This window comes from Oreochromis niloticus, unplaced genomic scaffold (assembly GCF_001858045.2).
Source record: "Oreochromis niloticus isolate F11D_XX unplaced genomic scaffold, O_niloticus_UMD_NMBU tig00007939_pilon, whole genome shotgun sequence".
Lineage (NCBI taxonomy): Eukaryota > Metazoa > Chordata > Actinopteri > Cichliformes > Cichlidae > Oreochromis > Oreochromis niloticus.
This window is the reverse complement of record NW_020328862.1, coordinates 44,846-116,934: the sequence shown is the minus strand read 5'-3', so window position 1 is coordinate 116,934 and position 72,089 is coordinate 44,846. Positions and strand designations below refer to the sequence as shown.

At 42.0% G+C, this 72,089-nt stretch overlaps 1 pseudogene; it reads right to left on the bottom strand.

Moving 5' to 3' along the window:
• Positions 1–34,586: 34,586 nt before the first annotated feature.
• On the bottom strand, positions 34,587–63,221 carry LOC109199793 (alpha-2-macroglobulin-like; annotated as a pseudogene).
• Positions 63,222–72,089: the final 8,868 nt, after the last annotated feature.

The window sequence follows — 72,089 nt, the reverse complement described above, 5'->3', positions numbered from 1 at the left end:
ATTAAAAAAGGGAAAAGTAAGTGTTTGCAAAAACGAACCTGCAACAGTGTGTCGCATGGCTTGCCTCCACGCATCTGACGGGAGGAAGCGGGTCAGGCTTAGCTATCATCTGCATGCCATCTGATTGGCTGAGCATAGTCATGTGATTGAAGTCATGTAACTAAGGTACCTATTTGTGATGTGTTCAATGGCAGGAAAACTGTAGGAAATTACTAAAATCTAGTAAAACAGATTTTACTCTGGGTTACAATGATTATAAATCCATGCCGGAAAGAGCACTCTGAGCACAACCATAGCATGTACAAAAACCTCTTTGAAAAAGTAATGTGGTGGAAAATGATATATGTTGTACTAAAACGCAAGGATTTTAAGTGTGTTATACTTACAGAGTAGCAAACTAAAGTGAGAGAATTTTTTTCACATAAGCATTTGACAGAAAATACACTGCACAGAATTACTGTTTTAACCAGCTATTCTTCAACATAGAATTACTTAGCTGCATTTACTTTCAATCATGGTTTTCATTTAGTTAAAACCATGCAAACTAATTGTGTTATTTGTCACTCGTGACTTCTTGAGTGCTTCAGAAATCCGTAAAGAAAAACGATTGCATTCTTCTAAGAGGCACAATGTGTATAAATCCCCTTTATAATTTAATATGAATCACTGAAATTTCCCCAGACGCTCATTTTAAACAGTAGAGGTAGCATTAGACGGACATCTTCAATGTGATAGACTTTAGTGAAAAAATCTGGAGAAGAGGAAGAGAGTTGAAAAGCTGTGTAGTCTGTACATGTTGCCATTGGTTACATATGAAAAGCCAAAAAGCCAAATGGAATTTTAAATGTGTAGGATTTAAAACATTTAATGAGTTAAGGCTTGACATTTAATGACATACATATAAATAAATAAATAAATAAATACATACATGAATAAAAATTGAAAAACTGTACACTGGTCTATATACAGTGGCTTGCAAAAGTATTCGGCCCCCTTGAACCTTTCCACATTTTGTCACATTACAGCCACAAACATGAATCAATTTTATTGGAATTCCACGTGAAAGACCAACACAAAGTGGTGTACACGTGAGAAGTGGAACGAAAATCATACATGATTCCAAACATTTTTTACAAATAAATGACTGAAAAGTGGAGTGTGCGTATATTTCACTACTGAATGTGAAGAAAGTCAGCAGCTTTTTGGTGCTTGCCCACTTCATCATCACGCTGGTAACGGCAAATACTAACTTGTGTCTCTCCTCCTGGCAGATTTGCTGTAGTGCAAAAACTGCAAGAAGTAAAACTAAAGATCAGAATGTAAACAATGTCCAACATCCAAGCTTTTCAGTTTAATACTAATGAGACTGAAATCATTTTGTCTTACATTTTATAGCAGGATGGTGAAGTTATAAAGTAGAACATTTCTTCATTGAGATAATTTCAGATCTGAGTAGATTTGAGGAAAAATTATGATTCTCTAAATATATTTCTAATATTTCATGGAAATATGAGATGCTTAAGGAGAAGTCTCAATTTGATTCAACATCAAAGTACTCAAACATTGGGTGATATTTAAACAATTTAACAAGATGGCAATAAACGGATATATAAACATGTGTTGGCACTGGATAAACTGCAACAGCCTAACAGCCTATCTGCTGTTTTTAATTCAGATACTCTTAAAAATTGTCAGCGTAACCTTAAATCTGCACTGAAGAAGAAGTTCCAGTGTGTGTTTGAGGGGATCGCTAAAGCAGGAAGCCCAACCCTTCTGAATCAGATCTACACAGAGCTCTACATCACAGAGGGAGGGACTGCAGAGGTCAATGATGAACATGAGGTCAGACAGATTGAAACAGCATCCAGGAAACCAGACAGACCAGAAACAACAATCAGACAAGAAGACATCTTTAAAGCCTCACCTGGAAGAGATGAACCAATCAGAACAGTGCTGACAGAGGGAGTGGCTGGCATTGGGAAAACAGTCTTAACACAGAAATACAGCCTGGACTGGGCTGAAGACAAAGCCAACCAGGACATCCAGTTCATATTTCCATTCACTTTCAGAGAGCTGAATGTGCTGAAAGAGGAAAAGTTCAGCTTGGTGGAACTTGTTCATCACTTCTTTACTGAAACCAAAGAAGCAGGAATCTGCAGCTTTGAAGACTTCCAGGTTGTGTTCATCTTTGATGGTCTGGATGAGTGTCGACTTCCTCTGGACTTCCACAAAACTACAATCCTGACTGACCCTAGAAAGTCCACCTCAGTGGATGTGCTGCTGATAAACCTCATCAGGGGGAAACTGCTTCCCTCTGCTCGCCTCTGGATAACCACACGACCTGCAGCAGCCAATCAGATCCCTCCTGACTGTGTTGGCATGGTGACAGAGGTCAGAGGGTTCACTGACTCACAGAAGGAGGAGTACTTCAGGAAGAGATTCAGAGATAAGAAGCAGGGCAGCAGGATCATCTCCCACATCAAGACATCACGAAGCCTCCACATCATGTGCCACATCCCAGTCTTCTGCTGGATCACTGCTACAATTCTGGAGGATGTGCTGGAAACCAGAGAGGGAGGACAGCTGCCCAAGACCCTGACTGAGATGTACATCCACTTCCTGGTGGTTCAGGCCAAAGTGAAGAAGGTCAAGTACGATGGAGGAGCTGAGACAGATCCACACTGGAGTCCAGAGAGCAGGAAGATGATGGAGTCTCTGGGAAAACTGGCTTTTGATCAGCTGCAGAAAGGAAACCTGATCTTCTATGAATCAGACCTGACAGAGTGTGGCATCGACATCAGAGCAGCCTCAGTGTACTCAGGAGTGTTCACACAGATCTTTAAAGAGGAGAGAGGACTGTACCAGGACAAGGTGTTCTGCTTCATCCATCTGAGTGTTCAGGAGTTTCTGGCTGCTCTTCATGTCCATCTGACCTTGATCAACTCTGGACTCAATCTGCTGGAAGAACAACAAACACCAACCACCATATTTTCTATAATATTTAACAAAAGAATACTAAATTTGCTTCACCAGAGTGCTGTGAACAAGGCCTTACAGAGTCCAAATGGACACCTGGACTTGTTCCTCTGCTTCCTCCTGGGTCTTTCACTGCAGACCAATCAGACTCTCCTACGAGGTCTGCTGACACAGACAGGAAGTAGCTCACAGACCAATCAGGAAACAGTCCAGTACATCAAGAAGAAGCTCAGTGAGAATCTGTCTGCAGAGAAAAGCATCAATCTGCTCCACTGTCTGAATGAACTGAATGATTGTTCTCTAGTGGAGGAGATCCAACAGTCCCTGAGATCAGGAAGTCTCTCCACAGATAAACTGTCTCCTGCTCAGTGGTCAGCTCTGGTCTTCATCTTACTGTCATCAGAAAAAGATCTGGATGTGTTTGACCTGAAGAAATACTCTGCTTCAGAGGAGGCTCTTCTGAGACTGCTGCCAGTGGTCAAAGCCTCCAACAAAGCTCTGTAAGTACATTTGTACTCATGTCTTTACTTTTAACATCCAACTGTGTCAGTAATTTTGTTTTATCCGCCTTTATGTCTTTGTATGAATTTGTCTCATGAAGTTTTGGAATTGCTACAATAAAACTGTAACCTCTTTGATGGCTGAAGAACTTGGTGTACTTGAGACACTGAATGCACCGTAAACTATGATCATCAGTGCTGTTGTTGTGTTATCAGTCTTTATTTAAAAGCTCCATGTGTCACGGTACTGGGTATGTGACCCAGTGTTTTCTTTTTTTGTTTATTGTTTGATCATTGTTATTTTCTCAGTGTTTCCAGCTTTATTTTTTTTCATGTGTTTTTGTTCATGTGTGTCAGCTGTTTCCCCATGTGTTCCTACTTCCCCTGATCACCTCCTGTGTATTTAAGTCCTTTGTTTTCTGTGTTTCATTGTCAGGTCGTCTGTTATAATCACCACAGTTATCATAGTCTGTCATAGTCACTCCACACCATTGGATTGGATGAATGCCTTCATTTGTCGGTTGCAGTTGCCTGCAACTGAAATTACTGACCTTGCCGACCGTACATACAATACAAAAACATCACATTTGTGAGACAGGTCATGATAGGTAGCAAAAAAGGAAAAACAGTGAAATGTGTAACACGGAAGGGCATTCCAGGAGGAAAAAAAAATTCTGCTCATGTATGAGGAGAAAACAAAACTTCCATACCACATAAAGAAAGCACACATATCATCACACCATAACACCATGAAACACAGACAAGCAACATAGGGGAGTATCCCAATGTACATATCTGATCACACCTTCGGCTGAGCCGCTGTCCACATCGGAAGGAAGTTAAGCATGGGAGGAGGCGTTGGATTCAGGGAAGGGAGGGTGGTGGTGAGGGCGTATCAGTGTACATGTGTGCGTGCGTGTGTGTCAGGATGTGTCTCCTGTGTTCAGCCTGATAAAGTGTCCTTTCGCCTATTAGGCAAATTGTCCGCAGCCTACGCGGATGGCCTTGAGGAATATGGCAGGAGAGTCAGTTCGTTCTTGTTATTGTATCTCAGGGAAGAATTGTTGTTGTTTTCATCTGCGTCAACCTTCAAGCATTGTCAGCCTCGGCCTTTAAGCATCCAGCTGGCACCATCAGGGGGTTGAACAGCATTCACTGGTTTCCAATAAGCCAGAGCCAAGCGAGCTCCGATCAGCATGAACCCCGTCATCATGTTTCAGAATAGGTACATTTCTTCAATATCCTCGATTGACAGTCCCGCTAGGCACACGACGCGCCACTTCTGCCAGCCATCCATTGTGTATTCAGTATTCAGCAGGGAATGTCCCTCCAGGACACTGGGGCTTTCCCTTACCCAGGCTTCTCGTCGAGAAGAGGTTGTCAATTGCATTGAAGGACCAATTGATGAAATCCAAAGTTCTTCTTTAGATTTTAGAGAACAAGAGCAAAAATGAGAGGCTGTCTTAGGGTTAGTCACACGAGACCAGACAAGGACATAAAAGAAGCATACAGGGAAGATAAAGGAGGAAAAGGGTGAAGGATGCATCTGCCTCCTCCGAGAGCCAAAGAAGCTGTTTAGTTGGTGGCGGTAATGCACAATTTGCTATTTGCCAACCGCCATAAAACAGTATAAGGAAGAAGAAGTCTATCATAGTTTTTCCACAGTGTTCTCATTTTTTTTTCAGTGTCTCAGAGTTTCATGTTTGCTGCTGTTTCCAGCCAAAATAACTCCATGGGCAAGAAGACCACGGAGTGAGTCACCCTTGGTCACAGCTTGGTCATTCATGCTCTCTGTTTTTCCGCCTTGTTGGCTGATGATAAGCTGTTTTTTGTTTTTATACCTGACTTATAGTCATTCTCATCATTTTCTTCAAATTAGCTCACACTCTGCTAACTGCTGCTGTAGCTTACCTGGCTGAGTAGCTGACCCATGTACTGAAGGTTAGAGTCGCGACTCCAGGGCCTGGTTTGAGTCTGCCCAAGACCATTTCCTGTGTGTCATTCTCCTCACTTCTCCCTCCCTCCCTGTCTTCTCTGTCCTATACAGTGAAGACAAAAGGCCTTCATCATCTTCCAATCACCTGTATCCTCTGAGTAGAGAATCTTTTCACAGTCTTGAATGATAAGGATATAAGTGGATAAAGTTATTTATTTGTTGTGTTCTGATTTGTAGCTGGGATAGAGTGTAAAAAACTCTCAGCTGTCAAAATTCCATCCAGTTTAGAAGAAAAACATGGGATTAACTGTTCGTTTCATCATCCTTCACAACTCATCCACCAGGTGTCAAACTGCAGCAGAACAGTACAAAGCATGTCTTACTGGATGGCTGCAACAGCCAGAGTTTTACCTACCTTTGGTATTTCTTGCATCTTCAGCATGAGTGTAATATTTACTGAATAGAGTCATCTTCTGTGATCTTTGCTGCTGTGAATGTCTGTGCTGTCCACTGTTATATTTCAGTATCAGGCTCTAAAATGTACAAATGGATCTGAGAAGATTACATTTCCAATCGTGAATCAGAAATTATGTTTGTACTAGATTTGCAGTTTGTTTTCATATATTCTCACTCAGAAGGTGGAGCAGGTGGAGCTTACAAGGATTAAGTGCTGGTATAGAAGGACAGTTGTTTTTTAATGAAGCTATTTAGTTAATTGTTTTGCATGCTGGCATTTAAAAAAAATGTTTCTGTCACAGTCTGCAAGGGCAGACCGTGAGGAGGGTGTTTGGAGGACCCAGGTGCGGACACAGACGAAGGAGGCAAAACGTTTACTGAACTTAAAGTGAGCCTTTATTAGGGCCGGTAAACAGTAAAGCAAAAAGAACCAAACATAAACTATGGCAATGACCTAAACAAAGGGCCTAAACTGGGAAACAACTAAAGACTAAGAAAAACTAAGACTCTGACTTGGACTGTAACTAAGAGCTATGAACACGACATGAAAAAGCAAAGGACAGTCCTCTGGACTGGTACATGAAAGGCTATGAGAACATGACAGGAGCAGATTACTATGAACATGACCAGAACAGAGACTGAAAAACTATGACTCATGACGTGTAGCTAGAATCACAGGAATGTTAACAGACGACGTGACACTGACACAAAGACACACTGGGCTTAAATACACTGAGGAAGTCATCAAGGAATTAGAGACAGAAGGGGAACACAGCTGGGAGGAATAAGACCTAATAAGACAGTGGGAACAAAGCTAGAAACACTGACATAAGACAGGAACATGAACCTTCAGAGTAAAACAGGAAACAAGACAGCACTAAACAAAGACGCAGACACGACACTGAGAAACAGACTAGACACTGAACTAAACCTGCAATAAACATTAGAACACAAAACCTACGAACTAATCCCTAAACAAGAATAACTGAAACATAGAGTCATAATCGTCATTATCATCATAATAAGAAAAGAATCCAAAATGCAAAAACACACCAAAACATAACAACTCAAAATACTGGGTCAAACTGACCCAGAACCGTGACAGTTTCATTTGACTGATTTAAATTAATTTGTTTGTTTGTTTTTCAGACTGAGTGGCTGTAACCTCTCAGAGAGAAGCTGTGATCCTCTGTCCTCAGTTCTCAACTCCCAGTCCTCTTGTCTGAAAGAGCTGGACCTGAGTAACAATAACCTGCAGGATTCAGGAGTGAAGTTTCTGTCTGCTGCACTCCAGAGTCCACATTGTACACTGGAAACTCTCAGGTCAGGATCCAAACGTTCCCACTGCTGATCATTTAAAGTCTGAATCATATTATTCTATAAACAACCAAGCTTTTTAGACTTGGCAAGTGACCTTTTATTTATCTTTGGATGGCTTAGGAGATTCTTCATTACTGTCCGAAGATGTTTTACAGTCACATTAGTTTGTTTCATTGGTAAAACAGAAGTATTGTTCATTTCATGTTTTCTGTGGCATGTTTTGTTTGACAAGCAGGCCATTTGTTCCGTAGCAGTCAATATAGCCAACAAGAGGCCCGCTCCTCTCAGTTTTTCTGCTCACAACCATAAAACCAACTTCTCATTTCTCACTCCCAAAGTAGAAAAGAGTCAGAGTCCCATCAATGGCAGGTGTGTTCAGAATCATAGTGCCAGGTACACAAATAAATCATTCAGATTTTGCTTCAATCCAAATATTTAATTTGAGGAGTTTGTGAGCACTGATCATGTTGAGCTCTTTTCCCACATTGGCTGGTTCAGATATTTATTGTGGCCACTGTTATATGCATTTTTTGTGTAAAGTTCCAGTCTAAGGCCAGTAATTCTCTTCTTACCAACACTGTGGGGTTCGCAGTGCTGACACATTGGCTCCTCCTGATGTGCTAGATTGACCACATGACCTTGATATAATATCCATGTGGTTTCCTGCCAACGTTCCCCAGTTTCCTGCATCTACTCACTTCAGTGGGGTGGTCACGTTCCTCGTTTCATGTATGGAATGAAACCCATGTCCAAATTGCATGGTATGGTGTCTACTGGGCATTAATTACAATGCATACGTTACCCAGCTACGTCCAGTAGTCTCCAGAGAGACCAACAGCAGGTTCATGTTGTAACGCCATGGCTTTCGTAGTCTCTCCTTTTTCTACAGCTCATGTGTTCTTCTTGTGATGGTGCGTCTTGAGGCTCATACATGCCGTCATTTGTTGATCCTAAGAACGTTCCTCAGACCGACTTCTTCAACAACACTAATCGGCCTGCAGTTTGTAGCTACTCACTTCACTGTGGCGTTTGTTAGCTTGTCTTTCTTTGGTTTATCTAGACTCCTCCCACAAGCTGAATCTACGTAGTCTGGGAGTAGTGGGAGCCCAAGCCTCCCACCGCTGTTTGTTTGGGTTTGTTTGCTGCCATCAACAGCGTGTAATGCATTTAAGTGATACTTCAGACATGAAGTACTCTGACGATAAAAAACTCAACTGTGCTTCCAGATAACTTTAGTTGTATCAACACTGCCTCCTGGAACAGTTTAAAATGAACATGTCAAAGATCTGTACCTGTCTCCATGTTTCTGTCCCCGCCCCTTTCTTTCTGTCCTGGGTCATGTGAGCGCTTCAGTAGTATTAGGCCCACCCTCAATGCTCTCATTGGTTGAGACGCATTATGACGCCCATTTCAAGCCAGCACTGATCAACATCCCTCCTGTGACCCATGGCTTTTATATTCAGAGCCAGTGAGCACTTTCACAATAATCATGATTTTAAAAACTGTGATTAAAATAATTGCTGACGTTAATAAATTAATGAGTTAACGTGATAATAACAGGCTAAGTTGCCCTAATAATCAGACTTTGGTGACAAACTGATGTGATCTCCATGTTTCCTTTGTTGGACTGTGGGCGAGTGTCAGAACTGAATGTACTGAGTAACATGTAGAGTTTAAATATGTGTCAGTTCCAGTTTTAGAGCTCTAAAGTGCAGCTATCATGTTAGGAATATGTTAGGAATAGACAGGAACACTGAGGTCAAATCTTTATTTTACCACTCGCTGCATTCTTGATGTTCATGAATTCAGCAGGTTCATGATTGTCTGCAGCATTAATCTCATATTTCCATCTAAAATGTTGAATTTGATTGTTTGATGTTCTTTATGATCTCTGGCACCAGTTCATCTGTAGGCTGAGCTCAGTCCATCCATTTAGTGAAATGATGTTTAAAGGTCTCCTTGTTCTGTGAGCGTGCACAGATCCTGAAACGGAAAGCCTGGGTTAACAGAGAAATGATCATCACTGTGATGATACTCATCATCTCTAACTGGGATTTTAGGTTTTGGTAAAGCAGCAAACACAAAGAAAGCCTGGCTATATTGGACTGGGTGTGGAAGCAGCTCCCAGTTTGAATTCAGGAGACAGACACCCTCTCTACTTTGAAGATCAGCTTCAAACTTTCCTTTTTGATAAAGCTTATAGTTAGAGCTGGATCAGGTGACCCTGAACCATCCCTTAGTTATGCTGCTATAGGCTCAGGCTGTTGGTGGACTTCCCATGATGCTCTGCTTTCTTCTCCACTCCCCTCTTTTCACTCCTGATGCTTTTATATGTCACTACTGCATGTCCTTAACTTTTTTCTCTTCTCTCTCCTTAGTTTGTGTTTTGTTCTTGGCTCTCTGAGTTCATCTCTTCTCTTTCCCCTCACCCTGCAACCAGTCATGGTAGCTGCTCCTCCTGGAGTCTGTTTTCAGTGGGAGGATCTTTGTGTCAAAGGAAGTTCTTCCTTCCCACCATCACCAAGTGCTGCTCACAGTGGATTATCTGATGGTTGGGGCTTTCTCTCTAATATTGGAGGCTGTTACCTTACACTGTTAAACAGCTTCACATCACTGTTGTTGGTGGTAATTTTCACTTATAAATAAGTCTGTGAAGGTTCTCAGTCATCCAGGTCATCGTAGACTAAGGAGCTTCAGTTCAGAACTGAAGAAGCTTCTTGGATGAGAGGTGAAACGTCTTCAAGCACTTGTTACTTATAAATAAAGTTACAGTGAATGGATGTAAATGGATAGAGGTTATTGTGACAAAGAGAAAATGATTGTTGACAGATGGATTGTTGTTTTGTGTGTCTGCAGTCTGTCAGGCTGTCTGATCACAGAGGAAGGCTGTACTTCTCTGGCCTCAGCTCTGAGCTCCAACCCCTCCCATCTGAGAGAGCTGGACCTGAGCTACAATCATCCAGGTGACTCAGGAATGAAGCTGCTGTCGGCTGGACTGAAGGATCCAGGCTGGAGACTGGACACTCTCAGGTATGAAGAATGTCTGATAGAGGAGGAAGAGCTGGAAACATTTCCTGTGTCTTTCACTCACTTCCTGTTTGTTTCCTGCAGATGAGACATGAACAATCACACATGCAGGAATATTTTCAGGGACAGACACACTAGTCTAGCTGGATAGTACATGGATATTTATGTAGGGCAGCGGCAGGGCCCAACCATTTCTCAATGGTTCGACTAAAAAAAAATCCTACGTCGCACTGGTGCGACCTGTGACCAGTTGTTCGACTAAAAAAAAAAAACGTCTCCTCAACTCTGAAAGTCTCCGTGTGGTCAACAACAGACACACATTCTGCCCCTCTTGTGGTCTAAACCAATCAGAGATAGTCAGGGGCGGGACCTCAGGGGCTGTGGTCCAGTTATTCCTGTGGTCCTTTGTGTGTACATTTGAAAGTGCAGGCGGATAGAGAGAGGTAAGCAGCTTGAATAAAGTGATATTGATTCATTAAGTCCTGACTCGTCTCTCAAATATAAATATATTTTGCCAGAAATGCCAGAATCTCAGGTTAAAACTATTTCAACAACCACCAAACAGTAAACGAGAGCAGGTAAACGGATTCCACAGAAAGACGTAAACACAGAGCGCGGACCCGACCCATCAGAATCAGCTTTCTCTTTCTCGGCTTTCTCACTTGACGGCATGTAGACAGACACTCCATTGGTGCTGAAAGTCAACAGCTCAAAGATTCTGATGCATTTGCGGTTTCGAGCTTTGTGTTTACATCTTTTTTGCGCTAGGTTGCGCTAGGTTTTGTCTTTCTCAAACCAAAATTCGTGAACCAGCAGCAAAAGAAGAGCCAAACTATGCTTCACATTTGATAAATGTCGTCATTAATTCCCTCTTACTTTTGCTGTTGCTTCCACCACGATAAAATCACACTTCATGCACAGCTCTCTCTCTCTCTCTCTCTCTCTCTGTGTACTTCAAGAACTGTTTCCCATCTCAAATCTCTGTTTTCTGCATTATTCATTCGCTTATTACCTACCAATCTGGCCGCTGTCTTTTTTGTTGTGTTTTTGTACTTAAATGTAAACTTTTTTAAAATTGTGCACAATTACAGAATATTGCAGAATATTTTTAAGGTTATCTGCTATAGAAAGCAAGACCAGGAAAGTCATCTTGATGTTTTTCTGTGTTTTATTCTCAGTTACTTTGACACAAAGGCATCTGCTGTGATGCTTATCATACTTCTGATATTTCTGGCTGTCTGAGGTAAAATTGAATAGACTCCAATTGGGATCTTGTGAATCAGAATCGAATGGATTATATATATATGTATATGTGTATATATATGTATGTGTATATACGTATATGTATATGTATGTGTATGTGTATATATATATATATATGTATGTGTATATGTATGTATGTATGTGTATATATATATGTATGTATGTATATATGTATGTATATATACAATACAATGCAATACAATTTTATTTATATAGCACATTTAAAAACCCGCAGGCACACCAAAGTGCTTCACAGTAATATGGAGAGTCAACATAAATCAATAACAGGGTACAAATCAAGCACTAGCACAGACAGGAGAGAGGCACTAACAGACCAGGAGAATTAGGTAAATACAAAATCTGCTAAGACAAAAACAGCAGTAAAATTAATAAAATAAAAAAATAATAATAATAAATTTAATAAAATCTAATAAAAGATTTAAAAGTTTAAAATTTAAAAGATTTAAAAGGGTGTTAACTGGTCGGGAAAGCCAAGTCAAATAGATATGCTTTTAATCTTGATTTAAAGGATTGGATAGAGTCCAAGGCTCGAATAGAAGCAGAGAGGCTATTCCAAAGGTTGGGTGCAGCTGAAGCAAAGGCACGATCGCCTCTGGTCTTCAGTCTAAACTTAGGTTGGGCCAGAAGTAATTGATCTGATGATCTTAATGCACGACAAGGGGTGTACAAATTGAGGAGATCAGTGAGGTAGCTGGGCGCAATGTTATTCAGGACTTTAAAAGTGAGTAACAAGATTTTAAACTCAATACGATATTTGATTGGTAACCAGTGTAGATCATCAAGAGTCGGAGTAATAGGGTCAAATTTCCTAGTTCCAGTAAGAAGGCGAGCCGCAGCATTCTGAACAAGTTGCAGCCTTCGAAGAGAGAAGGCTTGGAGACCACAGTAGAGAGAATTACAATAATCTAACCTGGAGGTCACAAAAGCACAAAACTGGAATAAGTTTTTCCAGGTCCCTGTGTGGTATATATTGCTTATCTTTAGAAATCTGGCGCAGTTGAAAAAAAAAACAAATTTAACTACAGATGATACTTGCTTATCGAGCTTAAAGGAGCTATCCAAATAAACACCCAGGTTACGCATAGAGTCAGAGAGAGAGTTAGCTAGGGGCCCCAGCAGGGCAACACGCTGGTCTCGAGGAATATGGCTGTCAAACAACATAACTTCAGTTTTTTTCTCATTTAAAACGAGAGAATTTTCTGACAGCCAATCTTTAACCTCACTCAGGCAATCATACAGGGAGTTCAGTGATGCTGACAAATCATCAGTCAGTTGACAATAGATTTGAATGTCATCAGCGTAAAAGTGATAGGAAATATTGTATTTTTCAAATATGGAGCCCAAGGGTAGCATATACAAAGAGAATAATAAAGGGCCCAAGACAGACCCCTGGGGCACACCACAGCAGAGAGGGGCAACAGAGGAAGAGTATCCTCCCATCACAACAGAGTAGGATCTATCAGTGAGGTAAGAATTAAACCAATTAAGGGCAGAACCCTTGATGCCTACAACATGCTCTAGCCTCATCAAGAGTATATTATGATCAACCATGTCAAAGGCTGAAGACAGGTCCAGTAAAACTAACACGGCAGGGCGACCAGAGTCAGCAAATACAAGAAGATCATTATAGACTCTTAGCAGGGCCGTTTGGTGAGGCTTAAAGCCAGACTGGTATTTGTCAGTAATATTATTTGCAACTAAGTAAGCCTATATTTGGAGAAAGACGGCTTTCTCTAAAATTTTTGATAAAAACGGAAGCTTCGAGAATGGCCTATAATTGGCAGGGTCTTTCTGATCAAAATTACTTTTTTTTAAGAACGGGGTGCACTACCGCATGTTTAAAGGCAGTCGGGACACAGCCCACAAACAATGATAAATTCATTAAGAATAAAATGCAAGGCCCAATTTCCTCAAAACCTTCCTTGATAATTCGGGATGGAAGGATATCATGCACAGAATTTGAGTTTCTCAGTTGTTCAATTATTCCCTTAAGAATGGGGAGTGATAACAGCTCGAAGTGAGAAAAGGTGGACATGCATCCTAAAACCGGAACGGGATTCAGCACAAGAGAGTGAGAGTGTGAAGCCTTCAGTAATAAAACTTTTCCACTAAAATGATTAAGAAATTGTTCACAGAGAGCCTGAGAGGCCGAACTCAAAGAGTCCGAACAGGGATTTATCACTGAATTAAAAATTTTGAATAACATTCGGGGGTGGTGGCTATTAGTCTCAATAATGTCTGATAGGAAAGCTGCTTTAGCTGCCTTTACGGAGTTCTGGTAGAGAAAGCGGCTCCTACAAAGAATGTCATAGGATATTTGAAGCCTGTCTTTTTTCCACCTCCTTTCGGATTGACGGCAGACACGACGTAAGGCTTGTATAGTGTCATTTAGCTATGGTTGATGAGAAGTTCTGGGACATTTCATCTTTATAGGGGCCACAGTATCTAAGATGGAACAACAGGTGGATAGCATAGCGTTGGCAAAATCATCAACCAATGGAGGTGTGTAACAGTTTGTGTCAGTGAAGTCTGGATCAAAAAAGGCAAAGTTTAAGAAGGTCGTAATGAAGTTAGCCACAGTCTCGGAATTAATGATACGTACAGGGCGATGACAGCCTTTAGAATTTAAATCAATTGCACATAGCTCAACATCAAACATGACCAAAAAATGGTCAGAAATACCAGCATTATCAATGTCCATAGTAGAAATATCCAGCGCATATGAGAGGACCAAATCCAAAGTATGGCCTTTAAGATGAGTTGGTTCCCTGACCCACTGTGTAAGATTAAAAGAGTCAATAAGGGCAAGAAAATCCTTGGCTAGGGGGTCATCAGCACAACAAATATGTATGTTAAAATCACCAGTGATAAGAGCTTGGTCATAACTTAATAAAAATGAACCTAAGAAGTCAGCAAATTCACAAATAAAAGACCTATTATATTTAGGTGGTCGATAAATCACAGCACATAAAGTCGCTGGGGGTCCGGCAAGCTCCAATAGTTGGACCTCGAAACTAGAGTAGGTAGGAGAGGGTAGTTGCCGAACTTTAAGTTTATTTTTAAAAACAGAGGCCACGCCTCCACCTCTTCCCGAGGGCCTCGGTGAACTGAAGAATACACAGTCTGCAGGTAGTAGCTCTGCAAAGGAAGAGGACTCACCAGGACAAATCCAAGTTTCAGTCAATAACAGAGCATCAAGTCGAGAGGTGAGGAAGAGGTCATTTAAGATGAAGGTTTTATTCACCAGCGATCTTACGTTTAATAAAGCCATCCGAGAGATCGGCATCTTATCTCTGCTGGAAGTACGTCTTAGCTGGCTTAGATGCCTGTGCCGTACACCATCATTAGGGGACCCAATCCAAACACGAACAGGCAAAGAGACTACCGGAAAAACCGGACAGGCTTGTTTACCGACCGGACAGATCCAGCGATGGTTGAGCAGTCTGAAGGGTGTTGGATCCCGAGCGGATGGAAGTCGTATAATCCCCGCGGTGGTGAGGGAATTAGCAGCAGCTGATACTTTAAGGTAAGCCTTTAAGCGAACCCGAAACCCACTCCGTTTGCCCCGCTTCCTATAGCGCTTCTTAGGGGGGGAGCAGAGAGGGGGACCGTATGAACCAGTGGAAGAGATGATACGTGGAAAGGTAGCGTCTCCCAAATTCCAACCTTGATCCAACCCAGCATAGGGGGGGAAACGAAGATTTAACAGAGTATCCCGGTCATAGGTGATTAATGCATAACCATCTGGGGGGCATAGTGCCAGAAAGATAACAAATAATAAACAAATATCAAGGAAAAGAGATCGACAACAGAGACGGGGACGGCCTGCCGTACACACTGGCGCCATCTTGTATATGTATGTATGTATGTATGTATATATGTATATATATGTATGTGTATATATATTCAAAATAAGACTAAAAGCCTATTAAGAGAGATATGTATTTATTTAGAACTCACCAGAAAGAAAATGCCGCGAGCAAACCAACAAAAAATTGGGGATGGCAGAGAACTCGATATTCGCTCGTCTGACCGCTGCAATCCAAGCCGTCTTCGTTTAGTAATATCGGATAGATGAGATCCCTCCCGTTGCCTCCAGTAGGGGAAACGATGAAAAGAGAGACCATTTTCCAGCTTCTTGCCTTCCCTATCGTGTGATCTAACGTTGCAACCGACAATACGTGTGTGTGTGTGTATATATATATATGTGTGTGTGTGTATATATGTATATATATATATGTGTGTGTGTGTATATATGTATACATGTGTATGTGTGTGTATGTACACACATATATTTCTATAATCCATTCGATTCTGATTCACAAGATCCAGATTGGAGTCGATTCTATATATATATATATGAAAAACACCCATCTCACCCCTGCGGGTGGTTTATCCTTCAAGCTCGGGTCCTCTACCAGAGGCCTGGGAGCTTGAGGGTCCTGCGCAGTATCTTAGCTGTTCCCAGGACTGCGCTCTTCTGGACAGAGATCTCCGATGTTGTTCCCGGGATCTGCTGGAGCCACTCGCCTAGCTTGGGAGTCACCGCACCTAGTGCTCCGATTACCACGGGGACCACCGTTACCTTCACCCTCCACATCCTCTCGAGCTCTTCTCTGAGCCCTTGGTATTTCTCCAGCTTCTCGTGTTCCTTCTTCCTGATGTTGCTGTCATTCGGAACCGCTACATCGATCACTACAGCCGTCTTCTTCTGTTTGTCTACCACCACTATGTCCGGTTGGTTAGCCACCACCATTTTGTCCGTCTGCATCTGGAAGTCCCACAGGATCTTAGCTCGGTCATTCTCCACCACCCTTGGGGGCGTCTCCCATTTTGACCTCGGGACTTCCAGGTTATACTCGGCACAGATGTTCCTGTACACTATGCCGGCCACTTGGTTATGGCGTTCCATGTACACCCTGCCTGCTAGCATCTTGCACCCTGCTGTTATGTGCTGGATTGTCTCTGGGGCATCTTTACACAGCCTGCACCTGGGGTCTTGCCTGGTGTGATAGACCCCAGCCTCTATGGATCTTGTACTCAGAGCTTGTTCTTGTGCTGCCATGATTAGTGCCTCTGTGCTGTCTTTCAGTCCAGCTTTGTCCAGCCACTGGTAGGATTTCTGGATATCAGCCACCTCCTCTATCTGCCGGTGGTACATACCGTGCAGGGGCCTGTCCTTCCATGATGGTTCCTCGCCTTCCTCCTCTTTCTTGGGTTTCTGCTGCCTGAGGTATTCACTGAGCACGCTGTCAGTTGGGGCCATCTTCGTGATGTATTCTTGGATGTTCGTTGTCTCATCCTGGACTGTGGTGCTGACACTCACCAGTCCCCGGCCCCCTTCCTTCCGTTTAGCGTACAACCTCAGGGTGCTGGACTTGGGGTGAAACCCTCCATGCATGGTCAGGAGCTTTCTTGTCTTTATGTCAGTGGCTTCTATCTCCTCCTTTGGCCAGCCTATTACCCCAGCAGGGTACCTGATCACAGGCAGGGCGTAGGTGGTGATGGCCCGGATCTTGTTCTTACCGTTCAGCTGACTCCTCAGGACTTGCCTGACCCTCTGCAGGTACTTGGTGGTTGCAGCTTTCCTAGCGGCCTCTTCATGGTTCCCGTTCACCTGCGGGATCCCCAGGTACTTGTAACTGCCCTCTATGTCTGCAGTATTGCCTTCTGGTAGTTTGATCCCCTCAGTTCTGACTACCTTCCCTCTCTTTGTTACCATCCGACTACACTTCTCCAGTCTGAACAACATTCCGATATCATTGCTGTATAGCCTGGCAGTGTGGATCAGTGAATCGATGTCTCGTTCACTCTTGGCATACAGCTTGATGTCATCCATGTACAGAAGGTGGCTGACAACTGCTCCGTTCCGTAGTCGGTATCCGTAGCCAGTCTTGTTAATGATCTCACTGAGGGGGTTCAGGCCTATGCAGAACAGCAGTGGGGACAGAGCATCTCCTTGGTAGATCCCGCACTTGATGGTGACTTGTGCTATGGGCTTCTAGTTGGCCTCTAGTGTTGTACGCCACATCCCCATTGAGTTCCTGATGAAGGCTCTTAGGGTCCTGTTGATCTTGTACAATTCTAGGCATTCCAGTATCCAGCTGTGGGGCATTGAGTCATAGGCCTTCTTATAATCAATCCAGGCAGTGCACAGGTTGGTCAGTCTGGTCTTACAGTCTCGGCTGACTGTGCCCTTTCTGTGCCCCGCTCATGACCCATGTGCCTTTTCATCTTAGCCGATATGATGCCTGACAGGAGCTTCTGAGGCAGGTTATTGCTTGGTAGTTGGATGGGGATCAGGACCGCCTGACCTTCGGTTAGCCCAGGGGTCGGCAACCTGTGGCTCCGGAGTCTTTATACTGCGGCTCCACGTGGTTTGGAAAAAAATTATTTAACTGAAGTGTATTTTTTTGTGTTCGTTCTTTTTTTAACTTGTAGTTCGAAATTGGAATATTATTGTGATCTTGAAATATAAAAATAAAATTATGTTAGTGTTTTTTATCGCTTAAAATAAGCACTCCCATAAACCATACCCGCCGAAATGCCGTGCATTTATGGAGACTTTCAACCCCAGGCAGGCCAAGTATGGATCTTCGTTCGGATCCACATACGTATGTGAGCAGTTATTCTCCACCATAAACCATGGTAAAAACAATGGTTTGTACCCTGACTGTAAGCTGATGACAGCTTACAGTCAGGGTACATGTCCATGTGTGCATGCTGACTGTGCTGCTCTGACCCCCCTCCTCCTTTCAGGGTGGAGCCTGCTGGAGTCCGATGGTTGAGACCAGGTCTGAGGAAGTGTAAGTGTGTTTTTAATGGGATTCATGAAAACAAAGCAGCACACATTCAACCATCTTCATCATTCTGATGACAGGAGTCATCATCAAAGTGTAAATCAATGAACAGATGATGGATCAATAACTGCAGCTGGATTGTGTTTGTTCTCTCCATCAGATTCCTGTCAACTCACAATCGACACAAACACAGTAGACACAAACCTCCAACTGTCTGACAACAACAGGAAGGTGACACATGTGGAGGAGGTTCAGTCATATCCTGATCATCCAGACAGATTTGATAGTTCTTTTCAGCTGCTGTGTAGAGATGGTCTGACTGGTCGTTGTTACTGGGAGGTCGAGTGGAAAGGATGGTCCGATGTATCTTTGAGTTACAGAAGAATAACCAGGAAAGGAAATAACCAAAACTGCTGGTTTGGATGGAATGATCTGTCCTGGAGTCTTTGGTTCAATGATACTGACCCTTACTCTGTCTCTTATAATAAAATTAAAACACTCATCTCCTCCTCCTCCTCCTCTGTCTCTAACAGAGTAGCAGTGTATGTGGACTGTCCTGCTGGCACTCTGTCCTTCTACAGAGTCTCCTCTGACACTCTGATCCACCTCCACACCTTCAACACCACATTCACTGAACCTCTTTATCCTGGGTTTAGAGTCCACCCTGGTGCCTCAATGACTCTGTGCTGAGTGGAGTGTAAAGAGTGTCTCCTGTTAGAGAAACACTCTGACTGTTGAACAGATAGTTCAGTCTGTACATGTCTGTCTCTTTCACTCACAAACACGTTTTCACATTCATGGATTCAATCAGTGTTGAATCCATGAATGTTTGTAACTGTTCTAAATGATTCCTTGTAAACTTCTTCCTCTTCAGTCCTTTAAAGATGGGAGCTCCCATTATTCCAGGATGCACATGTTGTTTTTCTGTCTTTTTCCACTCAAAGCTTCACAGTGAATCTCAGTATGTTGTGTTTCTCTGAAGCTCAGTTTATATCCAGCTCCTCTGCATCTTCAACAAGTCTGAGCTCATTAAAATGAATCCAAATGGTTGATTTCTCTTTCTTAATGGGATGTTTCCATCATAGCTGAATAAGTGGACATCCAAAAGTACTCAGTGTATGTTTCTGTCATTCTATAAAAACAGCTGATTTTAAAACTGATCCAATCAAAGAAACATGTACTTCCATATTGATCAGATCAATACGTACAGCTCTGATGTCACTAACATCTCCTTGAACTCTTCATTGATGGGGATTTGTGGCCCCCTGCTGGTGAGAAGATGAACTGCATGATGTCAGTTTAATAAGCACAGATGACATGAAGTGTTTTTAAATCTGCTTTTTCTAATTGTTCAGGGTCCTGCTCCAGGAAGCAGCTTCAACAAACTCTGGCTTTCAAAAATAAGACCTCAGTCTGGGGTTTTGTTTTTTGTTTTTGTATTCTTTTAAATTTCTAATGTGTATTATCCATTTTTATGCTATTTTATACTTAATGAAGTAAAGTAGTCAGTATTACTTATGTATCTAATTTTTGAACCACATAGGTTGAACAGTAGCATTGTGCTTAAAGCATCTACCATAGCTGAAGACTCTTGTTATTGATTAAAACAGGACTAAGCAAAGAAATTGAGATTTTATTTGTATACCACATTTTAAATCAAAGTGCTTTACATGCACACAAAACCCAGCTTCCTTAAGAAGCTTCAAATTTGGGTAAATTTGGTTATAAACTTGTGAATTAAATTCATTATTTGGCTAATAAATAATAGTATAACTTTTTGTTTTAAACAGGTGAACTAATACATTTAAGTTAAGGACAGTATTTACTTTATATTTCACTTTGTGTGTGTTTTGTTTTGTTTTTTTAAATTTTATTTTCACTTGCTACACATGGGACAGACATGACTGGGGGAAAGCAAAGGGAGAAAGAAAGAGAGGTAGGGGGAAAAAACAGCAGGGAAGAGGAACTGTGATAAAGGGCAAAAAACAAAAACCAACAAAACAAACAGACAAAAAATACATATATCAATCACTTGGATCACCTGTTGAGAAAAAAAAGAGAAAACAAGCAAAAAAGAGAGCAATTTAATAAACAACATCATCGCCATAATCTATGTGAGTATAACAAATACTAAATATTGAATATTATTGTGCAGCATGTAAGATCGACAGCGCACAGTGTGCTTTAAGGTAGCAGCCAAAAAAGGGCAATGGAAAAGTATTTTCTCAAAGACAAGTTAACATATTTTGATGATATTTGGAAGCCATTTAAAAACTTTATGAAAGAAGTAAACATCGGACAACTCCTTCCTGCAGGAGTTGTCCGATGAGGGGAAAATTGTTTAGTCTGTGCTAGCTATTTCTATTTTTTTCCCCTTTTTGTTTCCTTCAATATGTATAAATCTCACATTGTACTAATGTATGCATATTTCATGTGTTTTTCTTTGATGTAGTTTTGGGAGAGAGCAGGGATGGGAGGTGAGGGGGGAAAGTGTTCTTATTACTGTGAAAACAAACCTTTGTATGCTGTTGCAAAAAGCAATAAAAAAAATATTGTTTTAAAGCACCTCCCATTGCAAAACCCCCCTATGGTTACAAAAGATAAGGCACTATGCGTGTATGTGTGTGCACGTGTAAGCACGTGTGTGTATTTGTATGTCTGTGTATGCTTGTGCAATGTGTGTGTGTGTGTCTGTGCATGCATGTGCGAGCATCTGTATTTGTGTGTGTGTGTGTGTGTGTTTGGGGGTGCGTTTGTGTGACCACCTGCTTACCAAAAGGATCATAAATGCAGGAAGCTTACTAAACAAGAAAACAGAACCCTCACATAGATGTCCCTATAATAAAACACTATAGCCTCCCCCACCAACAGAGTGGCTGGAGAGGTGGTCAGAGACTGTTAAGGTTCAAAAATATAGGGAAGTAAACACAGGCGGAATGCAAGTAACCACACTGGTCCAAAAGGTAAAGTCAGATGATGATTTTAATGAAACACGCAGCGTGGGAGCTGAACACTGTACGCCGACAGTATCAGGTCTCATCGCCCAGACTTCAAAATACAATTTTATATGCATCAGAATATATTTAGTGACGCCCCCTCATTGCGTCATCACAAAACCACAAATGTTCTATTTGACAACTTGAGACACAGTTAAAAGAACACTGGCTTCCATCTTCTCCCCGGTGGTTTCCCACAAGCCCGCTCAGCTCTCGTCTCGTGCACCTGCTTCTTCATCAAACAGTCACATACACCAACATAAAACTGCAACCCTAGCAACACATGCTTAAACTTTCACCTACAAGTGAACCTCTTTAACTAAGTGTGTGTGTGTATGTGGTTACATGTGTGTCTATGTGCTAACCACAATCGCACCCCATTTCACCTGCCGACTAGCTCCTGGCCTCTCCCCAGACAGAGAGACAGAAGCCGCTCTCGTGTATGTAATAACCGAACCGAAACTATGTATGTGTACTCTACTGAATAAATGTTTTCATCAAGAACCTCTACTAAAAGCTTAATCAAAAGATATAAAATTATAAAAGATAATAGCATCATCGAAACTGCTCCTCAGACTAGCTTTCACTCAGACTCTGGTTTTGGTTTCACTTCCTGCAAAGCATGTAACTTCAAAAACATGTAACTCCCTGTCTTATTTTGGCACCGAGTTACTCTTTCACACTGCAGTCTGCATATAAACATTTAAGATTATAAATCCAACTCAACAGTTTAAAGTGGTTATAACTGCACCTGTAATAAAAACTTAATTGGGTGCCAATATGTTTAAACATCTAAATGCAATATTCCTATTAATAAATGTGTCAATGCAAATGCTTGTTATATGATTATGATGCAATAGCAGTAACAAAATAATGAAACTAGAAATAGTAAAATGAAATAATAAAAATGGCAGAAAAATAACACCTCAATTCCTCACAAGACAAAGGAATGTCTTTGATCATTCTGCTTGAACTAAGACTTACAAATTTAAGTAACACGATGACACCATTTAACAATTTGACTCCAACAAATACAAGCGCGCTCATGCTCACAGGTGTACTCACGGGTGCTCACAGACACAAACTGTAATGTACAATAATCCATAAACTTAATTTGATGGGCTCTTAGTTTAAGATTTTTAGGATACATATGTAGTAGCAACATTTCTGCATCTAAAGCAATCTTTGTAGTCAAAATTTGGTTTATTTTGTTCATCACCTCCTGCCAAAATGACAATTCTGCATTCCAATATACAGTGGAAAAATGTTCCAAGGGCTTCACTACATTTAAAGCATGTATTTGGAATTCTGTTATTATATTTGTTCAATTTCACCAGTGTTACATATGTTTGCATGATCCAATTGTATTGTAATAGCTTTAGGTCACTATTAATCGATTGTTTTTGTGATTTTAAGCAAGTTGACTTTCATGTCTCCTCAGAAATATTAATATTTAGGTCCTTTCGCTCAGTTTCTCTTAGAAACTGATGTTTCCGGAGAGGCAGAGACAATCCAGTTATAGAATGTTGAAATTAAGCCTTTGTTACCACATTTTTTCACCATCCATACAAAGCCAATCTGACTGTGAGCCAATGTGTTTGATAGTTTGTGTTGGATCAATAGATTTGACAGACTTGGTTCTCATCCAGAGGGAAACAGTCCAAATTCAGATCTAATGAAATGATGGAGGCTGTTTCCTACCACAGTGCTAATGTGTGACTAACAAGGCTCATGGTCTCCAGCAGACAAGCGCCTGGAATGAGGTGAGCTGAGTGTTGCTTTGGTGGGTCTGTGCCCACGTCATGCATCAGGATTCATATTGGCAATAGTTCATATCTCTGTTCTTTAGCCTTCATCACAAAGCTGTGAAGGAAAAACAAACATCTAACAGGATTTGATGGATGCAAAGTCCACTGAGCTCTTTGTCATTTACAAACTTGTCCAACCAACAAGAGCACAGATGAAAAACACAGTGACAGTTAAAGGATTTTGCCATATATGAGCATAGATTACTTTCATATAGATTTGCAATGCAGGCTTTTGGTGAGCCGCTGGGTTCTGTCTAATAATCATCTCAGCATTTTACAATAGAATAGCTCTTTATTAGCTCTTCATTTATTGTTATTGGACATGAAACAAGGAAGCTGTGTTTCTCATTGGATGTTAGTTTCATGTTCATCAGGATCATTTTCTAAAGAGCTGATATTTAGACCATTTACTGCACTGGCTGCACATTCTGTCTACATTTCTCTGTATGTGCTGTGTTTGTCTTTCATATTTCTCCATATTGACACAAACAGTGAACAGCAGTAGATCTACTCTTCATCTGTTTTAGGCCCAGTGAAAGATCTGAAGCAGAAATGGTGTCATTAGGAGAAGAAGAGAAGAACAAGTCCGGCGAGGAGGCAGCAGCTCTTAAAGATGAAACACAGCAACTTAGCCCTGAGCTCAGAGAGCTTCACATGAAAAAGCTCCTCAAGCAGATCATGTCAGAGGTTTGTCATCAACAGGAGGAACTGTTCATATCATAGAATGAAGGATGCTGTCAGCTGGATGAAGAAGGTTATTTAATGGCAAACGTTCACATTGAAGTCAAATTGTTGTGGTGTTGAACAGATTCATGGACTGATTGTCTCCAGAATGTTAGAAGAGCTTCAATGAATCATTAGAAACAACTTACAGCTGCACAGTTGTGTCAAACACATCTTTGTGTCATTGTGGGATTTTTGTGTTTCTACATGTGACACACGTCTAAAACATGCACACAATTTGAAGACAAACAGGGACTCATTTGTTCCCACAGCCAGATGCTGAGAGCCATTTCCTTGTAGTCCTGTGTCTATATATATGTACCATTAGATGTTATTGGAATGACTGTCAGCTTTGATAGTTTCATGTATGTTTAGCTGGACGGCTGTTTGATCCTCCACATGTTTAAAGGTGTCCAGTCCTGAGACACTGGGGGTGGAAACAGCTGTGATGTCATTGGACTGTCACAAAGACAGAAGTGCATGAAGTGAGCAGCCAAGGAGCCGCTGATGTTTTGGATTCAACAGCATTTGAAAGGTTGACACAGACACATTTGCACATAGAAAGCTGAATTTGTCATATGCCACAGTGAACTCACTGTTCAGTGTTTTTCAGGAAGCTTCTTAACTGCCTCTGCTGCCAAACAAGCAGCTGATGTCCTTGAGAAGAAGCTGAAGAAGTCTTCAAAAACAAATACAGGAAGTGGACTTTCAAATACTAGATTCACTTTAGACTCACACAAGAAATGACTCAACTAGCTGTGTTTGATTGACTCCTTTGACTCTATGAAAGCTCAGTGTGTGTCTGTACACAGACTGTTGTGTTGGACTATTATTCAGTTGTCTGCTTTTCAAATGTCTGCATCTCAGTGTAGATGAGGCTGGGGGTCATGGGAGGCCACCATAGCAGTCTCTTCAACATCATGACATCATCATAAATGCTGCTGGACTGTCTGATGGGCTGACGGTGAAAAAGCCGTCGGGAAGGAAACAGAAGACACTTCAGAGGCTGCAGCAGATTTCTTTGATTTGGGGCCTTTTTCAGCTTTATTGGACAGAGCAGTGAAGATAAGTGACAGCAAAGCAGAGGGAGAGAGAAAGGGGGCGTGGTCAGAATCAAAGCCAGGCCAGCTGCTCTCCACCTCGTGGCACATGGTCACCTGCTCATCCTAGTGAGCTCCACCAGCAGCCCTTTCACACAGTTTACACTGTCAAACACTGTGTGTGGACCTCAGCTAACAATAGGCTCCATTTAAGTCTGGACTACATGCTTTTATATTGAGGCAGATTTTTACCTGTTTTTATTCCATCAGCAGCTCAACATCATGAGCAGCTTTGACATAAAGACATCAAACTCAAGCTGACTTTAAACTGGATCTACTTTTAATACAGGGGCTCAAAAACAACCAACATCTTTATTATATATCAGGACAGAAAGTCATTTCATCTCAAATGGAAAACAGCTTTATTTGGAATAATCAGCACTATCAACTGGTTTGGGATCTCCACCAGTTTCATGTCTTTCCAGCTTCTCCAACAAAGTTCCTGTAAAATCAGCATCTTTATTGGTTTGATAGTGATTGATTATTCAGTCCCAATCTGCTGTCATCTAAAGAACAAAATGATGTTTCTATGAGTCAAAAAGCTCCAGATGTTGTTCACAAAGAAAACAAAGATTAGGAACTTAAACACAAAGTGTTTGGAGCCAAAATGTTCCCAAGCTGCTCTTTTTGAAATGGCAGAGGTACAGTGGTGTCTAACAGCACACTGTGGAAGGCAAACATGTTCTTGTTGGATGAAACTTCATGAATCCTTTGTAGATTTGAGCTTTTGGAGCCTTTCTTTTCTCTTCAGGTGTACAGAGGCTGAGGAGGCAGGTGAAGCAGGTGGAGCTGTTGTAATGCTGGCAGAGGGTGTGTCTTAGTAACTCTGTGAGGTAGAACTGGATCCAACATTGTGGATGTGTTGATGTTGGAGCCATTAAGATTCTCTGCCACACTGTAGGATTTCCCTGTGATTCACTGCGGGGGCATTTTGGAGTCTGTCAATGAAACTCTTCATATTTGTGTTTGACACCAGTTTATAAAAACAGACAAATGTGTCATGCTTTTGTTCGGCCTCCACAAATATACACATTTGTTCATTGGTTGGACTTTTTGGAAGGAGACACATTGAAAACCATGTTAATAAGATCTTGTTGCTTCCTGTGGATCCGACACAGAGAGTGGACTTCAGACAGAAAGCGTGGAAGAGATTTTAGAGGCCGTGTGTGGCAACAGGAAGTTTCTGTATGTTTGCTGATCTTACATGTGGAAAACAACACGTGATGTTTGTGAAGTTCTACAATGATCATTGTTCTGACAGCATTTTGAGTGGGAACAGTTCAAACTGAGAGTAGTGGGAGTTATTTACTGATTGAAACAAGCTGAATGTTTCTGTGCACGATGAAGATCAGCAGCAGCAGCTCAGCTGATCAATGAATTGACATCTATCAGTCATTTCATGAGATGAAGTCATCAGCAGACATTTGTTCTAACTGTGTGATAAATGTCAGAACGTCAGGGCTCTGCTTTAGTCACTACTTGATGATCATTGGCTCATTGTTGAATCCAGTGGCCCAGTCTGACCTCTGACCCTTTGCTGCAGGTCTTCTGTGTTATCTCCACTTTCATGTCTGATCTTCTGCTGTATCGTCCAAAATAAACATCTGAATCATTTCCAACACTTCAGCAGATCTTTAGTTTGGGCAGTACAGTACAAAATAACACATATTGTACTATACTGCCCACTTCCTGATCTTATTGGATCTGTGTGTGAGGTTGGTGAAGGAAACACATGTTTACTGAGTGAATCGCTGCCATTAGGAACTAGTTTTTATATCACAGCCTAGAAATCACACAGGACCATTTCTGCAAGTGAAAAGTCCTAATTGGAGGAAAATAATTGTGTAGTTTGTGCAACTGTTGTTTGTAAATGAAGAATTGTCCCAACTACATGTGCTGCTGACCTTTGACCTTTTCTTTAGGTGCACAGAGGAGTCTGTGGAAACATCCTGAGGCAGTGCTACAGATGTCTTCAAATAAAGTGGTGTATTATCCATGTTTTCTATGGATCACATCAATATCCTGATCTAACAAGCCCCCTTTTTGTGGATTTTAGAGCCTCTGACTTTTGCTGCGTCTGCGTCTCATTTCAAGCACAAGAGCAAGAAGTGGATGAAGAAATGGGGCGAGTGGGGTCAGTGTGGTGCATGTCAGCTGTGCTCATGCTTTCACAAAGAACATGTGTATTCATTGGCAGCATTAAGGTGCACTTTAGTCTTCATAATAATAAAGTATTGTGACTTTATTATTGTGAATCCTCACAGTCATGTTGCAGCTCTGCTTTGCTTTAAGAAAATGTTCTACCAGGATGTTACTTTCCTAAACGTGTTCTCCAAATGTTCCCAAAGACTTTGTTCTAAGTAGTTCTACATGATGAAACATTCACACTAAGTTTAAGAAGGACACACAAACACCATCTGTCCTTTCATCGTGTGTACAAACGTGTTCAGATGTCAAATGTACCGTGAATGGATGCAAATGTGGATCGTTCCAATAAAATGAGACAGTTTTGTAAGTGGATCACAGTTTGAAGTTCATTGAAACCTATAAGAACATGTTATTCAAACCAACTTTATCCAACAGGAAGCAGCATCAGGGGAACAGGAAACATTCAAACATGTTTACTGTAAGAACTGCACAAAGGAAGGAAACACAATCCTACACACGACCACTTTAAAATGGACATTTAGCTTTTCAAACATCAGGGAGTGCTGCAATAACAACACTGTGCCCATTCTGATCAGACTGAAAGATTTATAGAGATTTATCCATGTGCTGGAAAAGGATTTGATATCAACATATATGTTTATTTATTTATTTATTTGTTTTTTGTTTGTTTCACACATGGTACAGCAGTAATTCATTTCCCATACACAACCTTCCTTTCAATTAAAGTAACACTGTTTCCATGCATGAAAAGGAGCAGGAAGAAGAATAAATTCTTATTGACACCTGCCCCCATCTGTGATAATACAAGTAGGCAACCAAAATTACACTCTGACAATATTCTGCACATAACAAAACAAAACAAACCAAACAGAACAATATACTCAACAATGAGCAATACCACTAAATATCAAACTAAAAGGAACTAAAATTTTTCTACAATTAAATTCTATTATTTTCAACTTCTACTGGTTTATCATTTTATTCTTATAGCAGATTTTAAATTGAGAAACATTTGTACAACACTTAAGATGATCACTGAGAGAATTCCAGTTTCTTATGCCTATGACTGTTGGACACATTTGCCTTTGTGTGGTTCGAGCTTAAAATAAAACTTCCTTTTGCTGTCCCCATTTTCTGAACACAATACAAATAAACTTTGTAACTTAAGAGGTAGTGACGGACAAGGTAAGGGACTCATGTTGTAACTGACGTCAGACGCTGGAGATTTTGGCGGAAAATTAAAGCGAATGGTAGTAAAGATTTGAACAAATTCCTTTAAGCTTCAGTATTACCAAATACATTTATCAATTGTCTTATAACTAACAATATTTGTCTAAATAATCTCCAACACCCTGGAGAACAACGGGGAGAGTTTAGAGGCTCTCCAAGATTACATCGATCAGTGCTTCCAGGATCTCGTGATGAAGAAGGCCCAGTGTGCAGCTTCCCTGGCCAAACCTGAGACGCCATCGTCGAAAAGACTTCGCCCGGCAGATTCCCCCGGCACAACATTGCCAGCCGGCAAAGATATTGTCGACATACTGGAGTCAATCGACAAGCGATTGTCCAGTTTCGATGCAAGGCTGTCCTTGGTGGAGATTCTTCACCGGGAACTTAAATGCTTGCGAGAATCCCTGGAGTTCAGCCAGCAGCAGGTGGAAACGCTCGCTGCTGAAAATGCCACGCTAAGGGAGTCAGTGAAATGTCTCTCAGACAATGTTACTGAGCTAAATAGAGAAAATAAAAAAATAAAAGAAACAGTTATTGATCTACAAGCTCGTAGCATGCGTGACAATCTGGTATTTTCTGGTATTCCAGAAGCCGCTGGAGAGGACGCGGAGACCACGGTAAAAAGCTTCATCAAAACCCACCTAAAGCTGCCGGAGGACACGGTGAAGAACATCGTCTTCGATAGGGTGCATCGCATCGGCCCTATTCGGGCTGCGGCCGGGAGACCACGTCCTATCGTGGCCAAATTCGGCCACTTCAAACAAAAGGAACATGTGAAAAGCCGCGGCAGGGAATTAAAAGGAACGGACTTCAGCGTGAACGACCAGTTCCCCAAAGAGATCCTGGAACGACGCAGGGTCCTCTTCCCAATCCAACACGGCTTCATCCAGAAGGGCTCCCGCGCTGTCATCGCTGTGGACCGGCTGTACGTGGACGGACAGCTCCACCACGACCCCGACACCACTCCGTGGCTGTATTAACTTCACACCAGATAAGAATCCGCTACACCCTTTCCCCATCCACTCACACTAATTTGCATTAACATCTGTCTAACTTAGTAGTATTAAATCACATCTTAAGTGTGATTTCAAAGCAGAATTAACACCGTCACTCTCCGTCAATGGTTTAATTGGAATGTTTCCGTTTTTCGTTTTTTTCCCCCTCTCTTTTTTCTTCTCTCTTTTTCCCCCTCTTGTTTTTATGCTGCTCACCCTTATTCTTGGTTTCTTTATTTATTTATTTATTTCACTACTTCGATCACCTGCTTCCACACTCATCCACAAACAACATCCTTTATTTCGACACATACGCACAGCACGATCACGCACAGTCATGCGCTCAACGGCAGCACATTTACATCAGTCAGACAGCGCACACAGACTTACAGGATACACATACTTAAGCCAAGCATACTCATATTAGTAAATATGCAAACACATAGTCAGACTCAGGGAGCATCTCGCCACACATTTCTTCTCTCTCTCCTTTTCTCTGTTTATGAACAAGTGATGTATTCTCTCCACCTGTCTAAGCGACACACACAGCATACACCCCTAGTTATACACAGACATCTATGGGTGCACTGAGATTCGTTACATGGAATGTAAATGGAGCTGGCTCCAGAGAAAAGAGGTTAAAAATATTTAACCAACTCAAAAAACTACAGGCAGATGTTGTCCTTTTACAAGAGACCCACAGACCTCTTAGAGCAGGGGTGGGCAATTAATTTTTACAAGGGGCCACATGACAAAACCCGAGTTGCGTCAGAGGGCCACATTAATGACATCTTGAACCCAAGTCTGCTTAACTTTCTTAAATTGTAAAATTCACTAAATTATATATCACAAATAGCTGGTACAGGTAATCAGAAGAATAAAACTAAAATAAAATAATGTAAATATTTATATTGGGCTATGCTATGTGAAATTGTGGCGCATATTCCAAATAAAACAAAAACAACCACCGAATCAATGCAATTTTATTTTAACATGTTTAACTCAACAAACAAGAAGTTTATAGAAATGCAACAATACAATGACTTGTGTCATGTTTTCTTCCTTTTCAGTGAGAATAATCCAGCCTGTTTTGGTTTTGAACAAGGGCATTGAAATCTGGCTGAATGTCTGAGGTGGCTATGCGAAGTACAGCTGAGAGGTGGTCATCAGTGACAGAGGACCTGTGTTTGGATTTGTTGAACTTCATCACCGAGAATGTCTGTTCACATACATAAGTAGATCCAAAGAGGACTAGAATCCTCTGAGCATGATTCCTCAGGTGTGGAAAGTTCTCTTCTTTGAGGGAGGAATAAAAGTCCAGCAGTGAGACTGACCTGAAGTGCTCTGCCAGAAGTGTGTCAGACTGCAGGTCAATGAGTTCCATCTGAACATCACTTGAAGCATTATCCACACTGCATGTGAAGGGAGAAGAAACCATGTCCATTTCATTTTCAAGAGCTTTGAAATCTTGAAATCGCCTTGAAAACTCTGCATGCAGTACTTCTAACATGGCTGAGTACTTGTGGAGGTGATTGGCATTTGGAATAGCCTCCTTTAGTGTTGGCAAGTGGGTCAGAAAGTTGTCCTTCACTTGGCTTGAGATAAGCTGCAACTTCCTCATGAAAGCCTTTACTGCAGTGTACATCTCATGCACAAAAAGTCCCCTGCACTGCAGTTTGACATTTAGTTGGTTCATTAGTGCAGTCACATCCACAGCAAATCCGAGGTCTGCCACCCAATCTTCATCTGAAAGCTCCGGGACGCCATGTCCTTTCTTCACACAGAAATCCTGAATCTGTTCTCTCAGATCCCAGACACTTTTTAGTACCTTGCTTAGGCTGAGCCACCTGACAGAGCAGTGGTAGCTGATGTCACCATGTTCCATCTCATTTTCCTCCAAAAGAGCAATAAATTGTCTGTGATTTAATGCTCTTGCTCTGATGAAGTTAACTGTTTTAGTTACAACATCAACAACGTGGTCCATCTTTAACACTATCTTACACAACACTTCCTGATGTATAATACAATGCAAAAATGTCAATTTCTGCACAGGATTAATTTCTGTCACTTTATCCTGCATTCTCTTTAAAAGTCCTACATTTTTCCCAGTCAGATTTGGACAACCATCTGTTGTTACACCTGCCAGATTGTCCCATTTCAGTCCTAATTTTTCCAAACATGCATTTACCTCTGTGAATAAGTCATTGCCGGTTGTTGTTCCTTTCATTGACTGCATGGCAGCCAGCTCCTCCGTGGATATCGCGGAGCTTCCACAGATTCAATAACATTAGCAAGTGGTGGAGGCCAGCAGGTGGATGAAGGAAAAGGGAGGCAAGAGGAGAGACCCGAAGCGGCCGCCGGTCCGCGTGTCAGGTGAACTGAACTTCAGGTAAGAAGTTATGACCTGCAGTCTATCTGGGTCAGATATAAACCAAGTTTAGGTGGAGTTTATTTTCGGTATGCTGACATTTTCGTACTGCGTGCTAGCTAGCATGACGGAGTTTCTATACAGCTGGGTGGGTGCTATGTTACTGATGTTGAACTTTATTTTGTTCATACGGTTAATTATTAGAGTTGCCAACCGTCCCGTAAAAAACAGAATCGTCTGGTATTCAGAGAAAATATTACGCGTTTCGTACTGAGGTGAAAAGGAACACAGTTTGTCCCGGACTTCAGCTACAATGAAAAAGACATAAAGCTGGAGCTGCACAGCTGCCTCTTCTCTCATTCTCTCCTCTCCCGTTTCTACTTCAATCACGAAACTGATCAATGATCAGCTGATCGGCTTTTCTCTCTTGTTTATTTATCGCCCACTTTGCGCCAGAAAGAGGAAACCAGCGGAGGTCGCGTTAAACAACAGCAGCACGTTTAAGCTTGATCAGCTGTTGTTAGAATTTATTTAATATTAATTTCTAGTAGCAGCTGATGTTTGCTGGAGCCACAGCTGTAAAGCTGCTGGTCATGATATCGGTTTGGTTATCTGGTGAGAGGGAAACATGCAGATGAAACCGGGAGATGTCCTTACTGAATCATCAGAGCTGAACAGGTGATGGAGAAACAGGTTTACCTTTTAGGTGACATGAATGAGTTGAAGGGAAGTTATGAACTGTTTCTGAGAGACAAATAACACCAGGATCCTTTTCTACGTAGCTGACAGCTGGTAACTGTGCAGGGGCGGGTCTAGCAAAGTGTTGCCAGGGGTCCATGTAGGGCATTAACAGGGAAAGGGGGGCACAAGGAAATACTTTTCTTTATTATTCTCATTTAAAATGTCTCGCTTTTAAAAAAAAAAATAATTATCTGAGTCTTACAACAAACAATTGATAGATTGATACATATATACCATCAGAACAGTGTACATCACTGTTACAACAGTGTTTATTTTCATTCAAAGGCTTTATGATTTTTCCTATAATGGTGGGCCGGTCTCTAGTCAAAATGCCCGGGACGATTGTTTTGTCCCAGTCCAGCTCTGTATGCAGCTCATCTGCAGTCTGGTGTTACCTACATCTTCCTATTCAGAAGGCAGAATTTCCAAGTTCTGAGTACAATCAAAAGCACCACGACTGCAGTTTTTGTGTTGGATGTAAAAAGCAGGCTAGACTCATGCAGCGGTCAACGACGGTCCAGGCGTGGGATTTCTCTCGTGGAAATGTGCACATTATTTTTTCCTTTCTATTGGTAGGTGGCACAGTGCACTTGTGGCAAGTAAGCAAGCTAGAAGACTGGCAATCTTGCTGGGTATCCAGTTACGGAAGCAACACATTAACAAGAGAATTCTGAGTAAAACCAAAGTTACTTTCCCTAGTAACTAGTTACTCTGAAAGTAACGAGTAACTTGAAGTAACTGAGTTACTTTTTTAGAGAAGTAACTAGTAATGTAACTAAGTTACTAATTTAAAGTAACTTACCCAACACTGTCCTTAACACATGCCTGTAGCTAAGTAACTGATTCAATTCAGTTTTATTCATACTGCGCTAAATCACAACAACAGTCGCCTCAAGGTGCTTTATATTGTAAGGTAGACCCTACAATAATACATCATCTGTTGCTTCTGACTTCACTAACCGATTAAGATATAAATCATTGGGATGGCAATGAAACTGCAAGCAGTCTTTTGTATTATATATCATTATATATACTGTCCAAGGGAAGCATACATAATGGAAATAATTGATGAGAATTGAAAGGCAGGTTACAAAATGATTTATAATTAGTTAAAACAGCTGCATTAAGTAAACCATGAGGATGGAGGCAGCTTCTACCCTCAGACTGGAAGGATAGAAGTGGGAAATCTAGACCTTGTAGACCCAACAGCTGTGTCCCAATTCAGGGGCCACATCCTCCTGAGGCCACATTTGAAGGCCGATTACGTCACAGCTACACGCTGAAGGCTGTCCAAATTCAAAGGCTGCTCCAAATGCGGCGACAAATGCATCCTTCATTTCCCCAGATTTGAAGGATGGGTCGGGTGTGTCCTTCGTGGACCACCGTATCCCAGAATTCATAGCGCGACCAAGCTTTGGCTACTCAGGTTAGACATGATCAGAGACCGTGGCTCAAGGGATTGGGAAGCTCATCTGTAACCGTAAGGCTGCCGGTTCGATCCCCCTGCTCTCTCTGTCCTGGTCGTTGTGCCCTTGGGCAAGACACTTTACCCTACTGCCTACTGGTGTTGGCCAGAGGGGCCGATGGTGCTTCTGTCAGTCTGCCCCAGGGCATCTGTGGCTACAACTGTAGCTTCCCTCCACCAGTGTGTGAATGTGAGCGTGAATGAATAGTGGAATTGTAAAGCGCTTTGGGTGTCTAGAAAAGCACTATATAAATGCAATCCATTATTATGATATATAAGTCACTTAGATAAATCAAAAATGTTACTGTTCGGCTTTTTTCAGTGTTTTATTTGTTCCCGAGTAAATCGGTTTGGCTGAGATTAAAGTTATAGTTTTCACACAGCTGAATAAACGTCAAACAGAAAACTGATTGAACAGAAATGTGAGATAGTCGAGAATTTACTCCAGTGTCCTGTTATATTTTAGATAGCAAGGAGCAGACAGCTGAGTTTATTAAACCCCACCGAGACAGCAGTGATGCAAATCTGAAGGCTAGACTGTCCAATTTCACAGCCTCGCACTTCTGGTCTACCCGACCTTCTAAAGACCCGGCCCACGTAGACCGCGAAGGCCGGGTCCTCTAAAGGACGCGGCCTAGGAATTGAGACACAGCTAATAATTCTTTCTGCCCCACTCCCAACACAGGGGTTTATAGTCTTGCTTTACCTCAATTTGCAACTGTGCTCGTTGGCACATAAACAGGATGTGTACTCAGCCTGCCACACAGCGGTTTCCTGGCCGTGTGGAGGACCAAAGCCTGATTCTCACCTAAGGCTGTTGGGATCATGGTCCAGCTGAGGGTCTTGCGCTCGTTGGCACACAAACAGGATGTGTACAGATCACCAGAGAGAGGCGTGAGGGTGTAATCTGAGGACGGCCCAGGAGTGACAGTAACCTGTACGAGGAACACAGACGGTATATTTTAAACTAGCTCAACAATCTCACGGCAACATTTCAAACTGAGTTCAAATGTGAACACATTTTTTAAGCATCTAAATGAATGCACAAGTTTGCTATTATGAACTCATGCTGAAAGTAGACCTTCATTTTACCTGGATACTTTAAACAGGCCCTTCCTAATCATTTCCCTCCATCTGTTTTCTTACAGCTAAACTCTGTTCTACAAGGTGCATGAGCGCACAAAGAAAGGTAGAGGAGGGTTGGTTGTGTAAAGACATGTGATTGGGCAATCCTGTTGTCAGTGCTTGCAGGTGAGCTTGTAGGTGTTGGTGAGCAGGGGCCCTTCAAGAACGGCCTGTATCCTGTATAATTACATTGCCAAAGAAAAAATCTTTTCTATATAAATTTTGCTTAGAAAGTAATGTTTTCAGTGTGGTTTTCCTTGGCTATGAACAGAAATGTATTTAAATCATTCATTACCATGATGCAGCTGGTCAGGTAGTTAAAGACAGTCGCCTTCAGTTCAAAGTGCTCCCCCCGGATGATGGAGTAGGGCATGGTGAGTTCAAGGAAGAAAGGTTGGAAGACTTTCATTTCTTTACGAGGAGCCAAACCAAAACCCTGAGAGGACAAACAGAAAGCCTCCGTCTCCCAGGTGGTGATGGTGTCTGGGACAGTCAGGGACACGCCCCCTTTTCCCATCGTCTCTGAAGTAGCAGATACACACAAACATATTCTATAACATTATAAAACATGTTTGTATGTCTGTAAATCACTTGTATAACAGTACAGTTACATCCTGCAGTGTGAATTACTTGTATATGTTGCATTGACAAAGTAAAAGAGCTCCGCGCTGCTGAAGAAAGTGAAATAATATATCCCACAAAAACAAAGCACATCTTTAAATATGACAAAACATCCGCCTGAAGCATCAAAACATGCTTAAGAAAAAACTCACAATTATTCTATTTTCATGTTATTCATGTGTGCAAAGACACAGCAGAAAGTTCACATGGGTTTCTAAATGTGCTCGTATATACTTTTTTAAAAATGGAATATGCATCAGATCTCTTCACAACAGATACTTACCCAACTTCCACCAGATCCCAGATCCAAGTCTCAGGGAAGAAAGAGCGAGCTGTCTCTATTGGTGGAGGAAGCTGGACAGCAGATCCCAGACCAGGACTACTTAGTCCATGTATGGGATCATCTCTAACCGGGGGACCGTAGCCCAGAGCAATAGCTGAATAAAAAAAGAAAAATTAATTACCCGTTTTCTTTTTGGTAAATAAAAAGCAAAATTTATAGCCAGACACAACACAAACAAGCGAATGATTCACCGTAGGCGACATGAGGGCCATCATGGTAAAATTTTCCTTTGAACTTGAGGCATGAAGGCAATCGAAAAATCAAGTTTGTCGCCATCTTCAGTCCGACTTTCTAGATATTTCAGCAGCACACAAAGATCAGTAAAAACTGGTGCAACAACAAAAACTATTGCATTTACATTATGTTTGACGGACTCACAGGTATACATGTATTTTACCTGGAAAACTGCATAGGCGTCATTTTGCTCTTGACCGGGGTACGGCAAAACATATCTTTTTGGTCTCACATTTAGGCATTCTTCAGCATCTCGAACCTCATGTGGGATACCTGAGGATTTCTTGAGTGGGAGCAAGTCAAATATCTGAAAAGAAAAGTGCAGTTCCACAAAACCTCCAAACATTTTTTGAGTGCCTGCCTGGTCACATTTGATCCACATATTTTTTTTAACTGTTACATGTAGTACTGGTGTAAATACGAGTACAGATTAGGCTTAAATCAATTGCTGATGATCTAAGAAGATTTCTTAAAAAAAAATAAATTAAAATGATCAAGTTAGCAGTAAGTGTCCGCAGAGGTCAGGTGTTATAGTTGAAGTATCTGTTTACCAAATCTTACAGCAGTTCTACAGTTTCACTATAAACACCACATCGTTCGTAGTGACTTATATGGCTACAGTAAGTCTTCTCCATTTGAAGCTGTCTCTGTAGCTCCTTTACCTCACTAAGTCTCACTTTTTCCAGGTTTTGCTGTATGTTTAACATCAACAAATACTCATGTATTTGAGCAGTTTTGATGCAAAGTTAAATTCTTCTCAAGTAAAGCAGACACTGACTTACAGATTGTTACATGGTTGAATTATTTGCTAAAAAAAAGTCATGATCCTGGATTTATCTCCATGCTGAAATATTAATTTGCCCAAAAGGAATTAATTTTATAAGATTAAAATATTGCTGTCTGCAACCACATGAGCAACAAGTGATCCTGAAACATACATTTAACCACACATGCATATGTAACCTTGTATTATGTATTATTACTGTTTAAAACAGTTGAATGTACGACTGCCCAAAGAATACTTATCAGGACACAAGTACCAGAGCGAAGGCGTGAGCTGTTGGTAACTCATGACACTACGGGCTCTGAAAATAAGGGATGTGTCCATCTCACTGGTGTTAATATCAGCAGTTACCTTATCTGCATCCAGAGTCTTCCCAGGCTCCTTGATGAGAACGCTCTTGTCGATGGCGCTCACACCACACAGAGAACGTGGCAGGGCCGTCACCTGCATGTTGGTCTCTTCACCTGGGACGGCTGAAGACGGTGAAAACTCCACTGACACCTGACAAACACAAAACACTTGTAGATGTTACTGTGATGAGTCCCCACTCACTGCTGGCTAAATGTGCTGTTCATTGTGGTGAGTGACAAATCATGAGTCCCAGTGGGATGGCTGTAGCCCAAGCTGCACACTGTATGAATCTGTGTCAGTGTTAGATAGAAAGAACTTGCATCATCATTGAAAAAAGTGCTTGTATAAATGGTAGTGAGCGAATGAGGTGGTATAAAGGAGCACTTTGAGTCCTCAGGTAGAGTAGAAACAGCTGTGGAACAACCAGTCCATTTACTGATGCTAGAAATCCTCACGTGATTTAGCCAACTGGAGATGACTTTGATTTGAATTTGACTGCAGACAAATGACACCAAACACACAGCACACCTCTAGAATTACACTCACCTTGTTGCTGAAGCATTTGTCAGTAGAGAAGTTGGCACTGTGGGCAATTACATCCTCACTTGGCAGGACGGCATAAGCCACAAGCTGGAACTCTGGAGCCATCTCAGGAGACACTCTAAACTCAAAGTTCACCTGGCCCTCAGTCACTGAAACACAGGTCCATACATACATCCACAGATCAACAAAACAGGCCAAAGTCCATGCTTGGCTGTGGCATATGTGGAAATATGGGAATTTTACCCGATCTATCTTGCACTTGAACCTGTGTTTGTCCTTGCATGATGACAGCTCCTCTGGACAACACCTGGAAGATAGAAATCATTTAAAAAACAAGCCTGAACTAGCACTGATATCTGTGGACATACGCTACCAGTGAAAAGTTTTGACACACCACCTCATTCAGTGTTTTTTTATTTTTTTTTATTTTAATACTTTCTACATTGTAGGTGAAGCAAAGAAAAATCTATAAATAACTCTAAATATGTTTTATGTTTTAGAGTCCTCAGAGTAGTCGCCCTTTGCTTTACTGACAGTGCTGCAAACCCTCGGCCTTCTCTCAGTGAGCTACATGATGTAGTCGCCTGACATGGTTTCACCTCACAGTGTCAATTGGTGGAACCTCCTGCCTTCCTAATGGGGTTGGGACCATCAGTTGTGTTGTGCAGAAGTCAGGTTGGTGCACAGCTGACAGCCCTGTTTGACAACTGTTAGAATTCATATTTGAATGTGTTCCCAGGTGCAGTCACAAAAACCATCAAGTGCTACAATGAAACTGTCTCACATGAGGATGCCCCAGGAAAGGAAAACCAAAGGTCACCTCTGCTGCGGAGGATACATTCATCCGAGTCACCAGCCTCAGAAATCACAAGTTAACAGCAGCTCAGATTAGAGTCCAGATAAATGCCACACAGAGTTCCAGTAGCAGACACATCTCTACATGTTCAGAGGAGACTGTGTAAATCAGGCCTTTATGGTCACATAGCTGCTAAGAAACCACAACCAAGGAAAAGCAACAAGCAGAAGAGATTTGTTTGGGCCAAGAAACACAAGGAGTGGACATTAGACCATCTGTGCTTTGGTCTGATGAGTCCAAATTTGAGAACTTTGGTTCCACCTGACGTGTCTTTGTGCGACGGAGAAAATCAAATCAAATCAAATCAAATCAAATCAAATCACCTTTATTGTCACATCACATGTGCAGGTACACTGGTACAGTACATGCGAGTGAAATTCTTGTGTGCAAGCTTCACAAGCAACAGAGTTGTGCAAAATACAATAACGTGCAACAAGCAAAATATAAAAATGGTTAATCTAAAAAGTAATAAATATATGTACCATATATAAAGGTATATACATTACTGAATGTGTGTACTAAATATGTTTTTCTACGTGTGTGTGTGTGTGTGTGTGTGTGTGTGTGTGTGTGTGTGAGTGTGTATATACATGTTTTACAAATGAAATAGAGTAAACAATAAAATAAGATATATAAAATATAAAATATACAGAGGTAGGTATGTGCAAAACAGTGGCATTAATGTACAGTATGGAGTGCATAATGTTGAAGTTCCAGTAGTGAGGGTGAGGTGTCTATGACGTGTTCAGCAGTCTGATGGCCTGGTGGAAAAAGCTGTCTCTCAGTCTGCTGGTACGGGACCGGATGCTGCAGAACCTCCTTCCTGATGGAAGTAGTCTGAAGAGTTTATGGCTGGGGTGACTGGAGTCCTTGATGATCCTCCCCGCTTTCCTCAGGCACCGCTTCCTGTAGATGTCTTGGAGGGAGGGAAGCTCACCTCCAATTATCCGTTCAGCACACCGCACTACTCTCTGGAGAGCTTTGCGGTTGTAAGCGGTGGTGTTGCCATACCAGGTGGTGATGCATCCAGTGAGGATGCTCTCAATGGCACAGCGATAGAAGGTCCTGAGGATGCGGGGGCTCATGCCGAATCTTTTCAGTCTCCTGAGAAAGAAGAGGCGCTGCTGCGCCTTCTTCACTGTCTTGTTTATGTGTACTGACCACGTAAGATCCTCAGCCAGATGTACACCAAGGAAGCGGAAGCTGCTCACTCTCTCCACAGCGGCGCCGTTGATGGTGATGGGGGTGTGTACTCCTCTGCACCTCCGGAAGTCCACTATCAGCTCCTTTGTCTTTGCGACGTTGAGGGTGAGATGGTTGTCTTGACACCAGTGGGTCAGGGCGCTGACCTCCTCCCTGTAGGCCGTCTCATCACCGTTGGTGATAAGACCCACCACTGTAGTGTCGTCCGCAAACTTCACTATGATGTTGGAGTTGTTAGTGGCCGTGCAGTCGTAGGTGTAGAGTGAGTACAGGAGAGGGCTCAGTACACACCCCTGTGGAGCACCAGTGTTCAGTGTGATGGGGGATGAGGTGGTGCTGCCCAGTCTGACCACTTGGCGTCTGTCAGACAGGAAGTTAAGGATCCAGCTGCAGAGGGAGCTGCAGCTGGTGAATGGAATGGAAAAGGTGAATGGATGGTCTCTACATGCATGGTTCCCACTGTGAAGCATGGAGGAGGAGGTGTGATAGTGTGGGGGTGCTTTGCTGGTGACACAGTTGGGGATTTATTCAAAACTGAAGGCACACTGACCCAGCATGGCTGCCACAGCATCCTGCAGCAACATGCCATCGCATCATTTATTTTCCAACAGGACAACGACCCCAAACACACCTCCAGGCTGTGTGAGTGCTGTTTGACCAAGAAGGAGAGTGATGGAGTGCTGCACCCAATGGCCTGGCCTCCACAGTCACCTGACTTAAACTCAAAGGAGATGGTTTGGGATGAGATGGAGGGCAAAAAGGCCAACAAGTGCTCAGCATTGTTCACCAAATGATTAAATGTGTGTTCATTCATAGTTTTGATGCCTTCAGTGAGAATCTACAATGGAAATAATTCAATTCAATTTATTTATACAGCTCAAAATCAAAAAAACTGTCACCTCAAGGTGCTTTATATTGTAAGGTAGACCCTACAATAAGATTAATAACAGGTATCATTCGATGCAGAGAGGTCTGTTAACACATAGTGAGTGAGAAAGGTGACTGGAAAGGAAAAACTCAATGCATCATGGGAATCCCCGGCAGCCTACGTCTATTGCAGAATAACTAAGGGAGGATTCAGGGTCACCTGGTCCAGCCCTAACTATATGCTTTAGCAAAAAAAAAAAAAAAATAGTAATGAAAATGTGGAAAAACCATAAAATAAGTAGGTGTCCAAACTTTTGACTGTAAATTGGTGCAGTTTTGTGGCTGAAATTCTTATGAATTTTAAAAGTTGCTCGTAGAAAATTGTCTTCAGACCTTCAAAGCATCCTCAGGCCTAAAGGATAAAATCAGCCAATGAAAAGGAGTGAAATAACAGCTCTTAGTAATTAAACTGTTTCAAGATAAGTTACAGACCCAGTTTTTGTAGCTGTTCGAAGGGTTTTGAAAAGTATTTTTGTATTTTGTCTTTATTCTGATTATAATGTTAAGTTAGCTTACTCCACCCATCCCCTAATAATACAGTTAAATTACAATGAAAAATAACCAAAAGGTCTTTTCTTAAAGTGCAGTTTGTCTCATATGTTTTTAAAAGATCCTGCAGGTGCCCACAACTTACAACAACATCATTATTTTTTTCTACTTTTTTCATTTTCCTGTGATGCTAAAAATCTGAACAATTTTATGTTGTCCTGGAAAAATGTTATTATAAAATGTTACCACATATCATTGCTTCTTTCTGCACGGTTATTTATTGAACATGCCAATCTTGTTTGTTATCTTGACTGACTTGGGTGTGACCACTATCTGGTTATTGAACATTTGGAATTCTACCAGCGACAGAACGATGTACTATAAATCTCTCTGTTCAACTTGACTAGATCACTAATTTATCTTGTGACAGCTTTACTATGTTGCTTTATTTGCAGTACTAGTACTTGTCTTTTGTTATTATATTTTTCTAATTCTTTATACGTCTCTAGCATCTGTTTCTTGACCTAACTTGTTCATACCCAGTGTAGCTGTCATAGTGAAATGTGTTTATTTGTTCTCAATTTTTGTGATTATAATGTTTTTTATGATTATAAAACAGGGTATTTCATCTAAATCCCATGTTGTATTATTGGCGCCTACTGGTGGAGCTGAGTATTGTGCTTTGGAGGGATGTTCAAGGCGCATATGCCACCAGAGACTAAAGACTCAAGCCAGAAAAACAAGCTAGCTTGTGAATAAGGAGAAAAAATATGAACTGCAACTGCTCACAAATGTTTTGTAGAAAGGCACACGTGGTATGGTTGTGTATTTTACTTTGTGTGTACGTTTTTTTGCGGTTGTAATTTTATTTTGCTGACACAATATCTGTGTTTTCATTTCTTTTTTCACTGTAGTTTTTCACGGTGTTTGCTGGCGAAGACGAGATTAAAATTTTGGTTAAACATCAGTTGGAGCATGGCCCTTTATTCTACACCAAACATTAACAATAAACTTCAGGAGCAGTTACACCCAAGTTAGAGAAAGCTACAAACTACTGCTGTGATAGCCATCATGTCCGTTTGGGGTTTTAGGCGTATCATGTAATGCTGTGTAGCAATCAGGGTACAGACCCAAATGCAGGACTCAAGACACAGAAGTGGGAAGAAAAACAAGTGGACGGTTTTTCAACACAGCAAGTTCAAGATAGTCCACTGGAAATACTAACTAAGGAAATACACTTCTAGGAAAACTGGAATCCCAGGAAACAGTGTTTGGGAACAGGAGAATAAACAGAACAGGGAGGAAACACCTGTGGAACACTGCTAGAACTCAATGTGGAAAACAAGACAAGATGCATAAAACAAAGGACTGGAAAATAAAACAGAAAATAACTAAACATGGACTCACTAAAAGACGAGACTTGAAAAGTGCAGGAGAAACACAGGGAAAGCACGATTAACTGAGAACAGAACCCAGATGACTAAATCTACGAAGGCCTGAGAATATAAATATTTAACAGAGAGAGAAAACTAAGGATATCATGAACAAATGACTAAACACTGAGGCTAATTACTAAGCTGACAGAAAATGATGATGGACAGAACAGAGGAACCAGTCATGAAGTCTGTGAAACCAGCTTCCAGTTTGGATTCAGGAGACAGGCGCCCTCCCTAGTTTTCCTTTTTGCTAAAGCATATAGTTTGGGCTGGATCAGGTATTTATGCTGAAATAGATCCAGGCTGCTGGATTCCTATGATGGACTGAAAGTTTCTTCTTCAGTCATGATGGGCGTTACAACAGTACTTTTTTAGCAAACACACAAAAGGTCTGGCCATGGTGAACTTTGTAGTAATGCCATAAAGTGACAAGCTAAGAGATAACTCACCAGATAAATGACATCCACAGACCCCGGAGACTCTCCCACTATAGTGTAGTTGACTGATATGTCTTCTTCTGCGTCACAGGGCAATGGTTTGTCCTTCTTCTGTACCTCTAGAGAGCTGATTGTTTTAATGTAAGGAGAAGACGGCTGGAACATGGATAATGTGTGAAATCCCCTGTCATAGTATGCAGTTCTGTATCCTGGGTAGCCCACTGTTGTCAGGCTTGCCTAGTTGGAGATAAGAAACAAAAATTTAAAAAAAAACCTATCTAAAAATAACATTGGACAATGAGGCCGTTTTTATAAGCAAGGCAAATGTGGAGGAAGATGACTCATAAACTGTTTCAGTATAGCCACTTTTTACTGTGTTAGATCTTTGGACATTGTAGAGTTATAGGAATTATTTTAGGGTTACTGTTCATAACCATCATCTTTATCATTGCATTAATTATCATTTCAGCATTTATTGGAGTTGTTGGCATTATGTTATAATTTGTATTACAGGGGTTATCATAATCTAATATTAACATGTTTATTACAAGTGCAGTTACAACCACTTAAATCGTTGAGTTAAATCTATAATCTTAAAAGCTTATAGGCTGAGTATATTGTTGCAGTTAAATAGTAGCTGAGTAAAGGCCTGAATGTATTCAGCTTCTTGTGGTATTTGAGTTTGCTTAGTTACAGGTGACGGAAGGATGTCCAGTCCATGGTGACCTCAAAGGCCGTAGGTCATCACTATATTCGGAAGAGTATGCCACAAGGAGGAACCTCTATGTTGCAGTTAATTCTTAAAATACATGAATGTTCTGTACATGCAAATTATGTGCTTGTAAACACAAGAAGGGGCGTTACAATACCCTGATGTTATAAAAGCAATCTAGAGTGTATTTTGGGTAGAGATGTACAACTGTTTTGCAGTTTACACCTCTCCACGCTGCGTGCATTAAAATCAATTGTTTGACCGACCTCTTCTGGACTATCGTTGTTTTACTCTCATCCTCAATTTCGAACCCGTAACATTTGGTGCATTGGCCGAGGTTGAGGGAGAGAGGTTGGAGAATGAGACTGAGAGGGTCCAAGGTGCTCAAACAGGCAGACACGAGTCAGTGGTCGAAGTGAGTGGACATAAGCCGGCTTATTCAAAGGTAAGGCACTACCTGTTGAATTATTTCCAAACAGTGCTGAATTGGTTCTGACAAAATTGAAAGTCTACTCACTGAAAATTACTGGTAAAGGTCTGTTTTGATTTTGGTGAAAATCTCATGAGAATTGAAGTTGAAGTAATGATAATGTAAGGTTAAGTGACAGTACTGATTAAAGGAAAAGCAGTTGGACTGCTACGAGGATTTAAATGCAGTTGGACTGCTAAGGAAAGAGAATTTAAAGTAGTTGGACTACTGAATTTAGGATTATAGGTAATCTGGAAACTGTGTATGGTAATACAGTCATAATTGAATATAAAGCTGGGCTTGGACATCAATAAAGTCGGTTTGGTGGTTTCATAGGATGTCTTTAAAAACATAATTAAATTTATGTAGAACGGAACTGTGGGATGTTCTAAGAAGTGCATCGCTCAGAGGTAACGCTTGCCGGAGTCGGGGACGCTTAGACTCCGTCCTCTATGAGGGATAGTCAGTTGGTCACTGTGGAGCTTGGGGCACTCCAGAATAACTAGTGGTTGGACCACTTTGCCGTTTGGAACGGTTTATGCACTTTTTTGGGTAGCAAAGGTTGGACCTTGGGCGTTGGACGCTTTTAAATTTACTTAGGATATTTAGGGATTAGAGCAGATACAGTTTGGAACTGAGACTGTCATTGATGATCAAAAACTTGGAGTTTGTCCCTTGGAGGGTTAATTCAAATTTTGTCTAAATTATGTAGGTTGTGCAATTTAAGGCCTTGTAAATATTATTTAATTTATCAGACGTCTCTGTGTTATAATTTCTATGTTTGTATATAGGCTCTGTCTGCCACGGGCACTGCAGCAGGCTGGTTATTTTGAGAGTGTGTCTGTGTCTATGTAAATGAGATGCCTGTGACTTATTTAGAGTGACATTTCCTGTTTACTAATGAGTGGCTAATGACTGACTGCAGAGCCTGGGTGAAGGACGACTTATATTGGTGTTTTAAGGGAAGAATTGCTTTTATTTCTACTTTGTTGGCATTACGGTTGTTAAATACGATGACTACTTTATGATACATGTCTGTCTCATTTTGCATGTGTGCGATTGGCTTTCAAATGTAGTTTTGTAATGTAACCTGTACACTCCATGGAGGAAACAGACCATGGAGTTTTGGAAGAAGATAGCAGAGATATGACTGGCTTTACGTTTAGTCTTGTGTTGACTCCAATAACGGATGGTCAGACAGGGCTGGTTGAAACAGAGGTGCGTGTTTGCTGTGAAATAGGGGCCACTGACCATGACTCAAAACACAAAGGCTGTGAGATTAAAAATTACTGTGAGTAACGGTTTGACTTTTGACTGGGGAAATAATATGCTTACCTTTGGGTCTATGAAGATATTTGACTTTGAGTGATGTTATGAGAGGTTGAGTTTATTTTTCTGTTTAAAAACACATAAGTATATGCACTTAGTACACCCACTCAAGAAATGATTGTGTGACTGATGCTACAAAACTGACCTAAAGAATGGTGATGTGTGTGGAGAAGTGTTAGTTGTCCTGATGTGTGAAAGAGCGCTATTAAAATGTGTGTGAGTGAAATGAAGGCATATTGTTTTTAGATAAAGATTTAGTAGAATTACTGATTATTTGTAGACTGTGAAATTAAAAGGAAGTCTCTGCAGAAGCTGTAGAAACAGGAAACTGTGTGTGTGTGTCTGGGACAGGAAATGCATGCCCATAAAAGGGAAGCTCACGGTGACAAGTGTGCACCCAGAGTAGGGAGAGAGATTTAACTCTGGGCAGATGAAGCACAAGGGAGGTTTTAAGATAAAAATGAATATGATACTAATTATATGCTTTAGTGTGCCAATACAGGTGGACTCTCTCAACATTGGAACCTTGAGTTCAGCAGCAGAAAAGTAGATTAAAAGAATTGGGAGAAAATAAGCCAGTTTTTGGCTTGAAATTGTGCAGCTTGAGCTCTCACTTTGTCCTTGACCCCGAGAAGAAACGCAAAGGACAGTCAATTTCCTGATGAAGACCGATAGAACATCGTGGATGTGAAGAAGTAACGGAAGCGAAAAGACAGTGCAGGCGAAAGCAGTAACACTGACAACGACTGATGAGTCCAGCAGCATGACAGAAAGCACGAGATGCAACATGCATGCTGGTGAAGAACAGCGTGATATGTCTGCTTGAAGGCACTGACTGTCATATTTGCCAAGCTTGGAGCAATCTTGGAAGAAAAGACTGAAAAGATGAATGGAGAAGAAAACAGAGCAAATGAAAATAAGACTGAAGGAAGAGGAAATACTGAAAGATCAAAACAGAGAAGAAACAGACTGTGTTTGCTGGGGCTCTGAAGCCCGAACAGGACACTGTGAATGAAAAAGGACCAGTGAGAGATGAAGCTGGACGAGTTTGACTGCGAGAAGATAGGAGATGATTGGATTGAAATTGAACCCTGAACTCGTGATAGTTTAGGGATGTCCACCACACCACAACAAAGAGGTAAACAATACAAAAGGTAAAGATAATCAAAATAACTGACAATTATATTAATGAATAGAAAACACACATATACAAATTGTTACATGTGAGATTATTTTTGAAACGAATCAGAAGTGAGATAGTTTGAATGTAGACCTCAGTGAAAAGATGCATTAATTAAATATGAATACATAAAAATGCAATGAAGAGCACAAATAGGATGCAAGGAAGATGCAGCTTACACTTAATTAAGATGATCACATGCCCTGCAATGAAGAAAGCAGCTTACACTCAATTAACATGAAATGCAACGAGGAAAACGCTTACATTCATATTCATGACACAAACATGACATAATTGGTATTTGTGACAGGAGAAAGAGAAAAGGGGGTCGTTCAACCACTCGTGATAATAATGAAAATGTCTTAGTTTTGTTATTTTTAGGAGCAAAGCAGACCCGGACCAGTTCTCCACGGCATCAGTCGGAAGGAAATTCTAGGTTAACATCAATGGATATGTTAAGGCAAGTTTCTGGTTGAATTGTTCACAGGATGATGTGTCCAGGAACCTGAAAAGTAAGCCCTAACTCCTGGCTGAAGACCAGGAGTGCTTTTATTTAAGGTGGGAGATCAAAAGTTTGGGCTAGTAATTCGGGGAAAGAAAAACTGACTGCTTAACTGGAGAATTGGGAAGGAGTCTGGGAGACTGCGAAGCCATAGATGCAAAATACCACACACAAACAGAAAATGCATTAACTTTACAAAGACAAGCTCATGAAGCTTGTCTAATCAAAGCTTGATGCATAGAGACATTGATTGAAAACCCGGCTAAGAACACAAGCGTATGCAATGAAGATCAGCTTGCTGGTTGTATGAGTGAGAGAATGGTGTGAATGTTTAATAAAATAAATGGAAATTAACAGAAGAAAAGTGATTAAAGCAGTTTTATAAGAGTGAGTTAGGAGTGCTTTTGCACTGATTGATAAGAGTAAGTGATTAGTATAGAAAGAAAATGAAAATAATTCAATAAGGTGTTAAGGTTTCAACATGCATTTCTGTTGATGGTGCAGATTTGGACAAGAAATTTATAATTTAGTGTTGACACATTGTTATAACGTGTTTATATTTTAGGCTGAATCTTAAGTATGGTGAAGTGTCTAAGGGGACATGGTTGTGCGTAAAACGGTGCAGTTTGGACAAGGTTTTCAGTGCGTTGAATGGGTGAAATTTAAGATGGTTTAAGATTTTTTGGGGCTGTTGTTTTTCATTTTAATAGAGGGAGTTTTGATAAACATGGACATGTCTAAAAGGGCCCATAGTTTTTATAACAGTGCACTTAGAAAAAACCTGTCAGGTGATTTTGTTTTGTACTTTGATGAGCTAACAATCAGCTCTCTTTTTTCTCATTTTTGCTCTAAGCAGGCCTGGAAGAGAGTGAACTGACGGCGCGGACAAATTACCAAGTAAGGATTGCAGCGAGTCAATCCAGTCAAAAGTATAAAGAACTATTTTCCTAAAAAGGAAAAACGAAATAAAACAAATGATTGAGCTCATTTTGCTGATGTGGAGCATCTGATGACGTGCGCAGAAGGCTGCAGTATCAGCAAAAAATATCATGTGTGAATGCATGTGAGTGAATGCGAGTGATCGGACCAAGAGGGGAAATAAATAAAAGGTTGACAAACAGGAGGAGTGGAAGACTTAATTCTGGGGATGTTGATGTTTGTTTTGAGAAAATTATTTACTGGGGTTGGATTATGTTATTACATTATAGAATGCTAAATGCTAAAAGGGAAACATTGTTTGAGGTAACTCAAGTTACCATTAACTGAGGTAACACATGATTAATAACTGTTCTGTTTAAGTTTATTTTGTGTTGTAACACAGGTTGGATCATAAGTGGGGAAATTGAGTATGAAATGTGAAGTTCTGGTTAACACACAGGTTTTTGTTTCTAGGACGTTTCAAGGATGCAGGCTGTGGATGGAGCCAAGAAAAGATTTGACATGATGATTAATTTGATTTCATTCCTTAAAAACAGGTTTGAAGGCCCGGAGCATGTAGACTTAATATGATATGACTAACCTTTTCTTTTAATTCCCTAACCGGAGTGAAGGATTTTGAGTTTGTAACACATGAGATGTGTCACAAAAAGGGGGGAGTTACAGGATTTAAGGTTTAATTTGAAATGGGTTTTAGGATTACTTGATGATGTTTAGGTTTTTTGATAATTTAGGTATGGTAAAACTGAGGCAGAAAGTGTTATTTTCAGGTTATTTTTGATTTCTAGAATAAGAGGTTATAATTTAGGCGTGCACATACAGATATGTCAAAGGAAAATTGTATATATGTGATTAGCTACATGGAATGTGCTCTTTTAGGGTTACTAAGCAAATGTCTACGTGACTTTTTACCTAATAACCTTTGTGATGATAAACTTCTTTACCGACTAGCAGCTTGCTCTCTTCTTGAACATACAGACTTAGAAAAGGGGAACTTCAGCTCTGAGTTCTGAGAATAACTCTGGTATTTTTGTAAGTAGACAGGAAACACGTCGAGACCGCCGTATAGGGCAAATGTGTTAGAGCTTGTAATTAAATGTGGGCTTGAAAAGAGGAAGCAAATTTGGTACAGGATGTGCTTGAGATGATCAGATGAGAGAAGGGGAAGGTCAGGAATAGTTTAAACTAAGATTGAGAAATTAAATTGGGTGAAAGGGGGGTGTAGCAAGTAGATTCAGGGCAGCTCACAGCCTGGCGTAAACGCAAGGTGCCGTCACACAGCTTAAGTTATTTGTTTGATTTATTTTATGACAAAATAATAAGGAAACATTGAAAACATACAACCCGTTGAGGAGACAGATAGGGTTGGGGAATTGAAAGGGTTGGTTTGTTTAGCATAATGCACTACAAAGTATACAAAGTTTATATAACATGATGCAAACACACGAATCAGAGACACGTAATGAGAAAACTGATTAGAATGTTCCTTACAACTACATGTTTATTGTATGCAATGATATTAACTATGGCTGTGTTGTTTATTGTCTATATTTTGCAGGGCACTCCGAACCACTTGTCTGAACACGGAGGCCAGTCCAGCCCAGCACTTCCTGAGATTGTAGTTGCTAAAACAGGATCGGTAAAAAAGACAAAAGCGCGAGGGGTCAGGTAAAGGTGATGAGTGTCTCAGCAGGAATAAGGGCATAGGGTTGAATTATGGTAAAGGGTCTACCAGCTCATTCACATTTGATTTGTGTGACGTCATTAAGTGTACAGGAGCTAGTAGTAGCTGGAGAGCGTATGATGTACGGGTCTGCAATCACCCCATGATATGCTTAGGGTAAATTTAGTTGATGCAAAGTCTAAGCCGCTCGCAGAAAGCTTAATCACCATTCTGACTGATCAGATGGTAACTTCAGGAACAGTAGCTCAAAAGGAACAGGAACCAAAAGAGAGATTACTTCTGATAACAGATTACTTTAGACTGAAGCTTAAAGAGTTGATAAAGCGCGCCACGGGTCTCAAGGACAGTAACCTCTGGCTTGATTGGGTGGCTCAAGATGCTAGAGAACAACATGTATCTGACTGTGTTGCCTGTGCTTCAGCTAGGTCATGGTTGTTTACAGAGCCCGCACCATTGCATTAGAGGATGAGTGGGGCTATGATTGTATGTTACAGTTAACTAGAAGTGAAGTGACTACTGGCAACTGTACTTTGTTGTCCAGACTTTTCCCTGCCATTTCAAAGCAGACAGCAGTGGGACCATTTATGCTAAAATAAGATAATTACATGTTTCAAGTTTTCTACAGATAATGAAAAGTACAAGGTGGGAGAGATCGACCCAACTAGGTGTGCTGTCACACTCACAGGACGAACCACCAACAATGTAAGCGACCCTACCACGGTAATTGGAACATGGGCAAGAAGTGGGCTCTACTAATACTGTGGGGAAGATATTCGTGTTCCTATGGGAAGCGTAGGGACATGTGCGATGGTGCGATTGGGAGCTCCGATCATGCTTATTGGAAACCAGGTAAAGGCTATTCTACAACATAACACGTGAACTTTAGCTGCCATACGTAGGAGATACATTTTGGCCAAAAGAGGGACCCAGACTACCCATGCATATGATCCTCGTTTGAACTCGCCGACCTGGATAGACTCCATAGGAGTGCCCAGGGGAGTTCCTAATGAGTGCAAGCTGGTAAGTCAGGTAGTTGCAGGATTGGAGAGTATATTTCTTTGGGTAACGCCTAAGAAAAATGTTGGCCGCATTATGTTCATTACAGCCTGCTGAGACTCTCTAACCAAACCAGGGACGCCATGATGGGGTTCGCAGAACAATTAGGTCCGAGTTCACTGACGGGAGAGCAAAATCGAATTATCTAAAACCATGCATGAGTACTCAGGTATCGAAAATCTGCTGGCGTCCTGGATGACATCTGTGTTTGGACAATGGAAAGGTGTAGCTAAGTAAACTTGGCAAGTGTCAGTGATGTTTTCTTTGACTGTACTTTTGGGAATATTGGTCATCGCTAGTTGTGGTATCATTCCTTGTGTCAGAGGATGGTTGGTAAAGATAATGGCGAGGGTTGCGAACCCTGCCTGGGTTGAGGGAAATTCTTTATTCCTATTATATAATCTGCATTATTATGATTGCATTAAGAACATGTTTTACAGCATTGTTTACCAGTAATATTGTCTACAGGGTTCATATTGCATTGAATAGGGTTGTCATCACATTCATTCTATTCACAGGTTTAGTTCATTTTATACACATTGCATAACTATGCTTGTTTAGAGTTGATGTTCCGTCCAAAAGGGTTTTAAGCTTCACTGGTGAGAGTGTCCAGGTGATACATGTTGAGGGAAGATGAGAACATAGTAGGTTAATTGCATGCATGCTTACAATACACATAAATCTAGTAGCAGGCCGGAGCGAAGGCCCAAGTGTCTTCTACTTCTTATTTGAGACCTGCGCCAATTCAGTTTACTTAGTGATTGATGACGAGGGTCCATTCCACTAGATTTCCACTAGAGAGGGACCCAGGAAAGGAGCAGAGACCACTTAAGCATGAAGTGTTTTCAAGTGGGAGCTGGCGTTTATTACTGGACCACCTAGATGACGTGAGGTTATTGTCTGGTTTGCTGAGTCAGGGGACGGCTAGAGAGGGTCAGAGCGAAGGCAGTAGACCTGGGAATGGTGGTTTCGGGGCCCATGATGCCATTAATGGATCTAGAGGTGACAGAGTGGGTCAAGGAGTGACGTCTCTGGAAGAGACGTCAAGAGAGGGAATTGTAGAATTATAGGAATTATTTTAGGGTTACTGTTCATAACCATCATCTTTATCATTGCATTAATTATCATTTCAGCATTTATTGGAGTTGTTGGCATTATGTTATAATTTGTATTACAGGGGTTATCATAATCTAATATTAACATGTTTATTACAAGTGCAGTTACAACCACTTAAATCGTTGAGTTAAATCTATAATCTTAAAAGCTTATAGGCTGAGTATATTGTTGCAGTAAAATAGTAGCTGAGTAAAGGCCTGAATGTATTCAGCTTCTTGTGGTATTTGAGTTTGCTTAGTTACAGGTGACGGAAGGATGTCCAGTCCATGGTGACCTCAAAGGCCGTAGGTCATCACTATATTCGGAAGAGTATGCCACAAGGAGGAACCTCTATGTTGCAGTTAATTCTTAAAATACATGAATGTTCTGTACATGCAAATTATGTGCTTGTAAACGCAAGAAGGGGCGTTACAATACCCTGATGTTATAAAAGCAATCTAGAGTGTATTTTGGGTAGAGATGTACAACTGTTTTGCAGTTTACACCTCTCCACGCTGCGTGCATTAAAATCAATTGTTTGACCGACCTCTTCTGGACTATCGTTGTTTTACTCTCATCCTCAATTTCGAACCCGTAACAACATTTGAACCTATGAGAAACCAGTCGAGGTTTCAGGCTGCTGTGCATTAAATTACAGTGTTGTTTCAGTGTGTCAGCTCACATGGAGTTGGATATCCCCATCAAAGTTATCAGTGCTGAAAGAAAATGAGGCCACACCGTTGCTGTCAGTTGTCAGATTTTGTAGTGAGCGTGTTTGCCACAGTTGTCCTGTGAACAGGTAAACCGGTGCGTCACAAACTGGTGTATTATTGTGGTACACTGCTCTGACCTGTTGACAAACACACAATGCTCTATCAGTGGAAAATACAAACAATTTAAATGTGCTTTGTAGGATAAACTGAGCTGAAAACATTTTAGGCTTACTTTTCCTTCCACATTAGATCCCCGTTCCCAAACCTTGGGCACGTTAATAAAAGACACTTTTCCAAGGACGTAAGAAATCGTGACTCTCTTCTCTTGTGGGAGTGAAACACCTGAATATAAAAACATTCATGTTACAATACTGTGAATGCCTTTTTGGTTAAATACACATTAATGTGTCATTTTAAAGGAATAACACAACTTGCCTGTTCCCTCTTCTTCCACTTTGGCCCTGATATCCAGAACATCTTGAAGCTTTTCGTCCATTTTAGTAAAAATTGACATGTTGAAGGAAAAAGTTGCACAGCCAGTCTTGTCTGCCTAGAAAGAACAATAAAGAAAGAAAATCACTGCTGTGTGCGATATAATCTTACAAGAATCAATCAAAATTAGAATCAAATCTCATTCACAATCAAATCTATAAAATATATTAAATGTTCAAACTAAATTAAATGTTCAAAAATGTAGGGTGGAGGGACAAAAGTCTGGAGGGGTCAGTTGTACTAGACAAAAACAGCTGAAGGAACACTTTGCAACTAACTATGTTACCTGGCAACAGGTCATTCAGATAAATGTGTATAAAAAGATCGTCATAGAGAGGCAGCGTTTCTCAGAAATACAGATGGGCTGCAGTAGAATTGGTTACAGATTTATTGTAAATAAGGTCACTCATATACAATGATTATTTTGTAAGTTTATTCTTGCGAGAAAGCAAGGTAACCAAAAGGGTTTGACCTAAGGACCTGATTGAATGTGTTTGTGTTGTTAAAAGAGAAAGGTGTGCGTCTAAATGAAAAGAAAAGTAACTGTTTAATTCTGTTAATAAATCAGATGAGGAAGAGCCTGCAGACCGAACGCAACTCATGTCTCCTGTCTCTGCTTTTCTGTTAAAAAAACAGTTTAAAAACAGACCCCATCAAAGGCCTGTAACATTTACTCAAACATCAAGCATGCATACAGAGCCATACCCCTCCCCAACCTCGGCCAGTCCGACCACCTCTTCCTCCTGCTCTCCCCAGCCTACACCCTCCTCAGACGCACTGCCAGGCCCACCACAAAGACTGTTACAACCTGGCCTGAAAATGCACAAACTATAGGACTGCTTCACACAGACAGACTGGGACATATTTGAACACCAGGACCTAGAAACTTTCACAGGATCAGTACTGGACTACATCAAGTTCTGTATTTTAACAACGTGACATTGTTAAAAAGCATTTTTGGTTTTGTTTGGTTTTCCCAAACCAAAAACCTTAGATGACCAGCGAGGTCCGCTCACTCCTCAAAGCCCGCGATGCCGCCTTCAGGTCAGGTGACAGAGCTCTGTACAGGGCTGCTCGAGCTGACCTGAAAAGGGGGATTCAAAAAGCCAAGACAGACCACAAAAGAAACAGAGTCCCACCTGTCCAGCAACAACACACGGGAGGTGTGGCAGGGAGTACAAGACATCGTCAACCACCAAGGCTGTGAAAACAGAAAACCTGAGTGTGCAGCTGGCAGAGGAAATAAACAGCTTCTTCGCCCGCTCTGAAACACCACAACAGCAGCACTCATCTGCCTCAGCCCTGCTCCCATCCTCATCCTCACCCTCACCTGGTTCCTGCACCACTCCACTCACTGTAACGGAGCACGATGTCAGACATGTGTTCCTAGCAGTGAACCCCAGGAAGGCGGCCGGTCCAGATGGAGTACCTGGAGTACCATGTGCACACCAGCTCACCCTCATCTTCACCAGACTCTTCAACCTCTCACTGGATCAGGCAGCCATCCCATCCTGTCTAAAATCAGCCACAATCATCCCAGTGCCGAAGAAGTCTCCCATCACCAGCCCTGTGGCCCTCACGCTGGTAATCATGAAATGCTTTGAGAGACTAGTCCTTCAGCACATCAAGGATTACCTCCCCCCAGAATTCGACCCCCACCAGTTTGCATACCGGGCAAACAGATCCACAGAAGACGCCATCGCCACAGCCCTCCACGCTGTGCTGACTCACCTGGAACAGCAGCAAAGCTACAAACGAATGCTTTTTGTGTACTACAGCTCAGCCTTCAATACATCCCGGACATCCTCATCACCAAACTGGTCACTCTTGGCCTCCCCCCTCTCACATCTGTCTGGATAAAGGACTGTGTGCTGTGTGCTGAGCCCCCTCCTGTATTCTCTCTACACCCACGACTGCAGTTCGACCCACAACAACAATCTCATCATCAAGTTTGCTGATGACACCACGGTACTCGGACTCATCTCAAAGGGAGACGAGGCAGCCTACAGAGAGGAAGTCCTGAAGCTGGCAGCCTGGTGTTCAGAAAACAACCTGGCACTGAACACTAAGAAAACCAAAGAGGCCATCGTCGACTTCAGGAGGTAAAGCACTGACTTGGGGGGGGGCACACCTTCCGGTTCCTTGGTGTCCTCATCTCTGCTGACATCTCCTGGACAGAGCGAGACTTTACAGTGTAGTCAAGGCAGCACGGAAGATCATGGGCTGCCCTCTCCCCTCCCTGATGGACATTTATTCCTCCCGCTGCCTCAGCAGAGCAGCAAACATCATCAAGGACAGCTCCCACCCTGGTTTCAACATGTTCAGCCTGTTTCCCTCAGGGAAGCGCTACAGGTGCATCAGCACAAAAACCCACAGACTCAAAAACAGTTTATTCCCAAAGGCCATAACCACCCTAATTCCTCGCCGGTGGAACCCAAACAAACACACATTAAGAGGCTCTAATGCCTGTGTCTTAATCTCGCAGCGCATGTCACAATTTAATATGAAGGCAACAGGCAGAGTGTTACAGGCATGGCCCTAAAGAATGGGCAGTGTAGTCTGTGCTGCAGGGAGAATGGACTGCCATACCTGTTATGTGTCTGTGAGCGACGGAGGGAGAAAAAGGAGAAAAGTCTGAGCTGTCATCGAGCAGAAACGGGAGCTGGAAGCATGTAAATATAATAATAACCACTGCAGCCAAGAAGAGTGCCTGACGAGCCCAGCTGTAAGTAAGCTATTAAGACTCGACTGTACACTGTGTTCGTGTTTTCCTCTGAAACAATAAGTTCCGTTGCAGCAGCCTTTCAACGCCTCTCTCTGTCTCTCGCTAGCAAAGTTGATCCAGACAACAAAGTAAAGCTAGTTTTCAGCTACGAGCCGACACGGAACCCACCGTATTAGCCAGAGGTCCCTTTACTATGGTTCGGAGCCGCGGACCTGTTTTATATACGCACAGAATAGTTTTATATACGAGATCACTGCAAAAAGTGCAGCCTTACCTAATGTCCACCTTACTGTTACTCATTTATATTAAGATTTAAACATCTAGTTGGTGTTGGTATGGCGAGTGTCCTTCAGTAACAGTAATAAATCACACAGCAATAGTACATTCATGTAGTTGTAAAAGCATGATAATAAGTAATCCAAAGTATTCAGAATACGTTACTCTCATTGAGTAACAAAATACATTTTGGGGCATGTAATCTGTAATCTGTAGTGGAATACATTTTAAAAGTAACCTTCCCAACACTGAGCACATTGTTAAGCAGCCTGTAGCCAAAACACATCCTTTATTCCCATTTCGTTCTTTGAATCTAAAACAAACGCCAACAACAGCAGGGCTTGAACTGATGAAAGCTTGCCTGAGAGAGTTCAGGCTGCATTTCCATTTGTGTTTGCATGTGTCAGTAAACCACTGTAGCTATTTCCCATGTACCTGCAACATATAAACAAAGAGGAGTGGCTCAATATTTTTGCACTGTACCGCATTATGATGCCATAATGTGGCCTGCCAACTACTAAAATACTGTGTATATAGCACAAACAGACAAAACAACACTGTACTGTACCAGTAACTCAGTAAATCAGTCAAAACTGTTCAAATCTTTGGATATGTGTATATTCATTCAGCTTGTTTAAGTGTCACAGTCTGATCACAGTATTTTTGAAGTTTTCTCACAGAAATTGTATTCTTTTCTGTGACAGACATAATGAGACACACCACTTGCCTTAGCCCTACCAGTAATGCTAATTATCTAGCAGGTATTAGAAGCACCAACACAACCTTTGCAGCCATTTAGGCCCAACAATAACCACTTCACTCCTTTGGAGCTGACATCTCCATCCAAGAAAGATCAGTTGATCAAGTCACTAAAAAATTCAAACGCATGGAGGAAACAAGTATGAGCCGGTTTAACTGGGTAGAGCAGGCAACCCGTATGCTGTAATGCTAATGCAGTGGCCTGAATGTACCCAAAGAATCAGAGAAAAAAGAGAAATATATCCATAACTGTACCTGCTTTGTCTCTGTGTGGCAGGAGCCACCCATCTGCCATAGGGCCATAAGATCGTAATCATACAGCAATATACCAAAACTGCTATACCTATTAATAGGTCGGCACACATTAACTGTAACACGTCCTGGTACAGGCTGTCCATACGTGTACCTATTTAAATAAAAATAAATAAACATTATGAGTCGAGTTTGCTCTCCAAACTCCAGATTTTACAATACATAATTTGTCCTGAAAGAACTTTTCCTTACTTTGCACACACTTTAGCTTCAACGTCTTCCTGCCCAATAAGCACTTCTTCAGATATATTTACTGTCACATCATATTTGGGTAAAACTGGGGAAAAATATGAATGTCAGCATTTACACTCCATTACAACAAAGAATTTAAGAATAAATAAGACTGACTTACCATATTTCTCCACTTTGAAATTGTGAGATATTTTCCTCTCACCCATTGACACAATGATCTGGTACGGTCCCTCACGAGCCTCAGTGTCCAAGGAGTAAGAAAGCTGCAGTATTCTGCTATTGGATGTTTCATTTAGCCACTGTCCAATCCTGTTACTATTAGGATCCTGTTAAATCAAATGGCAGTGACACCTAATTCAAGATTGTATGTAGGTGTGTCCTCGCTGTGTCTTTTAACACATGCAAAATTTTGGATAAGCTTGACACTGTACCTGTCATCATGTTAACTTTTTGTACAGCAAAACATCAAATTGCTATGCCTTTACATGATAAGTAACAATATTTGCAATATCATTAAAGACTGAGGATATTTGAGCTAAACTGATCCACATATTTCTTCCTGAAGTATAACTAAACACTGACATTTGCATTGCTACATACACCAAACAATGAAAACTGAGTCAAAAACAGTACAGCATGTGTAAATAGTAAAAATACATCAAAGTTGTAGTGATTAAAAATGGCTGACTTAAGATCAGAGCCACTTTGATAAGTGCCCACTATAGAGATGCACAGAGCCCCCCTGTCTCTATAAATTTAGAGGGACTTAAAAATGACCTGTCTTCATTTGTAGCCAGCTTAGTCCCCTTGTGAATGTGAAGCACTTGTTTAAAAATGTTTAAAAATTAAATGATATAAAGAAACCTAGGCTGTAAAGACAGGGAAGCTGTGGCTGTGTTTATGGAGTCATTAAATCAAAATTATTATTACATGCGAAGTGACAAAAAGCTATTGCATACAGCCCTAAAAATCTAACAACCCTGCAAAAGATGTTGTAGTACAGTGACTTTAGTGTACAGTTTGCCCTGCTTCCCTGCTTCCAATGAAAAGGCAGGTGTAAAAACACAATAATTCTTTTGAACATTTGTTTATTTGTTCATTTTCTGTAATACCAATTAAAGGAATAAAAAGCCGGTAATGCCATTGTCAGCTATGAGTCACAGGGCTTTCTAACTTTACTGGCAGTGCAAAGTTGTGGTGACAGCAGGGCTTGACTGGTAATCTGGTATTCTGGATATTTTCCTGTTGGCTGTAAGACCAGTACAACTCTTAGTTGTCAATATCATTATACAGGCTTACAGGCTGGCTGGAATGGCAGCTGCACCTGACCCTACGAGCACTGACAGCAATCTCTCTGGTGTGTTTTTTTTGGCCACTACTTTTCACTTTTACTTAATAATATTTTAAAGTAATGCTACTCTTACTTGAATAAAATTTTTGGATACTTGACCCACCTCTGTATATATGCAACCCAATTTGTCCAATGTGAAACGTTGCACTGTCAGTGACTTGGAGTAATACTGCAGAAGCAGCGTATGCAAGCAGTGAACAGGGAACAATCAAGTCTGACTGACTCCATGTGTTCAGCATTGTGTTGATGCATTTACAAGAGAAGTAAAAACCTTTTCTGGAGATATTCTCTTACCTGAAGTTCAATGACATCATACTGAAAGAAAGAACCAAAGACAGGCGGAGTTAAGAAATTGTTGTGTAAATCACTGCATCCCAATTCTAAACAGCATCATTAACAACACTGTTCAAAAACTCACCAGCTGATTGGCCGGTCGCATCTTATTATCCATGGCAACGACTCTGAAATTCACTGTGAGAAAAAGTTTAAAGAGATTATCTCTCTGTTTCTCTCCTTATACTTTAAAACAAAGGTCCATTAGGGTTGAGGCCATGACTGCTAAAATTAACAAAATAGACACATAATTACATAACTAATTAAAATTGAAATAATTAATTAAATATCTAAAAAAATGTATTATTAATTAAATTATGTATTTTGTTTTTCAATTTTTAATTAAATATTTCATGGTTGCTGTGCTGCAGTGAATTAATCTGTCACTGCAATTTATCAACAAACACAACATCTGATTTTTACCCTACATAGCAAGTCAATACAGATCTCAGATAATGGACTGATATGGATTGGTGGTAACGTGGACAGACTCGAAGGTTACACTACATAAAAATATTAAAAACATATTTAGTGACGCGGCAAGTATTACAAAATACTGCTTATGGTGTAGCTCCATCAGGTCCAAATGAACTGTGTGTGTTAAGCAGGGCACACTAAATAAACAGACACCAGGCCAAAGCATTACTTTGGACTCTGTCTAAATTGTCTCTGTCCCTGAGTTTGATGGGTGACAGATAAAACTGATTAATGAACACTGAAGAAGAGGAAACATACAATAATTAATTAAATTGAAAATCATTAATTGGACAGTGAAATAATTAAATATCCTTATAAATAATCAAATTGAGAAATAATGAATTGAATATATAACAAGGTCATTAAATATGTGTTGGAAACTGGAAATTAGACATAAATACCTAAATATCTGTTAGTGTACACTCAATCATCCAGGTAAGGAAAACCCCCAAAGTTGATTCTGTTCATGTGGACGTTTTCAGTGGGAGAAACGTTTTGTCACTGATCCAGGTGACTTCTTCAATCTCAGATGACTGCAGGTTTCCTCAATCGTATAAACAGTACATTTGCATAATGACTGACACAAGCACCACTGACTAACAATGGGCTGTTAGGTTCTGCACACAGAGGAAGTCCAAAGCAGAGCTCTGGTATCGTACCCAAAAGAAAGTCATTGGTTCAGGGTTTCCCCAAATTCAAATTCTTTATTGTCCCACAAGGGGACAGCTTTAATCACAGTAGGTGATGAGCTATAAGAGGACTTCCTAAAATCAATAATCATGTCTTTAGTTTTTAACACACTCAGTGAAAGGAAAGACTCATCACACCAAGCCACAAAACCATCTACAACCTGTCCGTGGCCTGACTCGTCCCCCACAGGAAGACTGACGATCACTGTATCATCAGCAAACTTCAGGATGTGTCTGTTCGTGAAATTGCTGCGACACTCATTTGTTTACAGGATGAACAGAAGGGGAGAGAGGCAACAACCCTGGGAGATCCAGTAGAGGAGGAGAGCACGTCAGAAAGTACATGATTCACCCCCAAGCATTGTGACCTATTAGTTAAAAAGTCTGTCAGCCAGCCAATCAGACTAGTGTCAAGTTTGAAATGATTGTAAAGCCTGTCAGCAAGTAAGAAGGGTTTAATTGTGTTGAATGCTGATGAAAAGTCAGCAGATAATAACCTTGCATGGGTGTGGGGGGCCTCAAGATGCTTATACGAGAGATGCAGGCGTGTGACAACAGCATCCTCCACACCTCTTCCTGCTCTACAGGCAAACTGGAAGGGGTCAAGATGTTGTTCAACATGCATTAAAATCTGCTTCTTCATTATCTTCTTGAATGACTTCATCACTAAAGAAGTCAGAGCCACAGGCCTAAAATCATTCGATGCCTTAGGAGAACTGCCCTTAGCAACTGGAACTGAAAACATCCAGATGAACAGAAACTTTTTCACATCATTCAAATAATTTATTACATTTTGTAAATGAAGTAATTAATATTTAATTAATGTCTATTGTATATATATGTCTATATTTATATCTATATCTATATCTATATATAATTTATTGAAATTTAATTGATATCACTAATATCACTAATTTATATTTTAATTAATGAGACATTTAACCTCCTAAGACCCAAACTCTTCCACGACATGCATTTTTAATTTCTCTTGGATATTTGGGCATATTGGGGCCCAATGAACATAAAAACAAAGAATTTCCAGATTTTTTTTTTTTTTTACCTTATTTTTGTTTTTAAGAAAAATGAGAGCCACAAATAAGGATATTCATTTAAAATTTTGATGGAACAGTAGCAGTATAATGTCCTCGTAAGTGGATATCAGGCCCATGTAGAGCAAAATTGAGTATTTTGGTCTAAATAACACAAAATGTGATGTCCACATATGTGGACGGCAGGTCCTAGGAGGTTAATTTATTATCTAATTATGTGTTTCATACATTTTGGCACCCGTGGCCCGCCATATACTTCACTCATGTTTTTTTGTACTTTGAATTCCATGTTTGAACATAATTATTTAATTGTGAACAATAAAACTATTAAAGATAAAACCATTAAACTTTCACATAAAATGAATTTGACTCTGTAATCGGGGACAAAAAATAAATCATGTCTGAGTAATGCCCCTTAGCTTATTCCAAAGTTAATCTCAATTACTGTCTAATTCTCCATCACAGCGAAGGTCTCAAAATGGAAAATATAACTTGGCCTTTGCTCTTTGGGGGAAGTTGTGCACTCTGAGTATTCTGCATGTTTTATTTTGCATTACTGTGAAATACAACTACATACCATTCAGACGTTGTCACTGGCTGTCTTTGTTGCAATGTGAAGTTCTTCATTAGTGTGAGCTCAAACATGAAGCTTGTGGGAATTTTTTTAAATAGTTCTGTTCAAAGATGGACTCAAAGTGCGAACAAACATCTCGGTCAACGGACGTTTAAAATATGGTGAAAAGCATTTGCTATATGAACCAAACATTTCACATCAATTACTGTATGTGTGTCCAAATTTTACACCATAAAACTTGTTATACAAATTGGAGATGGTGGAGCAGCTGGCTCATGATGATTTGATATGGAATGAACTGTGTCATATATAAAATAGCAGCACATTGTTACCTTTTTGTCCAGGGAGGTAGATGGGTTTATCTGTTTGGATGAATGTGAAGGTATCAGATGCTCAGATCATCACTTTTCTGACTTGTTTGGAGTAAAATGTGTCTCCTCGTACCTCCACCTGAAAGTCTTGCACCTCCTTTTGTACCAAAGGAGCCTGGGACAGTGGGATATTTAGATAGTCATTTAAGCCAATAATGCTATAAAAACTAACAAACACACTTTGTGTGTGAAAGTGCTGGTTGCCGACCTTAAACTGAACACAGGTTTGAAAGGCCTCATTTGACGTATGTGTGAATAAGGTCGTGTTCTTCTCTCGGGACATCAAAGTGACAGTCATGACCAGAGTCCCACTGGGCTGTCGGAGAGTTGCACAGAATTTGGCCTCAGCTCCAGCGTCAATAACTGCAGGAATGGCCACCAGGTACTGGCTGCATACAGCATCGCACATACAGCAGTTACTGCAGTGAACAACTCGCACAGACAAAAACACGCTGAAGACAAACTCACGGTTCAGCCACCGCTTGATCCACATGCATCCAGTTCAGGAGGACACACAGAGTGCAGCTCAGGATCCAGAGACGGTCCATGACTGATTGTGACAATCCTCAGTGTCACCTCCTGCTAAATATTGGCTGACACAGATCATCCCCACCCACATACACTGTAACAGCCACGTGTTTGAAACGCACTCATGTACTCTGATCTCCACAAAGTCAATCACTTACACATTTACAGTTCAAAATCCAAATCCTGCTTTCAGCACTGAACACTAAACTATACACAACACTAAAGTTTGTCGTTCAGTGTAAAACATTACAGTAACATACAGTGCTCTGATTTTAACAGTGCTAAATCACCTCTAAATGTAATTTGGCTCTTACAAAAAATGTTATTTCTATTCTGTATGTGTCCATGTTTGACTTAACATCAGTGCTGGGATACACCGCTGTAGCCTGTAACTACTGATATTTTCTAAAATCACTGGGAGTTACAGTAGGTTTAACTCCCTTTAACCAGCGTGGGATGTCTGACTGTGCCATGTTTTTGACCTTATTTTTCAGGAAAGACTAAACAAATGTTTGTGTAGTGATAACAGGCTCAAAAAGAGCTGGTGGATTCATCAGTGATGTCACAGACTGCTATACACACTTAAAAGACAAATATGACAATGTTTCTGTAAGAATTCAAAATGAATCATGTTAAACAGCTTTTGTTGCACTTTGGTAAACAACACAGATCATAATTCAGCCCACTGAAATAACTGCAGTGACAGTCACACTGCTGCTGTGGATGGATATTGTTAAGGTTCAAAAATTGGAGAAAAAGGAGTACGAAGGGCTCACAGCCAAATAACAACTCTGGTCCAGAGGATGTGATCAAAGCGAAGATTTATTGATTACACGCGTGGAGTCCGAAGCTGGGCAAAGTCAGCAATCGAACTGAACTTACAACAATTAGACAAGGTTTTATATGGGGACAACAACAAAGCCCCCCTCTTTTGCAAAACAGACAATAGTACAGCTTACGTCAATTCAAACCACAAAATGTTCCGTTACCTTTTACCATAGTTTTAAGAACATTACGTCTCATCTCCATCCCGGTATCGCCCCAGGTACGCATCCTTATCTCTTAAACATCAGGCGCACTTCCTGTAAGCATCTGACAATATGCGGCAGAACTTGCACTTGCAGCCAAAAATACATCTTGACTTTTTACCTACTCTAGTCAATCTACTATGGTGTGTACGTGTGTGCGTGAGTGTGTGTGTGCCTGCTGTGTAGGCTGTGTCATGACCTCTCCTGCACCCCAGCTTCACCTCACACCTCTGTCATAGCCAGACATAAGGCCCTGGGCTCATACTGCTAAACTATGAATAACTTTTGACCTAAATGTCACACTCGAATGATACTCAAACCATGAAGGAAACTTACTTAAACTGAAGATAAATGAACCTTAAAACTTACTTAAAAGATATACGTGATAAATGACACAAACTTAACTCTTAGCTCTAAAGGATATAAGGATATAAGGATATAACTCCAGGCATCTGTCATGTAAGCAATTCCTTCCAGAGCTCCTGTTCTTCTCACCTTGTATTGGCTGATCATAGCGCCTGCCAAGAGTTTCTGACCTTCACTTGACCAGGAGCCACAGCTCTTTAATAAGCTCAAATGCAATCATGTATAAAAGATTAAAATCATTTTCATACCACAGGTTTTTTCCTTCTCAGATCTGCCAATATGTTTGCTCGTCTCTATTACAGTTTGATCATTAAAAACTACACTGATCAGCATACTATGTGGAAGTTACAGATTACATAATGGCAAAAGCATTTTGTCAGACCCCTCATTCCCCCTTTTGACCTCTGGCTGACCAGAGGTCACCATACTTTCAGGTGCTTCACTCCTCGTCCCACATAGCGACTCCCATGTCCCTCAAGGGCATCATGGGCACGTGGGCTTCTGCTCCCGAATCCACTGCCTTCGTGATCACCTTTTCTAACAGAGCTCGGGCACAAGGAATGAGACAACAGCCACAGGTCACCAAAATACCCACCAGCACAGCCAATGAAAGCATAATTGAAAGTACCAACCCTTTCCACTGTCCGAAGACCGAGGTCATCCAGCCCTCCAGCGGATTATCAATTCCCGAGTGTTCGTGCAGGGTCTTAGAGAGCGTTTTCAGTCCCTCTAAAGCTCGGGTGACTGACCCATCTGGAGCCGTGTTATTTGGAATAAAAGTACAGCACTGATCACCGAACATAGCACATACACCGCCTCGTTCTGCCAACAGCATGTCTAGAGCCATTCTATTCTGCACCCCCATCAGCGAGGTTGGGCCCACTTGCTCCACTAGCCCTTCCATCCCATCTCGGGTAAGGTTAGAGAGTCTCAGCAGATTATAGTGAACATAATTGATTCTATCCACATTCTTGTTTGGGGTCACCGGAAAGAGAGCAGCGATTATTGGAATATTTTCAAACCCGGCAGCTATTTGATCTGCAAGCTTATACTCATTTGGAACTCCCCTGGGCACTCCTATTGAGTCTATCCAGGTCGGCGAGTCCATCCTAGGATCATAAGCATGTGTTCCCTCAGCCCCTTTCTTTCCCAAAATGTGTCTCTTGCGCCTAGCCGTCAGTGTGCGTGTGTCGTGCTGTGGGATTGCCTTCACCCGGTTTCCAATTAGCATAAGTGGCGCCCCTAGCCTCACCATTGCGCACGTCCCCACGCTTCCCAGCGGAACACGAGCCAAAAGAGTTTTATGTCCACAATAATAATAAAGCCCACTTCTAGCCCAGGTTCCAATTAACGTGTTTACATCACTTACATTATTTGTAGTCCTCCCCGTTTTGGTAACTGAACACCAGCTTGGGTCAATTTCTCCCACCTTATATTTCACGTGATCTGTGGAGAACTTAAAACACGTATAATTATCTTTTTTCGGCATAAATGGTCCTGCCTTTGTCTGTTTATCGGTCGGGGGAAATAAACTGGACAAAACCGTACAGTTTCCAGTGCTCACTGCTCCTCTAGTCAGTTGCAGCATACAGTCATAGCCCCACTGATCCTCTGGATGTAGTGGTGCAGGCTCTGTAAATAAACGTGGTCTAGCAGACGCACAAGCCACACAATTGGACACTTGCTGTTCCTTGGCATTTAATGCCATCCAGTCCAGCCACAGATTGCTGTCGCTGAACCCGGTAGCGCGTTCTATTAAATCCTTTGGTTTTAACCTCGTATAATCTACCGTGAGGACTCGCCTGACTTTTGGTTCCCGTTCCTCTGGTGCTGCGGTGGACGGCTCATTTCCTATTGGCTTGGGCTTTGGGTCGACAAGGTTTATCCTAATTACTCCTGTTGGATCTGTCCCTACCATAGCTACCCCGATTACTAGGTAGAACACACCTCCCGGACTTTCTGACCTGGGGAGAGCATTCCAGGGACCCAAGGAAAGGGTGATAGGGTTCTGAGAAGTGGAAAAATCCCTCTGAATTGCTATCCCTTTTAACCCCTCAGGCACTTGCGGCTGCCACCCTACTCCGGTCCATCCTACCACATTCCCCCAACCAGGAATACACCACTGACCTGCAGTATAAGACCCCAGCACGGCGTGACTTCCCCGGCTGGAGTGGGGGCTCCCTCCCCGCGTACATATGTCCGGATGGCTACAAACCCACACATCATATCCCCTCCAGCTGCTGTTTGCCCCTTCGCAATCTATCACTTCACATACGTCAAACGTATATGCACTTGTGGACCCTTTAACGTAGTCCAACTCTAGCCCCTTATATCTGCTGAGACACCCATCCTTTGTACCCGAGATTTCACGCTTTGTTCTCACCCTCGGCCCCGTTTCGGTGAACGATCCCTCTTGTGGTGCTGGAATGGGCTGACCTCCGGTCCCGGACAGTTCACTTGAGTTTTTCTGCAAAGTATAAACGAGCAAACATACGGCCATAATTAATATCATCACAGACATCAAACTGACAATAACAAGTAATATTTTAATTTGTGCCCTCTCTTCATTAGGGTCTGATTCACGGCGTGGCATTTTTAGCGTGTATTTAATGATAAAAATAAAAGAATGTCAAGCGTGCTTTTCCTTTGTCTCTTTGCTGCTTGCTTTTTCTCTTTTTCAGAACTCTCTTCTGGCCACTCAGTTTGTGGTCCCTCCTTTCTGCAGGCGCGGCGATCTCCTCCTCTGCGGTTCTTCTTTCTTCGGCCTTCTGGGTGGACTACCAGTCGGCCCGTTGCACAGGGGAGAGGATTTATTCTGCCTCTTAGACTCGTTGCCCCCGTGTCCGCCGGAGTCGGATCCTCGTCCACTAGGCTCTCGTCTGCTGCCGCACACTGCGTCCAATGGAACCAGGTGTCGCCTTTCCCTTTCAACTGGACCGCTGTAGCCGTCCGAGTTGTCACCTCGTATGGACCTGTCCACCTGGGTTCCTTCCACTTGCGTTTGATGACCTTTAGCCACACCGCCTTGGCGTCAGGGACTTCTCCTTTCTCCCTGGGGTTCTCACACGTCACCTGTTTTGTGAAACTGGACACAAGGGCTTTCAACTCGTTAAAATATTCAGCATGAGACCTGTTCCTTTTCTGGGGCTGCTCCGCCGAGACCACTGTCCAAGGTGCTGGAAACTGTCTCCCGGTCAGCAGCTCGTACGGGGTAAACCCTGTTGACTGATTCACAGAGCATCGTATGGTCATCAAAGCAATGGGGAGTGCAGCTACCCAGTTTAACCCTGTTTGTGCACATATTTTCGCTATCTTATTTTTTAAATTCAGATTCATTCTTTCTACTTTTCCTTGAGACTGGGGATGATACACTGTCCCAAATTTATGCTGCACTCCCAACATTCTCTCTACTTCTTGCAGATCCTGGTTTTTAAAGTGTGTGCCATTATCTGATCTAATCCTTCGGGGAACCCGTGTCGCGGAATGTAATGGTTAATCAAACACTTTATTACACTTTTCGCGTCTTCCTTCCGGGTTGGCCAAGCCTCTGGCCAGCCGGTCAAGGCATCAACACACACCAACAAATACCTCACACCACCGGGGCCTGTCTCAATCATGTCAGTGAAATCAATAACAATCCCTTCTCCCGGTCTCTCAGGCATCAGAAACTTACCCGGCTCTGGTACCATGTTCCTTAACTCCGGGTGCCACCCGACACAAGTTTTCTCCATTTGTTTTATACCCACGTGGCCCAGTCCGTGAGCTTCACTTACCTTCTGCTTTGCCATTTTGGTCGTCAAAACTGGACGCCCGTCCGGGCTCCTCCACAGACCTTCCTCCTGCCAGGCTCCTTTAGCCTGCCACCCCCTTTTCCTCTGGGGCTGCTTCCTTCTGAGCCTGTCTGACCTCCTCCAAAGTGTTGGTACTTCCCTCCTCTTCTGCCGTTACCTGCACCATTTGTCTCTGTCCTTTATAGCCTGCGGCCTTTTTTGCAGCTTCATCAGCGGTCCGGTTTCCTTTTGCCACCGGGTTGTCTCCCTGTGAATGTCCTTTGCATTTTACAATACTCACCTCATCTGGATCCTCTAGGGCCTTCTCCAGTTCCTCCATCTCCTTTTTGTGGCAGATAGGTGCGTTGGTTGCAGTTCTGTATCCAGCTCTCTTCCACTGAGCCAGTTCCACCTGTGCGGCTCCAAACGCATATGCTGAGTCAGTGTAAATGTTCACTTTCAGGTTCTTGGCCAACCGCAGAGCTCGAATCAGGGCTATCACTTCAGCTCTCTGGGCTGACTGCTGTCCCTCAATCCTTCCTGCTTCTATTACCTGATACTCCTGTCCTACTCTGCGAACTACAGCATACCCTGCTTTAAGTCCCTCTTCATCTCTGTGGCAGCATCCATCTGTGAACCACTCCTCTGCTCCTGCTATGGGTTCTGCTTTTAGATCCTCTCTCACTTTCTCTTCAACCTGGGCTCTTTTCACACAGTCATGTGGTTCCCCTGACCCCATTAAATCTGCCATGTTAATCCCTTCATGTGTGAATGTCAGATTGGGTGCATCTAAAATTTTGCTCAACCTCTGTTGTTTCAGTGGGGTCATTGTGAACGCCTGTGAGTTCACATAAGCCACTACACTGTGTGTGGTGAGCACTTCCAGTGGGTGTTCCCTCACTATATGTGCTGTTTTCTGGATGATTTTTGCGACCCCTGCTGCATGTCGTGTGCATGTTGGGTGTCTTGCTTCTATTGGGCCCAGTTTTATACTGACATACATGAGCACATCTCTACTCCCCCCTTTTTTCTGAAACAATACACCATTTACAATGTCATTTGTTTCAGAAACATCTAGGTAGAACGGTTCATCGTAATTTGGGGTGGCCAGATCAATGGCTCTTGACAAATCCTGCTTCAATGAAATGAACGCGGACTCTGTGGCCGGCGTCCAAGACAACTCAGCCTTCAGGTCTCGAGCGCCGACTTTCTTAATCAGGTCCCTTAAAGGGGCGGTTTTACCTGCGTAGTTCGGAATGAACTGTCTGCTGTAACCTGTCAAACCTAGAAAAGAAAGCAATTCTTTCACAGTTCGTGGTTTGGGATGTGTGAGAATTTGGTCTCTGTGTGTGTTCATTAACCCCACGGATTTGTGTGCAATCACCCGGCCCAGAAAAGTTACCTCCGGTCGGACCAGCTGCAGTTTCTCCTTACTGACCTTGAAGCCGCATTCTGCCAGTCGGTTCAACACTGCGAGCGAGGCTGCCGTACACGCCGCCACAGAAGGAGCTGCAACTAAGAGGTCATCAACATACTGGATTAGTGTGCAGCCCTCAGGCAGTTGACATGGTGACAGGGCTTCTTTCAGCACCTGATTGAAAATGCCTGGTGACAGTGTAAAGCCCTGTGGCAATCGTGTATATCTGAACTGTCTGCCTCTGTATGTAAATGAAAAAATGTCTCTGAGTGACTCGTGCAGTGGAAGACAAAAGAATGCGTTAGCCAAATCAATGCACGTGAACCATTTCTGGTCCCATGTGATTGCAGTGAGAGCTGTGTATGGGTTAGGCACAGGAACAGTTTCAGTACGTAGTATGGCATTAATAGCTCTCAAATCATGTGCCATTCTGTATTTCCCCGTGCCCTGCTTTTCAACTGGTAAAATAGGTGTGTTCCAGTATGAGTGTGATGGTTCTAACACCCCTACCTGCAACAGCCCTTCAATTGTTTCTGCAATACCTGCGTCAGCTTCCGGTTTGTGCCTGTACTGTGGTTTATTGATGGGTGCATTCGACTTCAGCTCGAAAAGAACAGGTGAACAGGAAGCTAAACCCACATCCGTTGGCCCTCTGGACCACAATGTGTCAGGCAGTTTGGGGAGTTCAGCCACCGCGTCTGGATGATCTGTTTTTTCCCTGCCATGTGTTCTGGAAATTTCTTTATGTTCTAAAATCACAGCATCGTTAGAACAACAAAGTACACGATAGATTTTACATTTAGGAGCATACCAAACATTTGGAATTTGCGTACCTTGCCAACAAGAGTTGTCCAGCGCCCGCTTGACCATTGGCCCTAGTTCTCGTGCCTCATGACCAACATGGACCGCCAAGTAATGTGAGGGGCTGAATCCTCTCCCACATTATACCAGGGCAATTGTTCATCCGTTAATTTGACAGCCGCGGCGACACCTTCTGGTCCAATGTAAATATTGTGTGTTTTCACCTTCCACGTTTCTCCCTCTAGATCACTCTCAAATTGCTCCCTATAGGTGTCGTCTTCTTCCTTATCATAAAAAAGGGTGACGTGGTAGGGATCTCTAGGCTCAGAGTAGACGGCCAAGCTCATTATCCAGGGTCTCCATTGCTGGTAAGTTCTCAGAATGCCTTCCTCCACCAGCCGTCCCCAGTATATGTCTGCTGTGGACTGCTCAGAGTCTCTGACCAGATATTGAGTCTTTGAAGGCGATCCCAGGCACGGGAATTCTTTTCCTCCTGGCAGAGTGACCGTCAGGCCGTCCGCCGAACACATAATAGTTGCTCCCAGTTTCACAAGCAGATCCCTGGCCATGAGATTTACAGGCACCTGTGGTGACACCACAAATTGGTGTTTCAAAGTCTGTTTTCCCAGCTGCGTCAAAGCTGGATCAGTCAGTGGCAGAGTCATCGGAATCCCGGAGAAACCCACAACATTAACTGTGCTACTTGAAAGTGTTGCGCAGTCAGGTGTGTCTCTCAATGTAGAATAGGTTGCTCCAGTGTCCACCAGGAAGGGTAATTCTGTACCCTCCACGGTCATTGACAGCATGGGTTCTGCCGTGCCCACACTGTCCGGTCTCTCCGGGCGGCGTCAGTATTGCTCCCCGTCCCAGCCCCAGTCAGCGACTGGATACTGGGCGACAGGCGCTGCACTGGGATTCGGAGCCTGGTGCGCCCCCCTGTACGCAGCTCCTCCTCTGATGTTTCCACGTGCCTGGGGTTGATAGCCCCGTCCCACATAGTTACGGGGCCTCACAGGGCAGCTTCGAGACCAGTGTCCTTCCGCTCCACAGATAAAGCAGCAATTCCAACCGTCATTGTTAGCTGGAGACCCCAGAGGCCGAGCTCTTAGTCCGCCCCTGCCGGATCCACCACGCCCCCTTTGCGGACCACCGGTCCCCCAATTCCCAACGGGTCTACGTTGCCCTGGTGCATTGACGGGCCAGCGGTCATCAGGATAGAGATTCGGATCCAAATCCGGCCAGTCAGGCACCGGATCAGCCCCGGGCCTTGCCACCATCACCATTTTGCTTGGTTCTTTCAGCTCCTTTTTCTTATTGTTAAATTTGTCGCGAGCCTCCCCCAACTGCAACTTAACAAGCAGAGCCTGGGCTTCCTCGAGCTCTTTCTTTTGTTTATTCACCGAATCCTGTTCCTGCTGGAGGCGATGCGCCACATGTCTCTCCCACTGCGCCGAGTCTGCTACTGCAAAATCTGGATTCTTTTCTAAGTCTGCTGTGACCTGTTTTGGCAGTCCTGCTAGAACGGCGGAACGGAACCACGCCCGACTTTCGCCCTCCTTACCTGGATGAATGCCTGTCTCCATCAACCACTGCTCCTTAGCCTTAGCTAAGAACTCCCCTGGTGTGTCTTTAGGGTCCCAAATTATCTTTGGTATCGTGC